The sequence below is a fragment of the Engraulis encrasicolus genome, chromosome 17 (genome assembly GCF_034702125.1).
Source record: "Engraulis encrasicolus isolate BLACKSEA-1 chromosome 17, IST_EnEncr_1.0, whole genome shotgun sequence".
Taxonomy (NCBI): domain Eukaryota; kingdom Metazoa; phylum Chordata; class Actinopteri; order Clupeiformes; family Engraulidae; genus Engraulis; species Engraulis encrasicolus.
Window position 1 is genome coordinate 21,234,034 of NC_085873.1, and position 72,089 is coordinate 21,306,122.

The 72,089-nt window shown below is 41.3% G+C and overlaps 1 protein-coding gene and 1 long non-coding RNA gene across 3 annotated transcripts; both read left to right on the top strand.

Moving 5' to 3' along the window:
* Positions 1-9,438: 9,438 nt before the first annotated feature.
* Positions 9,439-44,448, top strand: LOC134467658 (trichohyalin-like). Its single transcript, XM_063221497.1, has 15 exons — positions 9,439-9,664; positions 10,114-10,338; positions 10,928-11,047; positions 12,486-12,818; positions 13,138-13,194; positions 15,632-16,964; positions 23,111-23,284; positions 23,779-23,918; positions 24,783-24,875; positions 26,144-26,226; positions 34,293-34,533; positions 35,137-35,256; positions 37,322-37,654; positions 37,964-38,020; positions 41,884-44,448. Exons 1-15 carry the CDS (start codon positions 9,646-9,648, stop codon positions 43,230-43,232), a joined length of 4,677 nt encoding a protein of 1,558 aa, XP_063077567.1. The 5' UTR covers positions 9,439-9,645; the 3' UTR covers positions 43,233-44,448.
* A 4,384-nt stretch (positions 44,449-48,832) lies between these two features.
* LOC134467318 (uncharacterized) lies at positions 48,833-62,211 on the top strand. 2 transcript variants are annotated; one of them, XR_010038516.1, is made up of 4 exons: positions 48,833-49,153; positions 57,287-57,488; positions 58,280-58,336; positions 59,677-62,211. It is a non-coding gene; the product is annotated as an uncharacterized LOC134467318 (long non-coding RNA). The 2 variants fall into 2 exon arrangements; XR_010038517.1 differs by lacking the exon at positions 48,833-49,153 and adding an exon at positions 52,690-53,585.
* The last annotated feature ends 9,878 nt before the right edge of the window (positions 62,212-72,089 follow it).

Genomic DNA, 72,089 nt, shown 5'->3' on the forward strand with positions numbered 1-72,089 from the left:
AAGCCAGCCCCATATACATACTGTAGATGTGCACAGATAGGGACGAGGTGGTGCTGAAGTACCTACCCCTTTGCCCTACTGGACAACAAAATGCCCTTTTGAAACGCCTTTTGAAAACTTTTTTTAAGGAGAGTTTTTTTTCACAATGCACTGTTGTATATTGATATGATCATCTCGATTAAAAGACTGTGATAATAATACCCCGATACATAATGTAGCCTATAGCCTAGTAAGGCAGCCAGATGTTACACATGCCCCACATCGATGAGTGGAGGTGCAAAACGCACACCAGAAACAGAGGTGCTGGCAACCAGAAAGTACAATTGTAGAAGGAGAGAGGTGCCGCACACTCACAAGTTAAATAAACAGTTTTTTAATGTGACAACGTTTCGGCCTGCCGGCCTTCTTCAGGTCACGTGTGACAGATGTTACACATGCCCCACATCACCACACCTTGACACCTACCCTTCAAAATGTCGGTGCACGCTACTGCTCATACATGTGATGGTGCTGAGCTATCTCAGTGGCTTTGTATGTGGTCTAATGTTCAGTTGTTGCTGTGATTGGGAGGTCGTGAGGTCAAGCCTCAAGTAGCGAACTTAACACAGACGTGTACCGTTATACTCTGCCCTTTCCTTTGTCTTTTGGACAGAATTACAGTTTATTTCCTCCTGAACTACTTAAGCTGTGACTTGTACACCATCTGGTGGTTGCAGTGAGTACTTCTGGATAATCCTGCCACTGGTCTCAAATTTCGGAGCATAGGCTTTTCAGTTTGGGCAGCAGACAGTCCATAGCCTAACTGCAGGCAGAAATGGAAGAAGTATACTGTGAATCTAGGCCTATATGTGTCACACCACCAGCATTTTTTTTAATGAATAATACTGTGTGAGGTGAGGTACAATGTGGTGCTCACAATATTATACACCCAGGCGCAAAATAGCTTTTTTCAGGTCTTGTAGGCCTACCAAAGAGGTTACCAGAAAAAATCATTAATGACACCATATCATTTAAAAGGTAAACAGTGTTCAACACTGAAAGCAACTTCAATTCAAAAGGAGGTCGATTAGAATTTGAAATATCCAACTTTGGTCAGATTGGCTTCACATTACAGAAAAGATAGGCGGGCACAGATCACTTTGATCCAAGATAACTTGTGTCAAATGTTTAACAACTTTACAATCCCATATAATGATGAAAAGGTGAAATTTCCTTTAATTTCTGGCAGATTTTACCCATGTGTCATTTTTCCCCGATCAGTCTGTTTTTATAGGACAGGGCAGGTTCAAATGTAGGCCTATCCTAAGCAAAATACTTGGGTCAAATTGTTTGAGTACCCATTTAAAAAATACTTTAAAAAGTTGTTTATTTCCAGAACTCATGCTACCCATTCTTAAATGTTACCTTTTTCATACTTACCACCACCATCAAATTCTAAGTATTCATTATGACTGTGAAAATTGCACTTTTCATGCATGAAAAGGGGGATCTTCTCCATGGTTCGTCATTTTGAACTTTAGTTGCAAAAATGACTGTAGGCCTACTTGGGCCATACTAGAAAATAATAGTTTACGCTATTACTTAGTAGGCCTAATTCATGTAAAGATCAAATTTGGCAATAGGCAGAGATTTATAGTAACGAAGTAAAAGTAACGAAGTACTGTACTTAAGTAGCCTACTAAACTGCAGTATCTGTACTTTTTTGAGAAATATTTTTTCCTCATACTTGTACTTTTACTGCGCTACATTTTTCTGATGAAATTAATACTTTTACTCCAATATATTTTTCATGTGCTGCTTTCGTTACTCGTTACTCGTTTCTATGCCCGAAAAATTTAGTTTTAAGCAGTAAAACTACTGCCCTACGTTTTCTTAAAAACTGAACTTTTGTTACAAAGCTGTTTTAATAACAAACCATAATGGTATTTGCACTTCAGAGACTTATTGTACAAAGCTCTAATAAACCAAATGATATTCAAACTTTTTGGACCCCCCCCCCCCCCCCCCCCCCCCCCCCCCCCCCCCGCCCCCTCCATTTTTTTAATGCAGTGCTTTTACTACTTTTTACTCAAGTAGCAAAACTTGCAACACTTAAGTACAACACATTTTGAATACTTTTGTCCTTCTACTTGAGTAAGTTAAGAAAAGGTTACTTTTGACTTTTACTCAAGTCATTTGACAAGATGATAGGCTACTGGTACTTCTACTCCACTACTCCACTGCAGTACTTTATACATCTCTGGCAATAGGCAGCCCAGTTTCTATGAGCAGCATAGTTGCAGTAGGCTACCTTTTGGCCATTTCCCGCACAGTGTACCTTTTAATTTAATTGCAGTAGGCCTAGGCCTAATTTCAGCCTATATGCAGCCGCTTAGGCCCTATATCCCAACTCTGGTTAAAAACAGCCGTGCGTAACGGCTGCTTGTTGTGTAGGCTATTGACTGAAATGTGATGATGGAAAACCAGTTTGCCTTGTTCTTTGTTCATGTTGCCCTTCCCCCACACTGGCGCAGCAGAGTTGAAAGTGAAAGTAACCTTTGGACGCAACTCGATGTCTTTCTTCAGCAGCACAACGGCTTTGAACCTCGTTTTATCCGTTATTGTCAGCATCAAACAGCGTCAAACTTAATTTCGATATCCAGGAAAATCATGGAGCAAGACGACTTTAAAACCGTTTTGGAGGAAAAAGAGAAAGAAATACAAGATCTAAAGGCAAAGCTGACAACGACAGAGAGCGAGAAAGCGACATTGTTGCGACACATGACGAACCTATCTTCCAAATGGAAAGAGGAAACGAGCGAGATGGATAAACTCTTATCCTCGATGGAGTCATCTACAGGTGTGATAAACATGACACTGCACTTTCTCTGACTAACAACAATGGAAGCCTGTTCTGTGTGTTTGTGATGTTGCGACATTAATGGAAAAATAAACAGTGTTTATTTTCTTAAGGTTTGGATTGCAAACGTCTACCAATAAGACGGCAGAAGAGTATGGGGGTGCCACCTACCAGTAAGCCACATTTTAAAAAATATATCAATGCCATTGTAATAGGCCTAATAAGAATAGCCAGGCTCAGAGGTGCACTGTGAAGCCTATGTGTCCAGAATGGGTGCTGCAACTATGCTGCTTATTGAAACTGTGCTGCCTATTACCAAATCGTGTTAGGCTAGGCCTACTGCCTATTACCAATGATCTTTTCATGAATATTTACTAAATCATAAAGCAATATTTACCAGCATTACCAAATTATAGTACGTTTTGCCGCTAAGAAAAAATGTCTATTTCTGGACATTCAAAATGGCGGACCATGGAGAAGGTCCCCCTTTTCATATAAAAAGTGCAATTTTCCCGGTCATAATGAATAGCCTAGGCCTACTTAGAATTTTGTGGGGAAGTATTTCATGAAATAGGTGATGATCGTGAATAGGCAGCATGAATTCTGGAAATAAAAAAAGCATTAGACGGTGCAAGTTTANGTGTTGTCAGATATATGATAGGCCTACCATTATTAAAAGAATGAAGCGAGGAACAGAACTCACACCTCAATAGCCAATGGAACACATTTGTAGGAACACATTTGTGCATTACAGTGATTAAATGCTACCCACATGTGCAGAATATGTTTGGTTACCTGACCATCCTCATACACCCACCTTGTCTTTAATCTATCATTAAAACACGACATCATCACACATTACTACCGATACTACAACTTGGTCTTGTTTTGTTTTTGTGGGTGTTTTTCAGTGCGGGAAGAAAGCCCAGATGTCCCTTTTACATCCCCTGTGGTGCCCGAGCTGAGGGTTGTTCTTCTGGGAGGGACCTCTGTGGAGCAGCAGGCCATAACAGAGGCCATACTGGGCAGATATGCAGGTGCACAGATTACCACAGCAACACAAACTGGGTGCAGTGAAAGCAGACAGGAAGAGGTACAGGAGGAGACCATATTGGGCAGTGATGCAGGAATCGCCACACAGACTAGTAGGTCCACTCAGACTCAGTGCTGTGAATGTAGACAGGGAGAGGTAGCAGGAAGGATGGTGAGAGTGGTGAAAACTCCCGACTGGTTTAGTCCTGAATTTGTGGAGATGCAAGACGTGCAGCGGTGTATGAACCTGTCAAACCCAGGCCCTCACGCGTTCATCATCATCATTCCTGTCAAGTCAATTGGAGAAGAGGAGAGGAACATCCAAGACAAATTGGAGGAGATGTTTGGAGAAACTTGCTGGAACCACACAATGGTCCTTTTAACCTCAGAAGAAGTTGTGGAGCTGACGAGCATGGAGGAACTGACCCCGAGAGGAAACCAGGAGCTGTCACAGTTGGTTGAGAGATGTGGGAACAGGTGTCACCTCCTCAGCCTGAAAACATGTGCTGCAGATGCATCTCTACTGGCAAAAATTGAGGGAGTGATGACAAACAATATTGATGAGTTTTACTGCAGCCAGACTTACTTATATGTTGAGGAGCATTTGAGGGAGATGGATACAACAATGCAAAGGGAGAAAGAGCAGAGAAAAGAGAGGAAGCAAAGCATGAAGAAAGAAAAGGAAGATCAGTTCAAAAGAATGTTGAATCTCTAAGTGGGGTGGAGAGAGAAATTAGCATATGTGAAAGTTACATGAAAACGTTTTCCGAGAGATTGTCTGCACTGGAGGGAATTTGCAAGGAAGAACAAAATGAAACAAAAGTAAAAGAGACAGAGAGAAAACTAAAAAAAGAGACAGCGGCAAAAGAGGCCATTGAGAAAAGAATAAAGGAGTTAAAAGAAAAGTGGGAAAAGGAAAGAATAAAAATGGAGGAAAGGCACAAAAAGGATATCGAGGAGATTCAAGACAGATATAAAAGAGAGGCCAGAGTCAAAACAGAAAAACACTTCAGGAAGCTGTTTTTGTCTGGATTTCATAAGAAGAACAACTCCACGAAACCTATTATTCAACAGAACATGAGTTCTGTCACTGACGGGATGTATGCACACGTGGTGAAACAGATGCACAAAGATGGTAGTCAAGGGCAAGAATAAAAACTCAGATAAAGACCGTAATATAAGTTCCGAAGAATAGAAACGATAAATGTGAATCTTAAAGGGTTTTTTAATGTAACCTAAACATTTAACTCAGATGATCATGGTATCAATTAACCACAAAGAGAGATGAAGATAATCCATCCTCACTCTTTCCTGAGGTGCCCATGAGCCAGGGTGACATGGAGGGTGATCTTTTTTTTTTCATTGTTAGACGTGTTCAACTGTCACAACAATGTGTTTGTGAGTGGTTGTTTACATTTGAGCTGTTTGGTTTCTTGAATCAAATGATCACAAAAAGTGAAAATAAAAATGGATTGAGCATGCAGTTACAGGTATAATGTGCTTATACATCTTATATACATAAAAATATTTATATTTCTGTATAAATGTCTATTGTATCTGTTTGCTGTAAATGTAGGCTAATAAACCACATCTAAACAAATGCATTTTTTCATTATTTACAATCTGTGAATTCATGATTGATATGCACCAAATCACGCTTCTCAATTGTGTTATAATTTAATATGGCAATGTATTTTTAAAAAGTAAACTGGATGAATTTCACAGGTCGATTCGCTCTGATGACACAAAGAGTCATAGGCTTGCATGTTTGTGTTTAAACTATTTTAAATTAAGGGAATCCTGCAAAAAGGTCTCTTGATTTAACTTGGTCTGAGAAGTCTACCCATCTGACAAGTGAACCCATGTATTTCTGTTTAACTGCACGTATGTTTGTAACTGTATTTCTATTCTGTCTGTTTGCTGCATAAACCATATACAGAAGTAAACAAGTATTAAAGTTTAATTAAATAGCCTACTGTACACCAGCTCCTGCTAATTATATAATCTCCTCTCCTCTTTATTTCTAGAATACACCATCACACTTCTCAACAGTAGTAGAATTTCTACCTTGGCATGAAAACATTAAATAACTACTCTATGTATGTTCTTGATACTGTTAATATTATGCATATACGCATGATATAGCCTATTGTTAGTATTAAGATTTTTTTGTCAACATGATGTGTGTACTCTGGAAACTATGTAAACAGCTACTAATATTGTCACTCTCGTAACCTGTGAGAGGGTTCTCTATGTACAGCTCTGCTTAGCTGTGACTTCTACACCAGTGGTTCTCAACCTTCTTTTGAACAAACGCCCCCTTGGCCTCATCACAACCCTCCCAATGCCCCCTTGGCCTCATCATAAGCCTGGCAACGTCCCCTAAGTATTGAAAAAATAAACGGATTAATGCTCCCCAATAGCAACTAAGCACCGCCCCCTTAAGGTGTATTCTTCTCAAGGCCCCCTATAGAGCTCCCCAATGCCCCCTGGGGGGCTGTACCGCTGTAGGATAACTCCCCCACTGCACTCAAGTTTCAGAGCATAGGCCTATACCTATCAGTTTGTGTGGCAAACAGTGCATAACTGAGGGCAGAAAAGGAAGAACTACTATGAAGCAAAATTTGTCACACCAGCAGCCCCCTTTTTAACAGTTAAATGGTCTTTATATGAATATAATGTGTATTAAAACAAATAACACCGCACTCTCGATTAAAAAGTGCAAAGCAAAGGTGAAAAATGTGAAATAAACATTTCTGCACACTTAAATCCTTTTTTCCGTCTTTAAATGGCATGCTTTTGGTCTTAGCTTGGCCATTAAAAGGAAAAAAAGGATTTAAGTGTGCAGACATTTTTCTGTAGTGTAGTGTACCCGGAACATTTCAGATGTCTGAAAGGAGATTTCTGACCGGCCAATTTCAACATGCAGTTGTATTGCTCACACTACATTCTTAACTTGTCACAATCTGATGACACAGCATTTTTCTTTTTGTTCAGCCCTTATACATATTTGGATAGTAAGAATCTAAGACAGTATCCTAATAATAGTATCCTAATAATAATAATAATAAGTCCTATCCAGACTGGGGGGGGGCTAAAAGTGCCCGCACCAACTTTGATGTCGTATAATTCCTTAATGACTTAAGCTATGACTACGAAACTTTGTGACTTTTCCTAACATTTAGTTGGCTACAGTTAGGTACCGAAAGATTAGGTTTATCATTTTTTCTGTTGCCATGGCAACGGTTTTCTGACAGGTATGTCTGACCAAAAATCACTTAACCATATCTATGACGCCATATATTTTCATATTTTTTTTGTTATTTCCATTAGCATCAGACAACTTTGTGAGCATTTAAGTGATTTGAAGCATAAATTCATAAAAATTTAAGTGCATTACCTACATTTTTTGGAAAATCCATTATGGCGAGATTTTGGACATAATAACATAATGATGTCATAATGACGTCATAATAATAGATAATTACACAAAAATTATGTCATTCATAGATGTCCATATGTAGATCATCTCCCCCAAGTTTCGTAGTCATACTGTGTTCCGTTCATGAGTTATGAGGGGGGGGGTCAAAAGAGCCCCCCCCCAGGCCCAGGAATGCCAAAAAAGCCCAGTCTGAATAGGGTTAAGGTTACCAAGATGTCTTTAGCTCCCTACCTTGTATTTTCCATCTACAGTTCCATAATTCCATTTCTGGAACTGGAACATGACTCACTATGGTGACGAAGTAGTGATTCTGCTCCAGGTTCCAGGTTTATTTATAATGCCGTGTCTTAATGGCTTAAATTCATGTTTAGGATGACATGCCATATAGAACTCAACATTTCCCGACTCTTGCCATCTGTTACAGAGTTAGAGCTCAACACATTAATATAAAAGGAAATGCTTAACACTAAAATAAAACGTAAGTATAATTGTAAAATTGGTATAAAATAAAATAAAATAATAAAAAAATTGGTTGACATAATTATGTCCAAGATTACATTTTGGAGGCCTACACTTTCAACAACGGGTAGTCATGGGTAAGCAGCTAGGGCATCAGACTTGTAGCCCAAAGGTTGCCGATTCGACTCCCGACCCGCCAGGTTGGTGGGGGGAGTAATTCACCAGTGCTCTCCCCCATGCTCCTCCATGACAGGTACCCTGAGCCCCGCCACACTGCTCCCTTTCATGTGCCATCGGGGGCTGCCCCCTTGCACGGGTGAGGCATAAATGCAACTTCATTGTGTGCAGTGAGCACTGTGTGCTGTGGAGGGCTGTGTCACGATGACAATAGGAGTTGGAGTTTCCCAGGTGGGCTTTCGCTTTCAACATGGCGTATATCCTGAGGTATGGGGCATTTCGTGGATACTGCTGGCAGGCATGGGCAGCTGCATAAGATCAGTTTTAACAAGCAGATTGTTCCACAGCCTAAAGTAGGTGCCATGAGGCTGAAAGCCTTATTTTGACTTTTGAAATAGTTCATATCAGATAATCTTCCAGTACCTTGGCGTGCAAGATCAATTCAAATCAGTTAAGTATGTAGCTGCCAGAGAGACCATGTATTGATACACCACTATATAGGTTTATGTACAATAGCCTAGATCAGTGGTTTTCAAAGTGGGGGCCGGGAACCCCCTAACCGAAACAATATCTGGCCTACCTGTAGATAACATCAAAATGCGGTTTCTCTTCAGGTGACTTCAATCGTTAGAACAAATGTGTGGCATGTTAAAGAATTTGACTGCCCTCGCTGTGCCCTTTTACTGATGACAATCTTAGCCAGAGAGACTTAGGGGATTACTTGCACGGGGCCAGCATCTAGGCTACTGGTGACAGCAAGTCACTGACATGTCACAACATGCAATCACACTCAGATGTTTGTTTTTGAAGACCAATCAAATAATTGTGTATGTAAACATGCCTCATTTGGGGTCCGTTTATAAGAGATGTACTGTATAAAGTAGAAGTACTCTAAGAGTAGTGTAGAGTAATTTTATTAATCCTTATGGAAATTACGGTGTCTGACAGTTTAAGTACACAAATACAAATACTGTATATATTTTAGTAGGCTATCTAATTTGGGACAGTGGAATAACTACTGAAAAAAATTAAGTCATGTGCATGTACTGTTGACTGATTAATCAACTTAACCGTTCGTATTTTGCAAGTTTTAAACTACAATAAATACTATTCGTTGAACCAGAAATAATCTGTAAGCGGCAGATATTAGATCAGGTATGCAACTGGGATGACCATAAACTGGGGAATCATTGCAAGACGACCTAAAAAAAAATCTTCTGTTACTCAGATGTCTTGTCCTTACGGAGTCTTTGTGAATCAGTGCTGTATAGGAAGGACATGAGGGTGACTGTGAGAATGGAAAACTGAAAAAACAACATGTCACTATTTTGACACATTATTTTTTCTAAAAGCTCACGAATTGTGTAGTACAGGATGTTTCATGAGAGAAAACTTGTTGGGCAAACATGTCCCGTAGCGTTCCACCCATATGGCATTTAGTTACCTTTGAAGTGCTAGTGGTGCAGTTCTACATGTGATTATCTTGATGTACAAGGCACCAGCTCTTCTAGAAGGCATGCTGTGTTTATTAGGTGCATCTTGTGTCGCGTGTCTGCTATAGACATCTTCCTTCGGGTAAAAATAAATGAACTCTTCTCATTTAATGTGGAGGGATGTAGTCGTGTTACACGTTAAAAGGACTTCCAGAGGACAACTTTTCGTTTATTATTTGTTTGTTTAGCTGCAGCATGAGAGGATGGAGTCGCATTCGAAAAGTGAGTACATCCTATTTCTATCTTTCCTTCTCCATTCCACCTCAGGCTGCTGCCACACTAACACTGTTTTCAATCAAAAACTAAATCAGTCAGAATAAAAAAACCCATGTGTGCTACAGGAGCGTGTCTATGTTCCAGAGCCCATTGGTCCCACCTCACTAAGACTTTTAACATCAATTTTTTGACCCATTGGTCCCACAGCATATACCTGCTGCTCCGTGTTCCCAAATTTCTAGGAATTCATTAAAATTTAGGCCCTTTGTTCCAAAGGCACGTTCTCCTAGTTTACTGGGAAATGTACATTGAGTTGTAGAGCATAGGACCTATATTTGAATAATTTCTTAAAAGGGTGGGAACATGGAGCAGCAGGAATAAGCTGTGGGACCATTAGGCTGTGGGAATATAGAGCTGACCCTGTGTGCTACTGTACATCATTGGCCCGTTGACAGATCACTTCAAACTGGTGGTCCCCAGTCCTGCTGAACTCCACGTTTACCCAGGCGAAGATGTCACTCTCCCGTGTCGCCTGTCCATCCAGACCAGCGCAACTGCAATGGAGGTCAGGTGGCTGAAAAGGACAGACTGTGTTTACCTGTTCAAGGACGGGCAGGGGACGGAGGGGAAGAACTACGGGGGCCGGGTGGGCATCCTGCCTGGGGACCTGCAGACGGGAGGTGTGGCACTTTTTTACTTTATTGATACTGGTGATTTCATGTACAGTAGCCTACTTTCAATGCAATTCAAAACAATGTCCTCATTTACTTATAGGCTACTTGATATCTATCAAGCAATAAACATCCACACACTTAACATGGGTCACTATTATAGAGGATCTACCACATTAGATACAGTGTAATAACCAGTGTAACAATATTTAATACCATGTAAATTAATACCAGTGTAACACCATGTACCAATTTTGTACTTACACAGGGTTAGGGTTGGTACATTGTATTCCACTGGTATTACATGAAATATTGTTACACTGTTTATTACACTGTACCTAATGTGGTAGATCCACTGTAATAGTCAACCATTAAAGTAAAGTGTTGCCTGGCCCTCCCGTGACTAACCGGTAGGGTACTCGTCTACCATGCAGCCGACCCGGGTTTGATTCCCGGCCCGGGTCATTTGCCACCCCCTCCCCATCTCTCTCCCCATTCGCTTCCTGTCCATCTCTCAAACTGTAATGTCATCAATAAAGTCGTAAAAGACCAAAAAAAAAATAGATAAATAAATAAAGTGTTACCGCCTTTTTTCCAGGTGTGTCACTGAGGTTGAGTCGGGTCATGCACTCGGACAGTGGGCTGTACAGGTGCCAGGTCACTCACAGAGGGCACAAAGCTGAGGAGACACTGTGGCTGTACGTCAAAAAAATCCAAGGCAAGTAAGAAATGACAAACGTTTGTTTTCATGATTGTATGCAGAGACGCCAACATGTTGGGAGTTTTGACAAAGGGGTAAGTTTTCCCAGGCCCTGGAAGATAAGGGGCCCAGATTTGGGTCCACTTTACATTGAATGTATTGGGTGGGGGGGCCTTTCAGATGACTTTGTCCTGGGCCCAGTCAAAGCTGGCTGTGACCCTGTTTGTAAGTGGGTGAAACTGCTGTGGTTGTGTACAGAAAGTATCAACACTGCCTAATGACGATGACGCACCTGTAAACAGGAATACAGACTTGACGGATCTAATCTCATCAGGCAGACTCCTGGTGCCATGGCAAATGCTAAAAATAAAGCTATGATCAGGGGCGTCAGGTGACCTAATGTTATACAGGGGCACAGTAGGACACCGAGACATAATGCCTGCGCGCAAAGTGCGCGAGCGAAAAAAAAAGCAGTTATTTCTTTTTAAAACCTTGTAAGTTAATTATATTATTACAAGTAGTGCATATGCACTATTTTGTGCACATTCTGTAGATTACTCTGCATGCTAAACTTGAGCTAAATTCCAAGGTAGCAAGGTTGTTGTTTTTTGTGAAACTCATATCGGGGCACAGCATATCAATACCCAGGCACGTGCCCCTGTCAAATAGGTCTGGCGACCCTGGCTATGATGCCACTTAAAATAAATCTCCTTTTGAGTTAAGATTACCTCGGAAATAGTTAATAATAAGCCACTGTAGGTTTTGTGAGGTTTTTACAGATCAGTTATGTTTATCAGTTATACACCGACCGCGACCTGAGCGATGCGAGTGACGGAATTTATTAAGAGCGACAGTTGTGAACACTTTATATTAATGTCTGCTTATGAAGTAAATATAAAATATTCACATAACATTTACAAACATGTACAAGTCATTTACAAACATTTGTTAATGCTTTCTTCATCCTTTGTTCATTATTTACTATATTTAATAAATTTACAAACATTTGTTAATGCTTTCTTCATCATTTGTTCATTATTTACTATATTTAATATAGTAAATAATGAACAAAGGATGAAGAAAGCATTAACAAATGTTTGTAAATGACTTGTAAATGTTTGTAAATGTTATGTTAATATTTTATATTTATCAAACATTTACAAATTGTTTGTAAATGACTAATAATACTCTGTTAAAAGATTTGTGAAATCATGAACATAGGCCTATTAGTTGTAGATGTGTTATAAAATATTAACAAAATGTAGCTAATAACTTTAATATTTGCTAATGTTTTGTTCATAATTAGTTAATTGATTACTAAGTCTTTATAAGCAGACATTAATATAAAGTGTTACCCGACAGGTAGTTGAACTCCTGTGAATATTATGCAAATTATGACGCAGTTTGGCGACAGAGTTGGACAAATACTATTAATTTAATTTCCTTTTTTTCTCAGGGCCAAGAGGGATGGACAGCCAGTCAAGTAGTACAATGCTTCAGGACACCCAGCAGCTTCTGCAACAAACTGAACGGCTAGCGGAGGCCAAAGACGCCGAGTTGAACGAGATGGTGAATCGGCTTGTGGAGACAGAACGAGCCTTACTGGAGAGAAACGCTGACCTGAAGCACACCAGAGAACAGCTGTTGTCTATGGAGAAAGACCTGAAGGAGAAAACTCAGACGCTGAACTTTTTGAGAGACCGGCTGCAAGAGAAAGACAGAGAGCTGAAGAACAGAGACAAGGAGCAGCAGCAACGGATTTCATCAAGAGATCATGACTTTTGCAAAGGTGAGTGTAAACTTGTATTTTTTTTCCGCACACCTCAGCTGGCAGGTGCGTCGGAGATGTCCCATGGATCACTCAGCAGACAATATGAAAAAAACTTCTGCACACTGACCATTAAGCTGTTTTCTTTAATACACAACGTTTCGGTAGACCGAATTAAATAAATTATTAATGAAAACAGCAAAATGGTCAGTGTGTGGGATTTTTTTCAAATTGTCTGCAAAGGTGAGAGTAAAACAAATAATTGAATTTCATCCTGAATTTAATATATTCAAATAATCAGATGTCATGAAATGAGATGTTTGTGCCAAATGTGTTGCAGACCTGAGGCTCCCCATCCAGAGACGTGACAGTTCATCAATATTCCCCAAGCCAAACAGTAAGTCAGGTTTGCTTGCTATACCATCAGCATTTTCTACTTAAGTTACATAGATATGGGCCAATGGTGTTTCAGTAGTAATACATGTCAGTGCGATGCGTGCACCCACAGCTAACAGCACTATTGTATGGATTTAAAAAAAATGTCTTTGTTTTTACTGGATTACCCAAGAAGCAGCATAATTATATCCCCGAAACGCGGAGCGTCGGGGATGTTTCGGGGATATAGGCCTAATGGTTTTGCGTGCACCGCCGCCGCCGCCGCCGCCGCCGCCGCGTAAGGTCTTTCGTGTTAACGCGATAACTTTTGAACGGATGTTTGGATTTGTCCCAGATTTGGTGTGTGAATGCTCTAGGGCAGGTTCATGAACTGATTCGAGTTTGGAGGTCAACACTTTCAAGATGGCTGAATTCAAGATGGCCGAAATTTTGTTTGGCCCATAACTACTGACCGGGTGGATGGATTTGTCTCAGATTTTGTGTGTGAATGCTCTAGGGTAGGTTCATGAACTGATTCGAGTTTGGAAGACAACACTTTCAAAATGGCGGAATTTTCATTTGGCCCATAACTGGGTGGATTGATTTGCCCGGTAACACCTTATTTTAATGGTTCACCATTTCAGTGAATCTACCATATTAGGTGCAGTGTAATAACCAATGTAACAATATTTAACCCTGTGAAACCTGAACCATGAAAGCAATGAGAGAAAATTATATTTTTTTGGAATTTGCTTCAATATTGGTCCCTTATAAGAAATGTAAAAAAAAAATTCAAATTTTTGTTAAGGTCACTGAGATATTTGATGCATCATATATGATGCATCAGGCTTTAAAGGGAATGAAAATTCCAATTTCATGACCATTGAAAAATGACTTTTAATGCATTTGCATCTTTTTTTTAATTTAAAAAAGTTGTCAGACAATTTAATTTGAGGATTATCTTTAAATATTTAGTGAGATCCTGCCATTTTTTTAAGCCTATCCTTGTTTTAGCAGGACCATATTTTACATTTCCCACAGCCTGGTTGGGTAATTTTTTTAAATCTATGTAAAAACATAGCTGATCGAATGCTTAACAACCTATTTATGAGTGTAATATAGATCATTATTCATTTTTGATGTGTAATTTGAATATATGGGTCCATTACTGCAATTGGACCATTTCTCCATTCACTTCAATGCATTTTTTACGAGATCATAATTTCAACATTTTGCATTACATTTTCAAAATCGCAAGTAAAACGTTTTTCTTAAGGCAATATCTTTGTCTTGAAGTAAAACAACTTGTGTGTTTTGTTAAACGATCGTCGTGGTATGCTTTGTAAGTTTCCCTATGGAGCAAATGCATTGATGGCTGACTTCCTGCCACCGCCGGATGGTGCTTATATGTCTCATCAGTTTTAGCACAATCTCTCTGCAACACGGTGTAAAAATATAAACTCTTCCTTGATTAATTGCACAAAGCAAGTGTCCAAATTAAAGGATGTAGAGTTATATTTCGGAAATTTGTACACAAACCTTTTGCAATTTGTCGATATCTCAGCGTCGGTCAGGGAAACCGCTTCTACTCCATTTTTGCATTTTTCGCCGAGCTGTGATCAACTTGTTGTTGACCGCTGCTCTCTTGTGGCGGTTTCCGCGTACTGCAGGACGTTTGGAAATGACACGCAGGATGTTTTTGAGATGGATTTTTTTTGTGTGTCAGCGTGGAGAGGGCTTTGAATTTGATGCATCATAGATGATGCATCCGGCGCGATAGGGTTAATACCATGTAATACTAGTGTAATACCAGTGTAACAATATGCAATATCAGGTACAGTGTAATAACGAGTGTAATAGTATGCAATACCATGTAATATAGTGTAATACCAGTGTAACAATATGCAATACCATGTAATACCACTTACGCACAAACACATGATGTAAGTGAAAAAAATGGTGGTGTTACACTGGTATCACATTGTATTAAATATTGTTACACTGGTTATTACACTGTACCAAATGTGGTATATCCACTGAACCATTAAAACAGTATTACCATGTGCCCCATTTTTTGCTTCATTTTCACAATAGTCGTTTGGTTTTAAGCCTATGCACGTCATGTCACGTCTGTATGTATCATATACGTTTACGAAATGGTGGACGGGAGTGGTAGGAATGATGGGGGACTGGAAGCGTCGCGTTTCGGGGATATACCTTAAGCAGTCGAAGGCGACTGCACAGGCAGTCTAGTTATTTATTATTATCATACCATAATTACAAACTGCTAATTCATGGACATTAGCTGTTGTTGTACCACTTGACGTATGAGCCCAAAAAACATAATTGACCCACAATCTTGTAAATTAACAGTAAAATGATATGCAGAAATACATATGATCCATCATTTCATGAACACAGTGGGAAAATACGTTCTGTTTGTTTGCCAATACCTGCAGTGTCAGAGGACCAGACCAGTGAAGGGGCCTCACAGACTCCTGGTGATCCCAAGCCTGAGCTGAGGCTGGTGCTGCTGGGCAGGAATGCTGCTGAGAAAAAGGCAGCACGAGACGCCATACTGGGGAAGACTGCGGTCAGCAGTGAGACTAGTGGCAAGAGTGAGACTAGTGTGGGCAGCAGTGAGACTAGCTCCTCCACAGAGAACCAGAGCAGTGAGAGCAAAGAGAAGACCGTGGGTGATAGACGTGCAAATGTGGTGCTCACTCCAGACTGGTTCAGCCCTGAAGTTCATCAGGGGAAACTAAGGGAGGATGTTGTGCTGTGTATGCAGCTTTCAGCTCCTGGACCACATGCGTTCATACTTGTTATCCCTATGGAACATATTGTTATAGAAGCAAGAGGAATATTGGAAGATGTTGAGAAGTTATTTGCAGAGACGATTTGGAAGCACACCCTGATTCTTTTCACCTGTAGAGAAGAAATAACTGAAGAGACCATGGAGGAGAAGCTGACCACAGGATGTCAGGAGTTCATGAAAGTGGTTGAGAAATGTGGACACAGGTGGCATCTTCTGAATGTAAGCAAGAATGACAGCAGTGACCAGGTGGAAGGACTTCTAAGTAAAATTGATGATTTGGTAGACCCCAATGGGACGGATAGTTTCTACAACAGTGAGACCTATCTGGAGGCAGAGAATCAGCTGAGAGAGATGGAACGAATGATCCAGAAAGAACGAGAAGAAAGGAGGGAAAGGGAAGAGAGGGAGTGCATGAAACAACACGAGGAGGAGTTGCAGGAGTGCGTCAGGGTAATGGAGGTAAAGATCCAGGAAAAAGACGAAAAGATTGAGACTCTTGAAATCAAGATCGTTGATCTGGAGATAGAGCTGAAGGAGGAGCGGAATGAAGAGCGACGGCAGGAGCTGGAGCGACAGCTGAAGGAGGAGTCTGAACAGAGGGCTGAAGCGGAGAAAGAAAGACAGCACCTGAGAGAGGAGATGGAGAGAGAAAAGAGAGAGAAGGAGGAGACGCACAGGAAAGAGATTGAAGAAATTCAGGAGAACTACCAGAGGGAGGCCTTGGTTGAAGCCGAACGAAATCTCATGAAGATTATCCTGCCTGAACTCCAGCGAAACCTCAAGTTCTCGAATGCAAAGATGCACGGGGAGTTCAATCGACAACTCCAGGGGAAAAACACTGAAATTAGGAGACTGAAGCGGATGCTGACCATAGAGGAGATGCTGCGGGTGGAGAGGGAGGAGGGGAGAGGAGCGAGGCACACTTTATCAAAAGCCCTGGGTTGGGCCAGACAACATTCATCAGGATGGCTGCTGCAAAATACTATATATCTTTAAGGAAATGGCAGGTCTAGGATGGTACACTGTGTTTAGATGTCTTTATGGTTTTAAGAAAGATCATACATCATACAAATGTGTTGTCATAAAAACGATAATATGCCTATTAACATCAATATTCCATGTGATTATCACCGTTTTTGTGCCACTACATATGGTACACATCGTTTAGAACTCAAGAAATGGTTTATGGCTTGAAGAAAGATCTTACATAATACTAATGTGTTGTCATAAAAAACAATAATATGAACATCAATATTCCATGTGATTGTCACTGTTTTTGAGCCACTGCAGTATTTATTTTCCAGAGGCTCACAGCAGAATATTATAAAGATGAATGTCATAAGTGAACAACTGTGGCCTAGTGGTTAGGTGGTCTTAAAGGAGTATATTTGCAGTATTTCCCATTATTCATGAATGTGCATATCCTTTTCGTCTATGTGCTTTCATTGCCCCGTTTGTATGGCCAAATAGGGCATAGTACTGCAAGTCTATGATACAAAATAAAACATCATCAAATGTACTTATAAACCACTTTATGATGAATGTAAAATTCACCTGAGTGTAGAACAGCAATTTAATTCTGTCCAGTGATCACTTGTGGCTTGATGCTAAAGTTACCAGTTACTTACAGCTATTATGCTTAAGTATGCTAATAAATCTGATCCAATAAATCTAAGTACTGAAAACACTGAGAAGAAAATTATATGCACATTCATGAATTATTCTGGGAAATACTGCAAATAAGTGAAAACCAAAAAAGGTGTCCTTTAAGCTCAGAGGGTTGCAGGTCCAATTCCCACCCTCACCTCTCCCTATACGTCTTTCCATGGCTGAAGTGGCCTTGAGCAAGGCACCCTACCCCACATTGCTCCAGCCAGGGACTGTAACAATTACCTATATATAACTGTAAGTTGCTTTAGATGTAATGTAATGTAATGAACACTGATTTCATGCATTCTATCTATTGATGTATCTTTTACATTGTAATGGATGCAAATTATATAATTTGTGTCTATGGGTTGTAAATAATTTTGCCTGTTTGCTGCTAGACAAGGAGGGGTTTAACTGTCATCGCTGGTCAAATTTACTGTATGTGTTCTGTGTCATTACGTTGTTTTGAGACTAAGCTACTGTACACTCGCCTCCAAAAGAGTTGTCGCCTATCCATCTGTTTGGAATAACAGCTAATAACCTGACTTTCAATTAATCACTTGGCTTCAGAAGTCACTCATATGAAAGCTACAACCCTCCCGAATGAAAATGTATGTACAAAAATAAATGTCATGCACCAAAGAAAGATTGACCCTTTAATGAACACAGACAGGGCAGATTTTCACAAGACAAAAGTTTTGTCGCCTATCGAACATAATGTGAAAACTAGACTGCCTGTGCAGTCGCCTTCGACTGCTTAAGGTATATCCCCGAAACGCGACGCTTCCAGTCCCCCATCATTCCTACCACTCCCGTCCACCATTTCGTAAACGTATATGATACATACAGACGTGACATGACGTGCATAGGCTTAAAACCAAACGACTATTGTGAAAATGAAGCAAAAAATGGGGCAAATGGTAATACTGTTTTAATGGTTCAGTGGATATACCATATTAGGTACAGTGTAATAACCAGTGTAACAATATTTAATACAATGTAATTTTTTTTACTTACATCATGTGTTTGTGCGTAAGTGGTATTACATGGTATTGCATATTGTTACACTGGTATTACACTATATTACATGGTATTGCATACTGTTACACTCGTTATTACACTGTACCTGATATTGCATATTGTTACACTGGTATTACACTAGTATTACATGGTATTAAATATTGTTACATTGGTTATTACACTGTACCTAATATGGTAGATTCACTGAAATGGTGAACCATTAAAATAAGGTGTTAACATGCAAATCAATCCACCCAGTCAGAAGTTATGGGCCAAATGAAAATTCCGCCATTTTGAAAGTGCTGTCTTCCAAACTCGAATCAGTTCATGAACCTACCCTAGAGCATTCACACACAAAATCTGGGACAAATCCATCCACCCGGTCAGTAGTTATGGGCCAAACAATAATTCGGCCATCTTGAATTCAGCCATCTTGAAAGTGTTGACCTCCAAACTCGAATCAGTTCATGAACCTACCCTAGAGCATTCACACACCAAATCTGGGACAAATCCATCCACCCGGTCAGAAGTTATGGGCCAAACAAAAATTCGGCCATCTTGAATTCAGCCATCTTGAAAGTGTTGACCTCCCAACTCGAAGCAGTTCATGAACCTACCCTAGAGCATTCACACACCAAATCTGGGACAAATCCATCCACCCGGTCAGAAGTTATGGACCAAACAAAAATTCGGCCATCTTTAATTCAGCCATCTTGAAAGTGTTGACCTCCCAACTCGAAGCAGTTCATGAACCTACCCTAGAGCATTCACACACCAAATCTGGGACAAATCCATCCACCCGGTCAGAAGTTATGGACCAAACAAAAATTCGGCCATCTTGAATTCAGCCATCTTGAAAGTGTTGACCTCCAAACTCGAATCAGTTCATGAACCTGCCCTAGAGCATTCACCCAAAAAATCTGGGACAAATCCAAACATCCGTTCAAAAGTTATCGCGTTAACACGAAAGACCTTACGCGGCGGCGGCGCACGCAAAACCATTACATCCCCGACGCTCCGCGTTTCGGGGATATAATGAGCAGATAAGTCACTTCAAAACACTTCAAATACGCAGATCGGCTGTCATACTTAATCACTGATTCACTCACACCTCTCCAGAAAATCAACTTTGGCCTTAGGTGTATGTTTAGGGTCATTGTAATCATGGAAAGCAACACAATGAAAATCAATGGAGTTCAATGAGAGATGGTGACATATTTGCTATTCGTAGAGCAATACATTTTTAACTTCATGATGTAATCAATGATAAAAGCCCTCACACACCAGCAGCATGCATGCAGCTCCACATAAGAGCTGTATCCCTCCCATGTTTGACTTTAGGCACCATGTATTTTTTCCAAATTCTTCACCTTTAACACCAAAGAAGTCTCTCCCACTGTCCTGTCTCAAAAAAGCCAACCAAGAGTATGTCAGGGCTAATTCTTACAAAAATGAAGGCTAATGGGACTCATACTCTGAAGTCAAGATCCCAAGATCAACCATTTTAGGACTGATAGCATCAAAACTATATGGTGTTGGAGGTGAAGAATATGAAAAAAGAGAAATGGTGCATTAAGTGAAACATGGTACGGATACAGCTCTTATGAGGAGCTGCATGCATGCTGCAGGTGTTTTCAAAGTCCATCTTTTCAAGTCCATCAAAACCTGTGAAAGAAAACAGGGTTAAACAATTCCTGGTAAACTGATACTCTTTCTATTACTTTCTTAACATCTTCGATCTCATTTTCCAACATAACATTTTCAAACTTATTTTCTGAGATGAGTGTCCCCCCTGTAAAACAGGTACATTACACAGTCCCCCCAGGAAATCGCGATGTTGCGATCGCGTCGTTTTTCGCAACTTCAATGAATTCCCGCGAATTCTGCGCGAGAGCGCAACTTTAACCAATCACCGCGATTTCCCGCAACTTTGAACACTTTGAACCAATCCATGTTGCGCTGACTTCACTGACGTCGACAAACTTCCTTTCAAAAAGGATAATACAATAAAAACAATAAAAAAAGTAACCTAGCAATCAGTCCCAGCACTTTACTATGCATGTACAAAGTTGTCGGTGAGGGGGAAAAAACTAATAAATACGAATGTAAGAAACGCCATGTTCTCATTGCGCGTCTGCTCGCATGGTCACAGGAGGGAAAATGTATGACTACTAGTCTGGCATAACCAATAGGCCTACATTTTTAAAATGTGGTAGGCCTACATAAATATATAGCCTAATTAACACTTCATGACAGTCATCTACATTACGCCAAGTATAGGGCTCCTACAACAAGATGTGTTTTCTTTTTTCTAAAGCGGTCCACCTGCTGGACCACTTTGGTGTTTGACTTGTGCGCATAGCCTACCGAAGGCAACATTTCCCTCCGAATTGAGATGCGCAAATGTCTTGTCCACAACAAAGCAGTAATTTCCATCCTTCATTGTGAATGCTGCGTGCGTGCCTGGCCGATATAGTAATCTCTTTCGCGCAAATTGGGCTATGGCTGGATCAGGGTTCACGTTAGCCGGCTGTGGCCGGACATTGGCCGTTTGCATGCATGAATGACCGGCAAAATAAAATGTGGCCGGACAAAATGTCCAACAAAAATGACTGCAATCAGTCAGTAAATAATATTAGCTCATTTTAAATAGGCCTACTTAACGTTACAAAAGACCAGTAGGCCTAATATGAAACTGAACAAAACTGAAAATATTTGTGAATAGCCTATGTAAATGAACTTGTCATAAGCAGCACGCAATATTGCTTGCGCTCTCGTCCCCACCGTCGTTGTCCCCAATCACGTTATGCTTATAATCACTTGACTCACGCTGGCTGCTGTGCTGTCGAGGAACGATTCTGTTTTGTTGTGGGCTATTTTTTACCAATATATCAGAGAACACAACAAAGGGCATTGCATTTGCAAAACTTGAGAAGTGAAGCCTAACAGTTTGGGACTCAATGGCATGCGCAGCATTGCATCACTTTCACTTTTACCTCTGCTGAAAAATGGTGGTGGATCTCCAAGTAGGCTACAGCCTACAGAGGGTCAAGTTAAACATTCCAGAGAACGATGGACTCGCCAGAAGTCCCAGTGAAAGTGCATGCAGGGCTTTATAACTGTACTGTTTTCATCACCAGCCAAAAAGTGTAGCCCATATGAGCATCGTTGACAGCTGACCTCCGTTCTGCGGGCGACGTGGTGTTTTATAGATAACAATGTCGTCGTCTTTTATATTCACAAGAGCACCAAAATTAATATAATTTCTGAGCATTATTCAGCAAGCACCCTTCACAAACGGAAATCTGTGAACTCCATCCTCGTTACATTGAATGATGATCATCAGCCGGCTGACGGCGCGGGAGAACAAAAAAAAAAACCTAGGCTATGCCTTCTTTCGAAAGCGACCCCTCTCTCTGCTTTTATTTGTGTTGCTTTTGACAAGCTTGCAAATTAAACGCCGACACAGGCAGGCTATGTGTAGCAGACGACTCACATTAACCAGGATTTCAGTCAGTTCCTGTCGCGCAGCCTCTTCAACTGGGTGGACATGCCCAATTCCGCCCGCCTACTTATAGGCCTAGTTAATTATGTATCCACTTTTTTAAAGTCAGGAATGGATATCGACATGATACGAAGTTTGTATGCTTACAATTTGAAACGGTGATGACATTTAAAACAGAGTCAAACGGCCATAAACAGCATTGTAATGAAGGGTGTCGTAATGGCAGCATGAAAGAGATGGAACTTTTCACGACGACATTCTGGCTAAAAACTCGCCCTGGCAGCTTCCCTGCTTTGCCTAAGAACCAAAATTATAATATAAAAATGGAAATAATATAAAAACACCAGAGGACTGGAATGTGGCAGTGTCCTTTACTTTCAAGCGTGGGGAAGCACATTAAAAATCGCAACAAAAATCGCACCTTTCACTTCATGCCGCAAAAAAACAACACAGTAAGAAGCTCCGCAACTTTTATCGCGATTTTCTGGAAATCCTCGTGCACCATCTGGCAATTCCGACCGCGATTTTTTGAGAAAATGCCCGCGATTTCCTGGTGGGACTGATTAGAAAAACATTTTCAACCATAACCTTTTTGTTCAACATTTTCTTTTTTTTTCCTCCACCCACTTATAAATTCAGTCTAGTGGGCTGTATAATTGCTCTCCCCAACCTGGTTCTGGGGGTGGAAACCCCAGGAGAGGGAACAGGGGACCCCAAAGCAGGTGGAGTGTCACCCTGCTCTAGAGCCGGCAGTGGCTCCTGTTGCTGCTGTCCAGCCTCGTCTTGTGCTGGGGGCTGGAGTGGTATAAGATGCAGGCGGTTGCGTCTTACCACCCCATGTGGCGATTCCACAAGGTAGGATCTCGGCGAGGTGTGACTCTGGATCACAGTCCCTGGTGTTTTTGTGTCAGTCACTGGTGTTTTTGTGTCCTGACCTGGTGACAGGCTGCTGAGTGACTTTGCACGATGTCGCCTGTTGAAGTTTGCAGCATCTGATGTCCTCCTCTCCGTTTCTTTCTGGAACAGTGTGCTGCGGTCGGGCAGTGCAGGTTGCAGCTCAGACGGATGTGTTGGCACCGTGGTGCGGAGACGTCGACCCATGAGCAACTGGGCCGGGCTGTACCCATTCTGAAGAGGTGTGGCTCTGTATGCAAGCAGAGCCGTGTACGGATCAGTTGCCTTTTTCAGCAGACCCTTTACGGTCTGTACCGCTCGCTCAGCCTCGCCATTGCTTTGTGGGAATTTGGGGCTACTGGTAAGGTGTTGGAACCCATATGCAGTGGCGAAGGAAGCGAATGCCTGGCCGGAAAATTGCGGGCCGTTGTCAGACATGAGGACCTCAGGGATTCTGTGTCTGGCAAACATTGATTTTAGATGGTTAATCACATCATTGCATTTTGTGTGTGTCAGCAGGGCAATCTCAACGTACCTGGAGAGGTAATCAACGATGAGCAGGTAAGTTTTCCCCCCCAGTTCAAAGAGATCGGCCCCCAGCTTTTGCCATGGGCGCTCGGGGAACTCTGACGGCATGAGTGGCTCACTGTGATTGCGGCGCTCTGGCAGACACGTTCTGCATTTGAGCACCATCTCTGTGATGTGTTGTCCGAGCCCAGGCCACCACACAGTCTCACGGGCGCGTGCTTTGCACTTCACGACTCCTTGATGGCCCTCGTGCAGTCTGTTCAGCACGTCGTTCCGCATTGCTGCTGGAATGACGAGGCGAGTGTCTTTCAGCAACAGTCCCTCTTCTACTGTGAGTGTAGCCTGCTCGGGCCAGAAGTCTTTCAGGAGTGGTTCCTGCTTTGCGTGATCTGGCCATCCGTCTGCACACATTTTCATGACACGAGAGCACACACTGTCTGTCTCCAGCTGTGCTTTGAGTGTGTCCATGAACGTGGGACTGGCAGGTAGATTGTTGACAATGCAGTCCACGTAAATGTTTGTGCTCTCCATCAGTTCAGTGTCATTTGCGGTCATTTGTTTCTGCACAGGTGCACGTGACAACGTGTCGGCAGTCCAGAGTGCCTTTCCTGGAACGTGCACGATGTCATAGGAGTAGCGCATGAGCCGCATTCGAAAGCGCTGTATTCTTGGTGGCAACAGGTCGAGTGCTTGTGTGCCTAGCAAGGAAAGGAGCGGCTTGTGATCAGTCTCTAGGCAGAAGTGCTTTCCTAACAGGAAGTCCCGAAAGCGCTCACATGCCCAGGTTAGACCCAGGGCCTCCTTTTCGACTTGCTCGTAGCGTTGCTCAGTGGGGGAAAGTGAGCGGGATGCGTAAGCTACCGGCCTCCATTTGCTGTCCCATTTCTGGAGGAGCACGCCCCCCAGTCCATAAGATGAAGCATCTGCCGATACTTTGGTGTCCCTGCCCGTGTCATACATGGCCAGGACCGGCGGAGAGATTAGGGCTTCTTTTAGCACCCTGAAGGCCGCCGCCTGGTTGACACCCCACAGCCAACAGTTCTTCTTTGAGAGAAGATCGCGAAGAGCTTTGTCTTTCTCTGAGAGCTGGGGTATAAATTTCCCACCTGGTTTACCATCCCCAGGAAGCTCCTCAACTCGCTCACATTTGTAGGCTCTTTCATGTCCCGGATGGCCTCTGTCTTTTCTGGATCAGGGCTGATGCCTGACGTGGTGATGACGTGCCCGAGGAACGCCACCTCACTCCTGGAGAGCTCGCACTTGTCTGCATTCAAAGTCACCCCTGCTTGTTCGAGCTTTTTCAGCAGGGCATGGAGACGAGCGTTGTGCTGTTCCTGGTCTTTTCCCCACACCAGCAAGTCATTGATGTGGATAAAGTCTTCGCACAGTCCAGTAATCTTCCACTTAGCCTTGAACAGCAATTCTTGAATGCGAAAAGGCACATTTGTACCAAGGCAACATGTTTGCTCTACTATAGGATAAAATACAGTTCCAACACAGACCACCCCATCCAGTCCGTCGATCACGTCCGCCATGACACACTGGAAGTTTTCGGGCGCAGAGTTGATCCCAAACGGAAGGCACTGGAACTGGTACCGTCCAAAGGGCGTTATGAATGTTGTGTGTTTGGCTGACCCCTCAGCTAAAGGAATCTGCCAGAATCCCATGTTCGCGTCTAGTTTACTGAAGACTCTGGCTCCAGCTAGCATTCCTCGACTCTGGTCGACTGAAGGCAGGACATACTTCTCATGACACACGTACTGGTTCAAGCCTGTGAAGTCCACACACACGCATAGGTGCTGGCTGTTCTTCTTTGGGACGACGACCATGCCAGCGCACCACTCTGTAGGCTCCTCGACGCGCCTGATGACCCCCATCTCTTCCATCCGCTGGAGCTCCTCCTTCACCTTTCCGATCAGAGGCAGGGGAATTCTCCGTGGAGTCTTTAGGGAAAAGGGCACGGCGTCTGGCTTGAGCTCGACGTGGTATGGTCGTTGGATGTCGCCTAGGCCCTTGTACAGTTTTGGGTAAGTTGCCTTTAAAGAGTCCATGGTGACACTGTCGACTCGAATGAGTAGGCCCAGGGCAGTAATGGCCAGTAGCCTGAGCAAAGGTGTGCTCAGGTTTTTGACCACGTAGACCTTCTCCTCCGTTTGCTTGCCTTTGTAAACCAGCTGCATTTTTGCATAGCCAGCTACCTGTAGCTGAATCTTTCCTGGACCCAGCAAGGGTTTCTCTGGCTTGTGGAGGACAGGCATTTTTGCCCCCTGGAACAAGTCTCTCAGGTCACTGTCCGAAATGGCGGTTACATCTGCGCCGGTGTCAAGTTTGAATTTCAACACTTTCCCTTTAATCTGCACGTCAGCCGCCCACATGTTGTTTTTGCATGACACAGAGCCCAAGAAGAAACTTTTCTCCTCTTCTTCCTCAATGCACCCTACTACAGTCTTGCTTTTACAGACACGCTGGTAATGGCCTATTTTTCCGCAGCCCCGACATTTTGCATCGTTGGCGGGACACTCCGCTCTCGGGTGAGAAGGCCCCCCACACTTGTAGCACTGGGCGCCGTGCTGCTGCTGCATGCCATTGTCTCTGCCTGGCGTGTGTTGGCGGGAACGTGCGCCGCCGCTGCTTTTCGGGTGAGTATATTTTTGTCCTTTATTTACTAGTCTGTCTATGGAGCTACCCTCCATCTGCATCACGCTGCTAGCGTCACTCCTAAGTGTGCTCTGTTGCTTCTTTACTTCTTCGAACTGTCTTGCCATATCAATGGCTTTTTGCAATGTCAAATTTTCCTCCATCTGCAAGCGCTCAGAGGGTCACTTCTTGTAGTGGTGTCAACAATAATCGATTCGGCGATGCAGTGCAATGCGGGGCATGTGAGATCCAATTCAATGCGGCAAGTTCCAGAATCGATGCTGCAATTTTTTCAAGTTTCAATTACTTCCGTTGATATTTCGGGAGCAAATTAATGTTAAATTAAATAAAAGTACTTCAAAGCATTGAAAACTGCAAGACTGATACAGAAAACAGCCAATACATTGTTGCTCAGTATCTGACTACTTGTATTGCCTCATCATGACTGATGAAACATTTGCTTTGCTTTCAGTAGAAATGTAATGCATTGCAATGCATTGTAGAATTGGATCGAATCGAATAGAATAGAATCGAATCGAATCGCTACCTCCCGAATCGGAATCGAATCGAATCTTGAGGGCAGTGCCAATGCATACCACTACTTCTTAGCATCTGCACTTGTTGTTCTGTAGCCTATATTTCCTGTTAGTGATGTTGGCTATGATTGTGTCCTCGATTGTAAATCACTTTGGTTGAGAAGCATCTACCAAATGCAATGTAACGTAAAGATGCTGACAGGAAGTGAGTGGGAGAGAGAGATGGGGGAGGATCAGGGAATTAAACCGACCGTACTCGAACCGGGGTCCCCATGGGCATGTAAGCCCAAATGTGGGGGGCTTAGCGTGTTGCGCCACAGCGCCCCCCCCCCCCGGTAAAAGATAACACTTTGACAAGTCTGAAGTGTAGCTCCTTAATGAGCGCTGTACCTCCAGTGGCACACTGTAATAGCCATTGAACAGTTAAGTACTATTAGAACACTATGACATAACACAGGGCCTTAAATAACGCACTACGACTTGGTGGTTCTGGTAACAGCCCATTTATAACTTAACTGGATGAGAAAAACCTGTTTTACTATAACAGTTAAGACATAATGAAAGTCATACATATATGGGGTCAACAGGTCAGCATTATGTTTGTGAGAAGTGAAGAAGTGTGTGTGTGTGTGTGTGTGTGTGTGCGTCTGCGTATGCATGTGTGTGTGTGTGTGTGTATGCGTGTGTGTGTGTGTGTGTGTGTGTGTGTGTGTGTGTGTGTGTGTGTGTGTGTGTGTGTGTGTGTGTGTGTGTGTGTGTGTGTGTGTGTGTGTGTGTGCATGAATGTTCCATTGCGCAGGATGTCAGTTGACACGATTAACAGGTTATGTTAGCTGTCACCAGGGCTGCTGACAGCTTTGGCTGGGCCCAGGACAAAGTCATCTGAAAGGGCCCAATGCATGCAATGTAATGAGGACCCAATTCTGGGCCCTCTCTCTCCCTGGGCGTACCAAGAAGTAATACGTTGTGATGACATCACTGACAACAACATTATATTTGAATATCTCGCAAAAGCTCAATTATGAAGTCATTTTCTAATTTTCAAACAGGATGGTAAATGAACAATAGTCCCACAAAAATTGTTTTGGCTAGGTTGACAGCGGGGAAACGAGCAAAACGCAAGGTTGCATATTGGAACGCAAACCGTATGCACGGCTCTGCTTTAGCTGGGACTTGAACACCATCTTCTGGTTGCAGTGAGTACTTCAGGTGGATAATCCTCCAGTCCCACTGGACTCAAATTTCAGAGCATAAGCCTATCTATCAGTTTGTGTGGCGAACAGTCCATAACTGCAGGCAGAAATGGAAGTGCTACTGTGAAACGAAGTTTGTCACATTGGCATCCCCCTTTTAACAGATAAATGGTCTTTATATGAAAATAATGTGTATTAAAACAAATAACACTCTCGATGAAAAGGTGCAAAACAAAGATGAAAACTGTGAAAGAAAAATGTCTGCACACTTAAATCCTTCTTTCCTTCTTTACATGCCCATGGTTTTGGTCTTAGCTTGGCCGTTAAAAGGGGGAAAAAATGATTTAAGTGTGCAGACATACAGGTAGTGTACCATAAGGTAGTTGAAAAAGGTAGGTCTGCACACTGCCGATAAGCTCCAAAAATAAACTTTATTATTTAAAAAGCAACGTTTCAATCACGCTGGATCTTCATCAGGCCTGATGAAGATCCAGCGTGATCGAAACGTTGCTTTTTAAATAATAAAGTTTATTTTTGGAGCTGATCGGCAGTGTGCAGACCTACCTTTTTCAACTATCTGATTTTTTTGTCTGGCACCTGCAACAAGTGTTTTTGGATGTGCGCACCCTACCCAAAACTACTAGTGTACCATAAGGTACAATGTGATGTTCACAATTTCATACAGCCAGGTGCAATTTTTTTTATACCCAAGAGGTTACCAGAAACATCATAATTTTTATGGCACCCTATCACAACTTAAAAGGTAAACAGTGTTCCACAGAGAGCAAATGCTGGTGCAAGAAACGTAACAGCAGTCAATCCAATTCTCTGTGTGACCTCAGTCAGCAGAGCAGGTGTGGCATTGTTGGCTTTGCTGTTGAAATGGAGTACGTCCGCAACATTTGAGATTTCTTGAGATTGCAGGCAGGGCTGGATAGGGTAAAAAAAAAAAAACGGTTCGCCACGCATTGAGAGAGACATTTACCGTAATCCTGTGACAATGTTTGTAGTCATCTATTACGGGCTATTTTGACCACAACAGGCAAAATTAATATTTAAATCTGACTCAGCTGGGTCAGCTCTAGCGGCAGAACTGATACCATACATTGAGGGGAGGACCAGGCCAAAATCACTAGCAGTCCACTGGGCAAATGCCCTGTATGCCTTATGGCCAATCCAGCTATGATTGCAGGAGGTTACCCAGGTGCATATGCTACCTTATCTTGCCAGGAGCAGCCTCGCAACTCTCGAGGGCTGTTTGCGGCCCCCGATATAGTTTTAATGTTACGCAGCTTCACATGAAATATGTCATATTTTGTAAAGAAATTTTAGAAAATACATTTGCAATACAGCTAAGTTACATTCAGAGGACCTGGAGAAGGTGGGGTCTATTTGAAAGGTGGCTGCCTCCAATATAGTCCTGAAGTGCAGGGAAGAAAGTCCTGGTTTGTGTTCATAATATGGCCCTCGGAGGACTTTTACGGCCCTCGGATGAATTTGAAATGACCCCTCTCATGAAAAAGGTTCCCCACCCCTGCTTTAGAGTGTAGGAGGTCAACAGTAATGTGCACTGCCCTTGCATGTTTTCCTTCCACGGAGAGTCTCTCCATTCCTGGAATCACTTTTGGAATGTTGTGTATCCGGAACATTTCAGACGTCTGAAAGGACATTTCTGGCCATCCAATTTCAACATGCAGTTGTATTGCTCACGGCCTTAACTTGTCACGATCTGATGACACAGCATTCTTTTTGTTCAGCCCTTATACATATTTGGATAGTAAGAATCTAAGACGGTTTAAGGTTACCAAGATGTCTTTAGCTCCCTACCTTGTATTTTCCATCTACAGTTCCATAATTACATTCCTGGAACTGGAACATGACTCACTATGGTGACGAAGTAGTGATTCTGTTCCAGGTTCCATCTGAGGCTTTGTTGGGCAACTAACTCTTACAGCACTCTCCAAAAGCAATTGCGATAAGAAGCGCACATATTCTTTTCCGATCTTTTAACTAGCCCCTTACTTAATGCACGCCGTACCTTTATTTATAATGCCGTGTCTTAATGGGTTAAATTCATGTTTAGAATGACATGCCATATAGAACTCAACATTTCCTGACTCTTGCCATCTGTTACAGAGTTAGAGCTCAACATATTAATATGAAAGTTAATACTTAACACTAAAATAAAACGTAAGTATAATTGTAAAATTGGTAAAAAAAAATAAAAATAAAAATTAAATTGGCTGACATAATTATGTCCAAGATTACATTTTGGAGGCCTACACTTTCAACAACGGGTAGTCATGGGTAAGCAGCTAGGGCATCAGACTTGTAGCCCAAAGGTTTCCGATTCGACACCCGACCCGCCAGGTTGGTGGGGGGAGTAATTCACCAGTGCTCTCCCCCATGCTCCTCCATGACAGGTACCCTGAGCCCCGCCACACTGCTCCCTTTCGTGCGCCATCGGGGGCTGCCCCCTTGCACGGGTGAGGCATTAATACAACTTCATTGTGTGCAGTGAGCACTGTGTGTGGTGGAGGACTGTGTCACGATGACAATAGGAGTTGGAGTTTCCCAGGTGGGCTTTCGCTTTCAACATGGCGTATATCCTGAGGTATGGGGCATTTCATGGATACTGCTGGCAGGCGTGGGCAGCTGCATAAGATCAGTTTTAACAAGCAGATTGTTCCACAGCCTAAAGTAGGTCCATGAGGCTGAAAGCCTTATTTTTTACCTTTGGTTCAATTCAAATCAGTTAAGTATGTAGCTGCCAGAGAGACCATGTATTGATACACCACTATATGGGCTCATGTACAATAGCCTAGATCAGTGGTTTTCAAAGTGGGGGCTGGGAACCCCTGGGGGGGGGGGGGTACCCTAAGCGAAACAATATCTGGCCTACCTGTAGATAACATGAAAATTTGGTTTCTCTTCAGGTGACTTCAATCGTTAGAACAAATGTGTGGCATGTTGAAAAATTTGACTGCCCTCGCTGTGCCCTTTTACTGATGACAATCTTAGCCAGAGAGACGTAGGGGAACACTTGGCACGGGGCCAGCATCTAGGCTACTGGTGACAGCAAGTCACTGACATGTCACAGCATGCAATCACACTGTCAGATGTTTGTTTTTTAAGACCAATCAAACAATTATGCGTATGTAAACATGCCTCATTTGGGGTCTGTTGCTATGAGAGATGTATAAAGTAGGGTAGAAGCACTCTTAATGTAGAGTAGAGTAGTTTTATTAATCCTTATGGAAATTACGGTGTCTGACAGTTTAAATACACAAATACAAATACTGTATTACTATATTTTTGTAGGCCTATCTAATCTGGAACAGTGGAATAACTACTGAAAAACTATTGATTGACTGATCAATCAACTTCACAGTTCGTAAGTTTTAAGCTACAATAAATACTATTCATTGAACAAGTAATAATCTGTAAGTGGCAGATATTAGATCAGGTATGCAACTGGGATGACCATAAACTGGGGAATAATTGCAAGACAACCTAAAAAAAAATCTTGTGTTGTGTTGTCCTTACAGAGTCTTTGTGAATCAGTGCCATAGGAAGGACATGAAGGATGACTGTGAGAATGGAAAACTGAAAAAATAACAAGTCACTATTTTGACAGATTATTTTTTTCTAACGGCTCATGAATTGTGTACAGGATGATTCATGAGAGAAAACTTGTTGGGCAAGCATGTCCTGTAGCATTCCAGCCCATGTGGCCTTTAGTTACACCTTTGAAGTACTAGTGGTGCAGTATCACTTGTGATTATCTCGATGCACAAGGCACCAGCTCTTCTAGGAGGCATGCTGTGTTTCTTAGGTGCATCTTGTGTCGCGTGTCTGCTATAGGCACCTTCCTTCGGGTAAAAATAAATGAACTCTTCTCATTTAATGTGGAGGAATGTAGTCGTGTTACACGTTAAAAGGACTTCCAGAGGAAAACTTTTCGTTTGTTATAATTATTTGTTTAGCTGCAGCATGAGAGGATGGAGTCGCGTTCGAAAAGTGAGTACAACCTGTTTCTATTTTTCATTCTCGGTTCCACTTCAGGGAAAAACATGTATGGTTGTAATGATTAAAATGTAGATGTACAGTGGTGCTCATATGTTTACATACCCCAGCAGAATATACACTTTCTCGGCGATTTCTCACAAAGTATGAAGAATTGCACAAAACCTTTTTTTTCACTCATTGCTAGTGACTGGCTTAAGACATTTATTAGCAATCTTCTATGTTTACTCTTTCAAAAGCATGATCACAACCCAAACTACCCAAATGACCCTGTTCAAAAGTTCACATACCCTAGTTTGTGATGCTGAATATGCCCCTGTTTAACATCAGGGACCGCTCTAAAATTGTTTGTGGTAGTTGTGGATAAGGCTCTTAACTTTCTCAGATGACAAAACAGCACATTCGTCCTGGCAGAATGGTTCTTTCCTATACTATCTTTGGGTGTCTTGCTGGAACGTCACATTTGAGGTTTCCCCTGAGTGGCTCAATGATGTTGAGATCAGGAGAGTGAGATGGTCGCTCAAAAACTTCATTTTATTCTTTCTGAAGCTAATGATGGGTTGATTTGGCTTTCTGTGTCGAACTATTCTCATGTTGCCATGTCCAAACAGTGGACCATGTGCAGTTTCAAGGCTGATGAGTGTTGAGTTTCCTCCAGTATTTCTCACAGGGCAATGTATTCATCATTCTGTGAGCATGGACCAAAAGTATAGTGCATTTGTAACTCAAATGTCCCCATGACATCAGTGGTCCATGACCATGTTTCACAGAAGGGATGGTGTAACTTTCATCATAGGCTCCGTTGACGGTTCTCCAAATGGCACTGTTAATAGTGGCTGAAAAAAGTTCCATATTGATCTAATTTTCCAAATGATTTGAGTCACAGGCATTCTGATGCTTCTCACCATCCTATTTGGTGCATCATATGTGAAATAACATGCTTGCATTTTTGTAGTAATGGCTTTCTCCTGGCAACCCCCAACAGCTCATCTTTCCTCAAGTGCCTCTTTACTGTACAGTTTAAAACATTTTTTCTTGTTGTCCTATATTTCAACTGAAGTTATTTTTTGGTTGTCCTATGCCTCCTGAACAATTTCCCTTGCAATGATGGATGAAATTGTATTTGATCTACTTGCCCAATGGCTTGATTACAACCAAACCCCTCATATTGCACTTCTGAATTGAAAGTCCAACAGTGCCAACATGAGAATATTTCTACACAGAAAGCCAAATCAACCCGTCATTAGCTTCAGAAAGAATAAAATGAAGTTTTTGAGTGACCATCTCACTCTCCTGATCTCAACATCATTGAGCCACTCATGGGAAACCTCAAATGTGAGGTTCCAGCAAGACACCCAAAGATAGTATAGGAAAGAACCATTCTGCCAGGACGAATGTGCTGTTTTGTCATCGGAGAAAGTTAAGAGCCTTATCCACAACTACCACAAACAATTTAGAGCGGTCCCTGATATTAAACAGGGCCATATTCAGCATCAGACACTAGGGTATGTAAACTTTTGAACAGGGTCATTTGGGTAGTTTGGGTTGTGATCATGCTTTTGAAAGAGTACAAACAGAAGATTGCTAATAAATGTCTTAAGCCAGTTNTGTGCAATTCTTCATATTTTGTGAGAAATCGCCAAGAACGCGTATATTCTGCTGGGGTATGTAAACATATGAGCACCACTGTATTAACTTTAGTTAGTTGTCAAATGGATAACATAAATGGACACATCAGAAATCACTTCATCTTAATCACAAGTAATCTGACAACACACTGTGACATAAGGTTATGTTGCCACACCAACACCGTTTAAAATGATAAACTAAGAAGAATGAACACCCAAGTAAAAAGACGCATCAAAAAGCATTTAGGCTATACGTAGGCCTATCTGACAGCATGCTTATGCTGCCACATTAACACCGTTTTCAATGAAAAACTAAGTCAATCTGGAGACTCAGAATAAAAAAACCCATGTGTAGTAACAGGAGCGTGTCTTCCAGAGCCAGTGGTCCCACATCAATAAGACTTTTAACATCAATTTTTAGGCCCATTGGTCCCACAGCCCATTGGTCCCACAGCATATACCTGCTGCTCCATGTTCCAACATTTCTAAGAATTCATTAAAATTGAGGTTCCAAAGGCACGTTCTCTTAATTTACTGGGAAATGTAGGAACATGGAGTTGTAGAGCATAGATGACCTATATTTGAATAATTTCTTAAAAATGGGGGAACATGGAGCAGCAGGAATAGGCTGTGGGACCATTGGGCTGTAGGAATATAGAGCTGACCCCGTGTGCTACTGTACATCATTGGCCCATTGACAGACCACTTCAAACTGGTGGTCCCCAGTCCTGCTGAACTCCACGTCTACCCAGGCGAAGATGTCACTCTCCCGTGTCGCCTGTCCGTCCAGACCAGCGCAACTCCAATGGAGGTCAGGTGGCTGAAAAGGACAGACTGTGTCTACCTGTTCAAGGACGGGCAGGGGACGGAGGGGAAGAACTACGGGGGCCGGGTGGGCATCTTGCCTGGGGACCTGCAGACGGGAGGTGTGTCACTTTTTTACTTTATTGATTGTAGTGATTTCATGTACAGTAACCTACTTTCAATACAATTCAAAATAATGTCTTCATTTACTTATAGGCTACTTGATATCTATCAAGCTTACAATCAACATCCACACACTTAACATGGGTCACTATTACAATGGATCTACCACATTAGGTACAGTGTAATAACCAGTGTAACAATATTTAATACCATGTAAATTAATACCAGTGTAACACCATGTACCAATTTTGTACTTACATAGGGTTAGGGTTGGTACATGGTATTCCACTGGTATTACATGCAATATTGTTACACTGGTTATTACACTGCACCTAATGTGGTAGATCCACTGTAATATTCAACAATTAAAGTAAAGTGTTGCCTGGCCCTGCCGTGGCTAACCGGTAGGGTACTCATCTACCATGCAGTCGACTCGGGTTCGATTCCCGGCCCGGGTCATTTGCCACCCCCTCCCCATCTCTCTCCCCATTCACTTCCTGTCCATCTCTCAAACTGTAATGTTATCAATAAAGTCGTAAAAGACCAACAAAAATATTGTTGAAAATAGATAAATAAATAAAGTGTTACCACCTTTTTTCCAGGTGTGTCACTGAGGTTGAGTCGGATCATGCACTCGGACAGTGGGCTGTACAGGTGTCAGGTCACTCACAGAGGCCACAAAGCTGAGGAGACACTGTGGCTGTACGTCAAAAAAATCCAAGGCAAGTAAGAAATGACAAACGTTTGTTTTCGTGATTGTATGCAGGGACGCCGACAAGGGGGAGTCAGGACAAAGGGGTAAGTTTTCCCAGGCCCTGGAAGATAAGGGGCCCAGATTTGGGTCCACTTTACATTGAATGTATTGGGTGGGGGGCCCTTTCAGATGACTTTGTCCTGGGCCCAGTCAAAGCTGGCCGTGGCCCTGTTTGTAAGTGGGTGAAACTGCTGTGGTTGTGTACAGAAAACACTACATCAAAGCACCAAGTATCAGCACTGCCTAATGAAGATGACGTACCTGTAAACAGGAATACAGACTTGACTGACTTGACTCATCAGGCAGACTCCTGGTGCCATGGCAAATGCTAAAAATATAGCTATGATCAGGGGCGTCAGGTGACCTAATGTTATACAGACCAGGGCACAGTAGGACACCGAGACATAATGCCTGCGCGCGAAGTGCGCGAGCTAAAAAAAAGCAGTTATTTCTTTTTAAAAGCTTGTAAGTTAATTATATTATTACAAGTAGTGCATATGCACTATTTTGTGCGCATTCTGTAGATTACTCTGTATGCTAAACTTGAGCTAAATTCCAAGGTAGCAAGGTTGTTGTTTTTTGTGAAACTCATATCGGGGCACAGCATATCAATACCTAACCCAGGCACGTGCCCCTGTAAAATAGGTCTGGCGACGCCCCTGGCTATGATGCCACTTAAAATAAATCTCCTTTTGATTTAAGATTACCTCGGAAACAGTTAATAATAAGCCACGATAGGTTTTGTGAGGTTTTTACAGATCAGTTATGTACCTAAGAGAAGCCATGTGGAGCTTTAGTGTAAAAGTAAGCATTCAAAAGAATCTTGATAGCAATTCTAACTGCACGAATACACCGACCGCGACCTGAGTGATGCGAGCGACGAAATAAATTGACTTTGTATTGAGTCGGGCGACAAGAGGCGATTAACGCAACAAGAGCAACAGTTGTTAAGTAAGGGTTAACGTTCGGCGAGAAGGTCGCTACCGTGGAATAGCAGCACGACAGAGAGAATCTTTAGACCCCGACGCGGAGCGGAGGGGTCTTGTTCTCTCTGAAGTGCTGCTATTCCACAAAGCGACCGACTCGCCGAAAGTTAACCCGCTTATTATATGGATATACTTAAATGATTCACACATGCGGGGACATTTCTTTAGACCTATTTAATGTTAAGATTGTTGCTGCGCAAAACAAAACAGTGCCAAAAAACACCGCTAGGCAACAGCTAGGTAGGCTAGCCAGGACAACAGGTGTTGTCTATCACAGCAGCTGATTAGAGTGACAAAAGACCGGACCCCCTGCGGAGTGATATGAAACATTCGCTTTAGCCACTGACTTGTATACAAGCCGGCTTTAGCAGTGAACGTCTTGTTGCCATTGACAGCGGTAGCCAGGTCAGGACAACGGGTGCTGTCTATCACAGAAGCTGATTAGAGTCTTGTTGAAAAGTCGCTTTAGCAGTGAAAAGTCTTGTTGCCATTGACAGCGGTCTGTTATAGACCAACCCGTCCGTTATCGAAAAATAACAGACGTCCGAACGTTGGGGAGCCCCGTTGAAATGAATGGAGCATTCGACAGATGACGTCACAACCATATAATAACACTTAATATTAATGTCTGCTTATCAAGTAAATATAGTAAATAATGAACAAATGATGAAGAAAGCATTAACAAATGTTTGTAAATGACTTATACATGTTTGTAAATGTTATGCTAATATTTTATATTTATCAAACATTTACGAATTGTTTGTAAATGACTAATACTACTCTGTTAAAAGATTTGTGAAATCATGAACATAGGCCTATTAGTTGTAGATGTTTTATAAAATATTAACAAAATGTAGCTAATAACTAAAACAGTTGTTAATGTTTTGTTCATAATTAGTTAATTGATTACTAAGTCTTTATAAGCAGACATTAATATAAAGTGTTACCCGACAGGTAGTTGAACTCCTGTGAATATTATGCAAATTATGACGCAGTTTGGCGACAGAGTTGGACAAATACTATCAATTTAATTTCCTTTTTTCTCAGGGCCAAGAGGGATGGACAGCCACCCAAGCAGCACAATGCTTCAGGACACCCAGCAGCTTCTGCAGCAAACTGAACGGCTAGCGGAGGCCAAAGACGCCGAGTTGAACGAGATGGTGAATCGGCTTGAGGAGACAGAACAAGCCTTACTGGAGAGAAACGCTGACCTGAAGCACACCAGAGAACAGCTGTTGTCTATGGAGAAAGACCTGAAGGAGAAAACTCAGACGCTGAACTTTTTGAGAGACCGGCTGCAAGAGAAAGACAGAGAGCTGAAGAACAGAGACAAGGAGCAGCAGCAACAGATGTTATCAAGAGATCATGACTTTTGCAAAGGTGAGTGTAAACTTGTATTTTTTTTCCGCACACCTCAGCTGGCAGGTGCGTCGGAGATGTCCCATGGATCACTCAGCAGACAATTTGGGAAAAACTTCTGCACAGCTGTTTTCTTTAATACACTACGTTTCGGAAGACCAAATTAAATTAATTATTAAAGAAAACAGCGAAATGGTCAGTGTATGTGATTTTTTTTCAAATTGTCCGCAAAGGTGAGAGTAAAACAAATAATTGAATTTCATCCTGAATTTAATATATTAAAATAATCAGATGTCATGAAATGAGATGTTTGTGCCAAATGTGTTGCAGAACTGAGGCTCCCCATCCAGAAACGTGACAGTTCATCAATATTCATCAAACCAAACAGTAAGTCAGGTTTGCTTGCTATAACATCATACCTTTTCACTTAAATTACATAGGTATGGGTCAATGATGTTTCAGTAGTAATACATGTCAGTGTGGTGCGTGCACCCACAGCTAACAGCACTATTGTATGGATTTTTAAAAAAATGTCTTTGTTTGATTACCCAAGAAGCATAATTATTTATTATTATCATACCATAACTACACACCACTCATTTATTTACATTAGTTGCAGGGCTGTAGTGGTCAAATTAGAGGTGGGTAAACTATGATTTTTTGATCAGACAGACCGTGACGCGATGCGACGCAACACAACGCGACACAGCACAAAGCGACGCAAAGCAACACAAGTCTTTCACTTTTTTTTTTTTCTGCAGATTTTGCATCCAAAATATTCACCATTGACAATAAGCCAAGGGTTATCTTTTTTAAACCGTATATGTTGTTTTTCTGTCCAGATACTGGGATGGCATCTGCTCTCTCTTTCTCCTCTTACTGTGTCTTCAGTCTCAGATTCTGCATCTCCCTCTACTTCAGACTCTCCACTCTCCTGTCCCTGTTTCTTCTCTTACTCCTCTCACACTACAGTTGTGCTCATATGTTTACATACCCCAGCAGAATAAACGCTTTCTTCGCGATTTCTCACAAAATATGAAGGATTACACAAAACCTTTTTTTTCACCCATTGTTAATGACTAGCTTAAGATATTTATTAGCAATATTCTGTGTTTACTCTTTCAAAAGCATGATCACAACCCAAACTACCCAAATGACCCTGTTCAAAAGTTTACATACCCTAGTTTTTGATGCTGAATATGGCCCTGTTTAACATCAGGGACCGCTCTAAATGTTTGTGGTAGTTGTGGATAAGGCTCTTAATGTTCTCAGATGGCAAAACAGCACATTCTTCCTGGCAGAATGGTGGTTTCCTATAATATTTTTGGGTGTCTTGCTGGAACCTCACATTTGAGGTTTCCCCTGAATGGCTCAATGATGTTGAGATCAGGAGAGTGAGACGGTCGCTCAAAAACTTCATTTTATTCTTTCTGAAGCTAGTGACGGGTTGATTTGGCTTTCTGTGTTGAAATATTGTCATGTTGGCATGTCCAAACAATGGACCATGTGCAGTTTCAAGGCTGATGTGTGTCAAGTTTCCTCCAGTATTTTTCACAGGGCAATGTATTCATCATTCTGCGAGTATGGATCAAAAGTATAATGCATTTGTAACTCAAATGTCCCCATGAAATCAGTGGTCCATGACCATGTTTCACAGAAGGGTATGGTGTAACTTTCATCATAGGCTCCGTTGACTGTTCTCCAAATGGTACTGTTAATAGTGGCTGAAAAAAGTTCCATATTGATCTCATTTTTCAAATGACTTTGTCACAGGCATTTTGATGCTTCTCACTGTGCTATTTGGTGTATCATATGCAAAATAACATGTTTGCATTTTTGTGGTAATGGCTTTCTCCTGGCAACCCCCAACAGCCCATCTTTCCTCAAGTGCCTCTTTCCTGTACAGTTTAAAACATTTTTTCATGTTGTCCTATATTTCACCTCAAGCTATTTTTTGGTTGTCCTATGCCTCCTGAACAATTTCCCTTGCAATGATCATTGCAATGCAATGATTCCCTTGCCCATTGGCTTGATTCCAACCAAACTCCTCATATTGCATTTCTGAATTGAAATTCCAACGGTGCCAACATGACAATATTTCGACACAGAAAGCCAAATCAACCTGTCATTAGCTTCAGAAAGAATAAAATGAAGGTTTTTGAGCGACCATCTCACTCTCCTGATCTCAACATCATTGAGCCACTCAGGGGAAACCTCAAATGTGAGGTTCCAGCAAGACACCCAAAGATATTATAGGAAACAACCATTCTGCCAGGAAGAATGTGCTGTTTTGTCATCTGAGAACATTAAGAGCCTTATCCACAACTACCACAAACAATTTAGAGCGGTCCCTGATGTTAAACAGGGCCATATTCAGCATCAGAAACTAGGGTATGTAAACTTTTGAACAAGGTCATTTGGGTAGTTTGGGTTGTGATCATGCTTTTGAAAGAGTAAACACAGAATATTGCTAATAAATATCTTAAGCCAGTCACTAGCCATGAGTGAAAAAAAAAGTTTTGTGTAATCCTTCATATTTTGTGAGAAATCGCGAAGAAAGCGTTTATTCTGCTGGGGTATGTAAACATATGAGCACAACTGTACCTGTTTCTTCATCTCCTATTTCATCTTTCTCTGTTTCCTCATTATCGGTTGGTCCCCTTTCATTTACTCCTCTTTCCTCTTCTATCTCTATCTGATCTCCTGGTGTTTCTCATCTCCCTGTGATCTCTGCCTCATTGCCTGTAGACCTACCATGACTGCCTGAAAAAATAGAATTTAAGAGTTGTGGGGCAGAGAACACCAGTTAAAGGGGTATGCCACTATTTTGGGGCTTAATACAGTTAAAATCGTTGGCTCTGGTTTATAAAGGTGGTAAAGTGTCTTATTTTTCATGTGAAGCGTTGTCTTGCTTTAAGACAAGTTAAAAGAGGGAGCATGTCGCTAAGCTAGTGAAAGTCAATGGATCCGTGTAGCATGTAGCAATGCTACATGGATGCATTGACTTTCACTAGCTTAGTGACATACTGTTTTAATTTGTCTTAAAGCAAGACAACGCTTCACATGAAAAATAAGACACTTTACCACCTTTATAAACCCAAGCCAACGATTTTAACTGTATTAAGCCCCAAAATAGTGGCATACCCCTTTAAGCAGCCTGCCAATTACACTGACAACATAAGCTAAAGGACCACTCATGTGGGCTATAACTACCTATGTCAGCATAAATAGCCTATACAGCATGTTTTTTGTTATATTGTTTAGAAAATATAAGATTGCTATTTTTGTTTTACACGTGCCAATTCAATGGCTGTTTAAAAAAAATCATATATATATAGGCTAAGCCATCATATAAATCGTATTTTTGTGGTATTCAGAATGACCTTTTATTTGATTTGCTATTCTCATTTCACCTTGAAGCACGAGAACTTCTCGTGCTGTAAAATTACACTGGTGGCATTGCTAGCTTTCGTGAGGTAGAATGACTAGCGGTGGGTGACGAGTGCATACAAGGATAGCATGACGCATTAGGTAAAAGCTCGTTCTGTCATTGCCATAATTCGTCAAGTCAAACTTATTTACAAAGCAAGCACATTTAACGACTCATGTAAATTGCTCTCTGTCAGTCTTACTTTGTACTTGAGGCATTTNGCTGGCATCTAAGGAAGTGGAAGCACTGGATGGTCTCTTCAAATATCTCCTAATAGCCATGATGATAACTTTGAACAGGTAGGCAGACAGGCAACTACACAACGTGTTTACATATTCCCTGGATCCTGATTGGTGTCGCCGCCGCAGCCGAACGGCACTGATTGGAAGGTCACATACCCGAATACAGAGCAGATGAAAATGATTCCTAAAGCGTTGTATGTTCAACAATATATTTTAAATGACACCAAATTTATTTTGGATTATTCCAACGGCAGATCACAAGGCGCAAAGAACTTTGACGTGCGTAATTGCCATTAAGAGCTGCGTAAACGCTATTTAGAGGTGGGTAAACGCTATTTATAGGTGGGTAAACGCTATTTCCTAAATTCCAGAGGTGCGTAAACGGCGTTTACGTGCGTTTACCCTCCACTACAGCCCTGATTAGTTGTGGTTGTACCACTTGACGTATGAGCCCAAAAAACATAATTGATCCACAATCTTTTAAATTAACAGTAAAATCATATGCAGAAATACACATGATCCATCATTTCATGAACACAGTGGGAAAATAAGTTCTGTCTGTTTGCCCATACCTGCAGTGTCAGAGGACCAGACCAGTGAAGGGGCCTCACAGATTCCTGCTGGTCCCAAGCCTGAGCTGAGGCTGGTGCTGCTGGGCAGGAATGCTGCTGAGAAAAAGGCAGCACGAGACGCCATACTGGGGAAGACAGTGGTCAGCAGCAGTGAGACTAGTGGCAGCAGAGAGACTACCGGCAGCAGTGAGACTAGCTCCTCCACAGAGAACCAGAGCAGTGAGAGCAAAGAGAAGACCGTGGGTGATAGACGTGTGAATGTGGTGCTCACTCCAGACTGGTTCAGCCCTGAAGTTCATCAGGGGAAACTGAGGGAGGATGTTGCGCTGTGTATGCAGCTTTCAGCTCCTGGACCACATGTGTTCATACTTGTTATCCCTGTGGAACATATTGTTATAGAAGCAAGAGGAATATTGGAAGATGTTGAAAAGTTATTTGCAGAGACAATTTGGAAGCACACCCTGATTGTTTTCACCTGTAGAGAAGAAATAACTGAGGAGACCGAGATGCTGACCACAGGATGTCAGGAGTTCATGAAAGTGGTTGAGAAATGTGGACACAGGTGGCATCTTCTGAATGTATGCAATAATGACAGCAGTGACCAGGTGGAAGGACTTCTAAGAAAGATTGAAGGTTTGGTAGACCACAATGGGAAGGATAGTTTCTACAACAGCGAGACCTATCTGGAGGCAGAGAATCAGCTGAGAGAGATGGAACGAATGATCCAGAAAGAACGAGAAGAAAGGAGGGAAAGGGAAGAGAGGGAGCTTATGAAACAACACGAGGAGGAGTTGCAGGAGTGCTTCAGAGTAATGGAGGTAAAGATACAGGAAAAAGACGAGAAGATTGAGGCTCTTGAGATCAAGATCGTTGATCTGGAGAGAGAGCTGGAGGAGGAGCGGAATGAGGAGCGACGGCAGGATCTGAAGCGACAGCTGAAGGAGGAGTCTGAACAGAGGGCTGAAGCAGAGAAAGAAAGACAGCACCTGAGAGAGGAGATGGAGAGAGAGAAGAGAGAGAAGGAGGAGACGCACAGGATAGAGATTGAAGAAATTCAGGAGAACTACCAGAGGGAGGCCTTGGCTGAAGCCGAACGAAATCTCATGAAGATCATCCTGCCTGAACTCCAGCGAAACCTCAAGTTCTCGAATGCAAAGATGCACGGGGAGTTCAATCGACAACTCCAGGGGAAAAACACTGAAATTAGGAGACTGAAGCGAATGCTGACCATAGAGGAGATGCTGCGGGTGGAGAGGGAGGAGGGGAGAGGAGCGAGGCACACTTTATCAAAAGCCCTGGGTTGGGCCAGACAACATTCATCAGGATGGCTGCTGCAAAATACCATATATCTTTAAGGAAATGCCAGGTCTATACAGTATGGTACACAGTGTTTAGATGTCTTTATGGTTTTGAGAAAGATCATACATGTTTCATGTTTTCATAAAAAGGATAATATGCCTATTAACATCAATATTCCATGTGATTATCACCGTTTTTGTGCCACTACATATGGTACACATTGTTTAGAACTCAATAAATGGTTTATGGTTTGAAGAAAGATCATACATAATAGGATTGTGTTGTCATAAAAAAAACAATAATATGAACATCAATATTCCATGTGATTGTCACCGTTTTTGAGCCACTGCGATAATTATTTTCCAGAGGCTCACAGCAGAATATTATAAAGATGAATGTCATAAGTGAACAGCTGTGGCCTAGTGGTTAGGTGGTCTTAAAGGAACATATTTGCAGTATTTCCCATTATTCATGAATGTGCATATCATTTTCGTCTATGTGTTTGCATTGCCCCGTTTAACAGTATAGCCAAATTGAGCATAGTACTGCAAGTCTATGGAACAAAATAAAACATCATCAAATGTACTTATAAACCACTTTATGATGAATGTAAAATTCACCTGAGTGTAGAACAGCAATTTAAGTCCGTCCAGTGATCACTTGTGGCTTGATGCTAAAGTTAGCAGTTACTTCCTGCGAGTATTCTAAAGTATGCAAATAATTCTGATCCAATAAATCTAAGTACTGAAAACACTGAGAAGGAAATGATATGCACATTCATGAATTCTGGGAAATAGCCTACTGCAAATAAGTGAAAACCAAAAAAGGTGGTTTGTTCCTTTAAGCTCAGAGGGTTGCAGGTCCAATTCCCACCCTCACCTCTCCCTATACCTCTTTCCATGGCTGAAGTGGCCTTGAGCAAGGCACCCTACCCCACATTGCTCCAGCCAGGGACTGTAACAATTACCTGTATATAACTGTAAGTTGCTTTAGATAAAAGCGTCATCTAAGTCAGTGCTTCCCAACCTTTTCTGTCCTGCGTACCCCCTTAGCAACTTTTTCATATAATGAGTACCCCCTCGCCCTCATTCAGGCTCTGTTCCTCTATCCCAATGTGACTACACTCAACATATTTGTTATTATTACATTTTTCCGCGTACCCCTTGAGGTGTGCTCTCGTACCCCTAGTGGTACACGTACCCCTGGTTGGGAAACACTGATCTAAGTGTAGTATAATGTAATATGATGTAATGTAATGTAATAAACACTGGTTTCCTGCATTCTATCTATTTAATGGATGTATCTTTTACATTGTAATGGATGCAAATTATATAATTTGTGTAAGTGTCTATATGGGTTGTAAATCATTTTGCCTGTTTGCTGCTAGACAAGGAGGGGTGTAACTGTCATCGCTGCATTTACTGTATAAAAATGTCTTCTGTGTCATTATGCTGTTTTGAGACTAAGCTACTGTACATTTTGCTGCCTGCTGTGCATTAATATCCAAGATTTGCCTGATTATCATCGACTTTCAAATCTCGTTTCGAGACTTTGGTCTGACCAATTGCATAATGAAATAACGTTTCCCCAAAGGCATGGCTGACCCGCCTCCCTCGGTTTGCTACTGGTCAATGCCAGAAAAGGCTGTGTCGAAGCTTAAAACCTATCACTGTCTTGAACACGGCTCTACCCATGGCTGTTGGAGCTGCTCAAAATTAATTGGTTCCTGACAAAGTGGGTGGAGTTCCTGATTTCTCTGGAATTCTGAAACGATATTTGTACTGCAGTTGACCTGACTAGTAGCAACGTCGAAGGTGTTGCATCACTAGTAAGGTGTGGCCTGGCCAATCCAAGATAGCCATGTAATGTGTTAAGCATTCCACTGTAGCACTCTGCTTTTATTAACGCAGAATGATTGTTTATCTGCATTTGGGAATTGTAGATTTGTGATAGTTTGAACATTCTAGCCAGAATGACTAACACTATATCCTAAAGTACACTGGCAGAATTGATCCGTCTGTCTGTCTGTCTGTCCCTTATAAAATGTAAGAGGAAAACACAGTTCGGTACTAATGCATTATGAGGGGTGGGAACCTCAAGAAAAGTAGCATGGTACAGCATTAACCGATTTATCCTTTAGCCGTTATAATTGTGTCGATGTAGCCTATTTATGTATTTTGCTTTGTATGTTTTTGTAAACAATAAAGATCTATGGAAATGCATCAAAATGTATTTTTCTTTAAATGAAATATGTAAATGAAAGTCACACATTTCTTCACACAACTTCATTTGAAAGCTAAATCTATTGATGGATATTTTACCATTTACCACTCCCAATAAGAAGTGTTCTCAGTTACACAGTACACTCAGTTACACAGTTACACACAATGCCAGAAAAAGGCAATGTGTGCATAAACTCATACTTTCTTTTACCTGCATTATATTTAGGCCTACTGTAGGCCTATATTTGTCATCATGGCATTAGTGCTAGTGTGAGTGGTTTCTGTAGAGCCTGCCAAGAAACACAGTCAAGCATGTATCTTTGCGTATCTGTAATACAAGTATAGTTCAGACCTTTACATTAGAACCGGTTCTACCTTGGCAATGTTTCAAGGTAGATAAGTTAGAATGAACAAATAATCTTGTACAGTTAACCCCTTAAGACACTGCCCCTGGTCCTGTTATAAATTAGCTGTTTCCAGAATGACAACGATCAAGTTGTAATGTATTACTAAAGGCCCTGTGCACTGTCATAGTGGTGAAGTATTGTGGGAAGCAAAGGTTTTCCAGTGACTATTATAACGTTTCAGTGGTGGAACGGTGTGTGTTAAGAGTCTACATGCAATAGCCTGGTTGTCACAGATGGTGCGTTTGTGTACACAACTAACGTCTGGTAGCACTGCAGTTAGCAGGCTGTTCTCGAGTCAGAAAGTAAATGGTGCAATTATTGCTACTCAACACCAACAAATTCCTCAAAAAAAACGTTTCCTGTTCAACTTCAATGAGTGATTCATCAATGCGAGCTGCTGTTGATATTTAAGCAATAAGTGCTCCGTTTATTTTCTACCCGAGAGGGGCATGTTAATAGGTGCATTCGAGATGTGTCAACGCATGCATGCACATTTAGACAGCAATGCACCCTGGATGGAAAATGCTGCATGACGGTTAGATTTCCTGTCAAACTTCTAAATTTCGTCGACGTTGCGTTGACGAGGTGACATGTCACATGGTGTAAAACTATCGCGGGATGAATGCGGCTGCAGTCAGATCTTGCAACCTCTGCAGTTGCTTATCCCCTTCAACGCTCGTCGGCGGACTGCCTCCGAGGTCACGCGCCCATGAACTGGTTGGTCAACAACTCACTCACGTGTGTATATGGGTCTTGTCTCACACCTCTACACAAGTTTGCGCAGGTCCCCACTTCAGCTCCTCCTCACTGCCTGTCCCCTCACTCCTCACACGTGGTGTGTTAGTAGAGCAAACCGGTGCGAGCTCATCGTCTCGTTCATATTTGTGGCCGACTTTAAATGCGCTGTATTTAATAACACCCACATCGTGACAACAAGTTCTCGCTCACGTGCTTCCGTCAACGTTGGTCGTCAGCAACAAAGTCGTATGGGCTTAATGGCAGCGCTACTAGACGGAAGTGTGGTTAGCTCTCCACCAGGGGGCTCTAGAGCTACATACACGCACCGTCAGTGAAAACCAGGCTATACATGCAATGGCATGTTCATTATAATGAACTTAATTGGTACCTACAGTAATGCAATATTGCCTGTTGATCAAGCCAATCGTTTTAGTTTGTAATGAGATGATTAAATCTCTTTATAGGCCTACATCCCAATCATAACAGAAGACAATACAACTTGATTGGTTGTTCAAGTTAAAGTGTACTTTATTGTCAAAAATCTATGTAACAAGGTTAGCAGAGAAGTTTGAAATTACGTTTGATCGGTCTCCAATGTGCTGTTAAACTCAACATATAGCCTTCATGTACATATAGGACATTGATAATAATCACAAACACACACACACACACGCACACACACACACACGCACACACACACACACACACACACACACACACACACACACACACACACACACACACACAAAATGCATAGTGAAATGCTAACATAAAAAATGTACTTCAAGATTAAATAAAATAAATACACTGTTTCACATTTTTGTGATTTCTTTGCAAATACTGGCAAGCATGGGATCAACAAAACTTAGGTTTTTCTTTTACTTCAGGCATGTAAATGTGCTATCTTTTACCTGACACGTTTCAACGATATAGCTTCCGTCTTCATCAGAGGGTCACATGACATCCTTTAAAAATCAGCTGATGTTGTTACGCAGGTTTAAAAAAAATGGCCCTTCTTGTAGATGTGTCAACAATAATCGATTCGGCGATGCAATGCAATGCGGGGCATGGGAGATCCAATTCAATGTGGCAAGTTCCTGAATCGATGCTGCAATTTTTTCAAGTTTCAATTACTTCCGTTGATATTTCGGGAGCAAATGAATGGTAAATTAAATAAAAGTACTTCAAAGCATTGAAAACTGCAAGACTGATACAGAAAACAGCCAATAAATTGTTGCTCAGTATCTGACTACTTGTATTGCCTCATCATGACTGATGAAACATTTGCTTTGCTTTCAGTAGAAATGTAATGCATTGCAATGCATTGTAGAATTGGATCGAATCGAATCGAATCGAATCGCTACCTCCCGAATCGGAATCGAATCGAATCTTGAGGGCAGTGCCAATGCATACCACTACTTCTTAGCATCTGCACTTGTTGTTCTGTAGCCTATATTTCCTGTTAGTGGTGTTGGCTATGATTATATTGTAAATCACTTTGGTTGAGAAGCATCTACCAAATGCAATGTAATGTAATGTGATGTAATGTAACCACCCTGTCAATAACCTTTTGAGCCTCTGATGAAGACGGACGCTATACCGTCGAAACATGTCAGGTAAAAGATAACACTTTTTTATATATATATATATATTTTTATGCCTTTATTGACAGGATAGTATGAGATGCTGACAGGAAGTGAGTGGGAGAGAGAGATGGGGGAGGACTGGGAAATGACTCCCGACTCGAACCGGGGTCCCCATGGGCATGAAAGCCCAAATGTGGGGGGCTTAGCGTGTTGCGCCACAGCACCCCCCCCCCCCGGTAAAAGATAACACTTTGACATGTCTGAAATGTAGCTCCTTAATGCGCGCCGTACCTCCAGTGGCACACTGTAATAGCCATTGAACAGTTAAGTACTATTAGAACACTATGACATAACACAGGGCCTTAAATAATGCACTATGACTTGGTCTTTGCGTATGTGTGTGCGCGTGTGCGTGTGCGTCTGTGTGTGCATGAATGTTCCATTGCGCAGGGTGTCAGTTGACACGATTAACAGGTTATGTTAGCTGTCACCAGGGCTGCTGACAGCTTTGGCTGGGCCCAGGACAAAGTCATCTGAAAGGGCCCAATGCATGCAATGTAATGAGTAGCCAATTCTGGGCCCTCTCTCTCCCTGGGCCCGGGGCAACTTTCCTCTTTATCCCCCCCTGTTGGCACCCCTCCCTGTCACCTCTTTAGTTTTCCTCTTTGATATGGGAGATTGCGGAGGCGTGGGATCAGCTATGGCATTGCAAGGTCAACAGTAGCGCTTGGAGGGAACAGCATTTGTTTACTCTGCACAAAGGTAGTGTATTGAATGGGGAAACAACTTGGTCACGCACGAGATGAAGACTTTCGTAATATTTTTTGGCTAAATGTAGCCCTAATATATCTGGGTTTTTTTTTTGTTATGTCCGAAGTTTGACCAACAGAACAACTTGAAAAGGATTCCAGTTGCTTTACCTTCGTAGAAGAGGATAACTAAAATACGTATGACCTGTTGCGAGGCCATGCTTCTCTCACCAAGATCGAACTGTCCATAGCTGAGGGAGACAAGCTTCACACGTGTAAGTGGCAGATTTATTAATGTGACATTTTAATGCTTTCATGCAGGTTATGTGATCAGAAAATGGCAAAATGAAAAAAAAAGTTTAAAAAAAGATGTTAATAAAGACATATTTTCAACATGCCACAAATCCATTTCAATGACATTTTTAAATATTTATTTTTATTTTAAATAATTGATTTAGTGGTAGGCTAACCTCAGGACAATTGGAACTTATTCAGTTATGCAGTTGGATTTATTTTCATACCAAATTCACGCAACATCATAGTGATTTTGCTGATGAAACAGTATAGGATGAAAAACACATTTCTGAATACTTTTTAAATGTTATTTGCAAACCCTTAGAGTAGAGTAGAGTAGAGTTAGTAGAGTAGAGTAACTTTACACATAGATGAAATACACATAGATGAATGAAATAACATTTCCATAAGATCAAGATATGAACAACCATTCTGACTTAGCGGAAGACATTCCTGCAGAAATGTATTACCCACTGCCTTCCTTGTAGTAATCAATGATTACCTGTGGAAGAATGAACACGACACCTGGTGCGATTCAGTGTGAAGTAAAAATGTATATGCCTACATGCTCCAAAACATTGCAACATAGGCTTTAAAAAAATCATTGATTTCAAAGTGTATTTACCAAGATTGAGCTGATGTGAGACCTGCAACAATTATTGAATTAAATTGATGGCAGCAATCATTGAAAGTGAATGCAAAGAAATACCAAGATAAGAGAATTGTGAATGATTAACATCAGCAATGTCGGGACCACATAACAGTGGATCTCAGTTTGTGAACAGGTGGTATCAAAATGAGAGGATGATGCCTGTGAATTCTGTTATACTTATGAAATGAAATATTTTTAGGAAACACCTTGATTTAAACTAAAGTGTCTACATATGCTGTAGCCTACTGTAAATGTGAACAGTACAGGAGGTGGCCACCCACATGTAGCCTACCTGTACCACTCCACACACCAAGTACCACTCCATACCACACAGCACACCAAGAACCACACCCAGAAGGGTGCATACAAACTGTTCTGTGCAAAAAGGGAAGTCCAGGGGGACTGAAACATTTGTTCTGCACTGCACCTTTTCTTTTCTTTCATGCAGAAAGAATTAAAAAAAAAAAAAACTCCACGTCTATTTCATTTCCTTTTATTTATGACATCTTAGACCTTGGTCAGGAAGGTCTTTCCTGCAGGCCTCTCTGGGTAAGGCTCCTGAGTCCTATTAGTAAATAATCTTCAGAAAAAAAAACTGCTTGATGTGGTCACACTGTGTACAAGACCCCTCCTGTCCTCAGTCTATTGACTCCTGCACCAGGGGCCTATACTAAGAAGCTGGTTCAGGATTAACACCAGCTTAAGGTAAGAGGGAAATCATCTAATAGAGGAGCCTGATGGGCTCCAGACCCTTCGATGAGATGATTTACCTCTTAACTGGAACCAGCATTTTTGTTTAGGCCCCAGAACTAAAAGGATTTTTTAAAAAGGATACTGTGTGAGATTTTTAGTTGTTCATTTCCAGAATTCATGCTGCCCATTCACTAATGTTACCTTTTTCATGAATACTTACCACCACCGTCAAATTCTAAGTAGGCCTATTCATTATGACTGGAAAAATAGCACTTTTCATACATGAAAAGGGGGATCTTCTCCATGATCCGCCATTTTCAATTTCCTAGAATAGCCATTTTTAGCTGCAAAAATGACTGTAATTGGACCATACTAGAAAATATTACTTAGTATACTTCCATGTAAAGATGAAATTTGGCAATAGGGAGCCTAGTTTCAATGAGCAGCATAGTTGCAGTACCTTTTTGACAATTTCCTGCACAGTGTCCCTTTAAAAGGATACTAACTCATTTTCAAAAAAAATCTCTCCTACGGTAAACACCTGTGCTAATGCTTTCCTTGTTCCGCAAGCAAGTTCCAATCCAAACAAGTTGTGACATGTGTTTAGGAGAGAGTTTTTTGTAAATATTTACAAGTTGTGCACAACTCATTTACAAAACAATCTCTCCCAAACACCTGTCGCAACTGTTTACAAATAGCAATCAGCTCTTGCTTGTGGAACAAGGAAGGCATCTGCATGTGATGTTGATGCTGATGCAGTGCTGTGGATAGATAGGTAAAGATTACAGTACATTCTTGTGTAGGCCAGGTGCAGCAGCAGGATTATTATTTGGGGTGTACTGTAAGTAGTAGTGTTGTACCAATACCATTTTTTGGGCCCGATACCGATACCCGATATCTGACTGTGCAGTATCTGCCGATACCGATACCACACCAATACTACTCTGTTTGATATGTATATACAGTATATACATAAAGAGCTGCATAGGCTACTACTTGGATCTAACATCATTGCTATCATGGCTTTGTCAGGCTGCTGCCTACCTTTGTGAACCAGGAAACAGACTAATATTGTACAAATTGAATCCAGTTGAACTTTTGTTTTTATACTTTTTAAAAAACCTCTGATATAAAATAATAATAAGTTTTGAAGGCTGCATTCAAGTGTCCGTGTATGAGCATCTGTAAATGGTATTGGTGCCCTATTTGTTGGTACTCACCGATACTGATAAAACCATTTTAGTGCAGTATCGGGGCCCCGGCCGATACGGTGCAACACTAACTGTAAGCATAACTAGATGACCTAATTTACAGCAAAAACAAAAAAACGCTGATGTAAGAGAATTTCGCATCTGGCCCCAGGGCCGCCATTTGAATAGCCCTGCCCTAGAGGAAGTACGATATCGCACGCATGGCGTGTAGTCGCACACATAGCATTTCTCAGAGCACCTACAAGTACTAAGGCTTCGTCAATCAATTCATTATTTTAAGAGCATCATGCATTTGGTACACACAGCCCACGTAGCTTTCATTTTTTAATTGCTTCATAGCTACTTCACCGCCTAAACTAAACCAGCTACATTGTGCTGAAATACAAAGATAAAACGATGTAGGTGCCATGCATTCCTGCACAAACTGAAGAGGGCAAGTGCTTCATAACTCATCATCATGGAAACATTCTAGAGAAGACTATGTTCTCTAACCTCCAGGTGTATCAACATCCTAATCATAAACCATAAACCAGTCCATCAGGGTGGTGAACGCGTCTGCCCCTCTTTCACCACCCACAACCAGTCAGGAAACTAGAAATATGCACCACCATGCTGCCAGGAATCTGCCCAAGAACGGAAACTTATCCCCCCTCCCGTCTGCCATATTACTTGTTATTACATTATTCGCCACTGCTGCTTTGCAGTAACCCTGTTTCGTTTAATATCAGATCATTTTAGTAGAATGTTTCCTATGTATGCCATATTTACCAAAACTACTAGTAGTAGACCTACAGCATAAAGGGAGATAAGTATATGGCTGTGTAGTGAAATTATGTTCTAATAAATTAAGTTCATATTTTGTTGGCATAGGCCAATTTCACATCACACATTGTGTGCATGTAAAGTTGGCCAGAATAAGGAATAAGGTCTGGTTAGAGAACAGTCTTCTGTAGTATGTTTCCATCATGACGAGTTGTGAAACACTTGCCCTCTTCAGTCTGTGTGCAGGCGTGCATGGCATCTACCTCCACGCCATGTCAGCAGCCATGGCCTAGTGGTGGGCAGCTGTGGCTTAGTGGTGGCGGGCAGCCATGGCCTAGTGGTCTTTCAATCTAGGGGTTGCAGGTTCGAATCCCCACTGACCTCTCCCTTCATCTCCATGCATGGCTGAAGTGCCCTTGAGCAAGGCACCTTACCATACATTGCTCCAGGGACTGTAACCAATACCCTGAAAAATAATAACTGTAAGTCGCTTTTAATAAAATGAAAGCGTCAGCTAAGTGCAATGTAATGCCACATGTGATATAATGTCTCTCAAAGCAACTTCCCTGGATGACCCAGCTATGATTCTCACCTGAGGTACAAGCCTAGACATACATACCTTCCAGGCAAAAAAATGTGCTGCTGGTAGGGTTTGCCTTTCTAAGATAAACTATGTGGAAAAATAGTTTACATTTGTGTCAGCTGTGGTGTAATGGCTTTTTAAAAATACTTTGTGTCAAGCAGAGGGATATCCTTTAACAGTTCCTGTTATCACATCACTTGTCCCATTCCCATCATATCAGATATCACATCACACACGGGTTACTTTCCACCCTGTGTGTAGCGAAAACAAAAAACAAAACTTAAGATCATAGTCACCCATGGCGGGAAAAGGGGCGTAATGGTTAAAAGGGGTTGTCCTTGAGACCTGGAGATCATTGGTTCAGACATTACAAGTGTAAATAGTGGATGTAGCTCTAGTTTTATCATTCATTGTTATGTTTGTTCGTAAGTTGAGTCCAGAGTTTTATTTTTTTGTGTGAACTCCCTTCAACCCTCTGACCGGATGTTTTCATCTGATTACCAACATTTGCTGTAAGTTTTCTCAACTTTTGCAATGTCAGAAAAATGCATTAAATATGCAGTTCAATATATGTTCAGATTATAAAACAATATTTCCTTCTGCAACACACATACAGTATACTACTGTCTGCAAAAAAGTCATTGGTTGTGTCACCATTGTTTTAAATGTTGCATGCAAGTGTTCAACTGGTTATTGATGCATATTGTTATTATAGAGTGTGTGAGTGTGAGTGTGAGTGTGTGTGTGTGTGTGTGTGTGTGTGTGTGTGTGTGTGTGTGTGTGTGTGTGTGTGTGTGTGTGTGTGTGTGTGTGTGTGTGTGTGTGTGTGTGTGTGTGTGTGTGTTTGTGCATTTGTGTGTGTGTCATTTGAGTAGTTTTGAAAGCTAGTACATTGCTTTGAGTGAAAAGCTTCTCAGATCAAGAGGAATGCGGTTGGGAAATGTGTTAACAATTAACTGAGCTAGGCCTCTTTCATGACAAATGTGCCTCCTGCAGCTGCAATGCTATATAATAATAAATTATTTATTTCAAAAGTGACCAATAAGCTATTAAGACTGCAACATTTGCATGGTCTTCCTTCTATGTGAATACAATCGCTTAAAAGCTTTTTTTTTACGTGGCAACATAAAGTCCTCAAGCTCTGTCCTTAGAGTCTACAGAGAATTGTGTGGCTGCATTGACTGGAATGCTATGTGTTCTGCGAGCAGGATATGTTACTAGAGTATAGCATTACATTATTATTATTATATAAGCCTATTGCATTATGGGGATGCTACCCTGCAGTATGCTTAGATGCACAAGCAACCACAACGTAAATAAGTATCACGCTATTATCCCATAGAAGTATACAGTTACAGTCACCCAAAGCATAAATAGGCCTAAGTAGGAATTTGAGCATTATCCAAAACAGGGCCATGCACGTAACAGCTTTTTCCCATGGTTGGACATTTAGCTGTTTCACACTGTGAATAAAAACGGTGTGTGTGTGCCGTGTGTCAATACTTGCATAGCCATTACAAATGACCACACTGATTATATCTCTCCTGATATAATGTGAGCAGGGGCAGACATCACGGGTCTGCAAAGTGAAAATCCAGCCACAATCAGTATTTGCTTAACTCAAGACAATCTAACAAACCAGCAGTTCCAAGTGACCAAACCAATTCAGCCAGGTTGAAGAGCTAAATTAGCCCGTTCAGACACAGCCTTATAAATGTGTTGTTGCCAGAATGACATTGACCAAGTCGTAGTGCATTACTAAAGGCCCTATGTTACTGTATGTCTCACAGTGTAGTAGGCCTACTATGGTAGTTAAAGGATAACTTCTGCTAATTTCGACATGCAGTTGTAATGCTCACACTACCCTGGACTTGTCAGTACCTGATTTTTCCCCCCAGCTTTTTCCGAGATCCTGGTCATTGTAATGGGGACAGAGTTTGTTTACATTTCAAAAAGACATCTTGATTTATTCCAAATAACATCCAAAAGTGTATGCAACATCAGCAGACAACAAGCAAACAGTGATACCTTTTGGGATAATATTTGAAGAAGGCCTATATGTTAAGAAGGTTTTTAATGTAAACAAAGTCTTCCCCCATTAAGCCCTCGGCACGCTTGCTGCGAGCCGCAAATTACATGAGTCAGCGCGGGCAACCAACTGCACATGCTTGCTTTAAAAGCAGTAGAGACTGTAAACAAAACAAAATAAGGACTCCCCGGGCGATACGAGACGATAGGCCTACTGCTACTTCTGTATTTGCACGCTCCTTTGTGAAAGTGCAATGGGGAAGTATGATCGCAAATCGAATGTTTGTAATTTCAGACAAGCTCGAGACAGTCTTGAAAAGCTGCCGCCATCGTCGTTTTCCCTAGAAGCACTCGTATGGAACTGTGCAGTCTTTCCTGCGATCGCCCCCAGCGAGTTTGACGATATTGCACCTAACGCACTTGTTTGGTTGTTAGTATCTAACACGTGTAAAATTGACATGAATTGTGCACGCTAACGCGTTCATGAACGAATCATGCACGCACTCGCGTGTCCTACAGCAAGCATACCACCAGCCTTAGCTCAGATCTCGGAAAGGGCTGAGCCGAAAAATGTAGCATCACCGGGTACTACTGACAAGTCAAGAGTAGCATGAGCAATACAACAGCATATTGATATTGGCAGAAGTGCTCCTTTAACTTTTCAATGACTATTACAGCGTACCAGTGGTGTAGTCTACGTAGAACGCGGGTATACGGAGTATACCCACTTCTAAATTTCAGGGATTTCCGTATACCCACTTAAAATTGATTGATCCATTGTTTTGAATAGCACAAATATATACAGTATACCCACTTAAAAAAATGCTCAAATATACAGTATATCCACTTCAAAAAAGTAGACTACACCGCTGCAGCGTGCCACTGGAGGTAAGGCATGTATTATAGGGCAACTGAAATCACCTGTGTCAGCAGCACGGGCAGGAGGAATGTCTGGCTTTCAATCAGGACTTTTACTTTCTTAAACCAGTTTACCCGCCGCCCCTGTCCCTGCCCGTGAGCCAGGGACGCCACCAGGGCCAGCACTAGGCATAGGCAGACCAGGCGGTCACCTAGGCCGGCAAATGTCTTGGGGACGCCAAGTCCCACAGAATTAGAACACTAAGCAAAATAAAGCATTAGGCTTTATATTGACAATTATTTTTAATGGGCACTCAGTAGGCTACATATGTAGATAGTAGATCAGCTGTGCTCTATCAGACGTATGACACTATGTTTACACATGGCAATTTCTAATTCCACCAAAAGCAAAGAGGGGTGCTCGCTTAGCCTAGGGCACCAAATTGACTACAACAGGCCCTGGTCGCCACGCTTGGTTGCCATGCTGCCATTCTATTCTGCTGCTGTCACCTCTCCCCTGATCCCATGTAGCCGCGTCACGGAACATACCACGACAGGCTGTCAACTGGCTGAGTGACAACAAGTTGACAAGTTTCCATTGTTTTTGACAAGTTTCCATTGTTTTTAAAAAGTCAATAGCAGCTCAATTTATCTCATCTAATCCTCATCTTATCTCATCTAAACAGCTCGTCTTGCCCCACCTTGCTGTGTGTCTTATTGCAAATCTATATCCTTTATTTCCTTTATCACCCCCAACAGGGTCAAGCAAACCTACTAACCTTTTTGTTGAGTCACCATTAGATTAGTGATAAATAACATGAACACAAGCACAATCGAGGAAGAAGTTCTTTATTGTCACTGCAAGTACTATACAGTAAGATGTTGGAGCAGTCCACAGATGCATAGAGAAGCTACAGGCCTAGTAGTGTGCAGATGGGGTCGCTGGCAGGCCTATTCAGTATTTGCTGAAAAAGCACTCAATTACATCATAACAACATTGGTATGACAGTACTGGTATGGGAGCCTTAAGTAAGAGATCAAGACATAGCCATTACAATTTTGGTGACAGTAAGGTTATTTCATAGGCTCTGCGCTAAGGGGTTAATGGGGGGGGGGGGGTATAATAAAAATACAGAGAACATCGTATCAACGGCACACTTGTCTTATCTTGCTTTTTGTCTTATTTTAGGCTGTACTTACCTGTACACCAACACAGCACCCCGCGGAAGAGAAGGTCTATGTCGCCTACCTGTATGGGCATGATGGGTAATCTGTGTCTCATCTAAACGGCACATCTCATCTTACCTTGCTATGTGCCTTATTTTAGGCTGCACTTACCTGTATAGGAGCATCCACACAGGACAGCACCCCACAGAGGAGGACGTCTAGACACAAGAAATCAAGTCTATGTACCTGTATAGGCATGATGGGGATCCAGACTCAGGACCTCCAGACGGGAGCCATGGGGCTCAGCCAAGTCGCACACTCAGACAACGGGACAGGATTCTCTTGTAGAGAGCGACATAAAGGTGTGTGTGTGTGTGTGTGTGTGTGTGTGTGTGTGTGTGTGTGTGTGTGTGTGTGTGTGTGTGTGTGTGTGTGTGTGTGTGTGTGTGTGTGTGTGTGTGTGTGTGTGTGTGTGTGTGTGTGTGTGTGTGTGTGTGTGTGTGTGTGTGTGTGTTGCTTAAAGGTGTCCCTGTGCCTCACTCACTGTCCTGCAATTGGTTAACGGTTGTCATGCTATACCAGCAGATGCCCACAGGGTGTCACTATTTGCCATTTTATTTCGATTTCTCATCCATGACCTTGTTGAAGTCAACCGTGGCCCGCTACCTACAGGATTTATCACAGCAAGTGAGACGTTTTTTAGCCACCTGACTGACTGCCAATATTGTCTCAGTCTGACGTAGAGTAGCCAAGGCCAAAATAAAGCAGAAAATGACTCATGTGGAATCCTTGCAAACAGGAAGTTTGAAGTTGGATGATCGAAGTTCCATTGAAGGAAAATCATGCAGTAATTGTTATTTTGAAAACAACAAAAACAACCCCAAAATGTGTTAATTTCCCATGTTTTTTGTGTGCTTCCTGAATTGATAAGCAGACTGGAGCAATCGGTTTAATTTAAGTTAGAGTTAGGGTCTTGCATTAGATGTGCTAAGATGACAGATCGTGTCTGATGAACGAGGCATTGACTGAGCAGCACTGATGCTGTATATACAGTGCATGGTGTCTTTCACGGTCGGATGTTCTGTTCAGTCAGATAGTTGAGTAGAAGAGTAAGAGATTCTGTAGTAAGGTGTGTCTTCCTTTTCCACGACAGATGAGAAACGTCCTCTTGAGAGACTTTCCAGTGCAGATGTGACCTTGGTACCGAACCGTAAGTCATACGGCACAGTACATGTGAATTACATCACATTCAACAGAACATATTTTCATGTTGATGGATATTGATTTATAATTATGATGATGGTTTTCTTCACTTAAGGTGATACTGTCCCATTTTTTGAAATAAGCTTCTTTTACACCTCTCCTTAAGTTAAATGATTGAGTTTTACCTTTCTCCTGTACTTCCTGCCGTTCTCTGAGTATGGCAGTGCAAATTTTACCTTCAAGCTAGCCATTAACATTGAGTCCTATGAGACCTTCTGGCGGCTAACTGGTCTCATAGGACGCGATGTTAACTGCTAGCCGAGAGGTAAAATTTGCACTGCCATACTCAGAGAATGGTTGAAAGTACAGGAGAAAAGTCAAACTCAATCATCTAACTCACGGAGAGGTGTAAAATAAACTTATGTCCAAAATCGGGACAGTATCACTTTAATATATTCCATAATGCTCGCCATTCCACAAGTGAAACATTGAAATAGTCATTGAAAACATAACTACACTAGTGCTACAGTACTATGACATAATACAGGGCCTTTAGTACTAGGAGGCTGTTCCAATCTTCGTACTTTCCGCCCTTCCCGCACTGTGTTTGGGTACGCAGGGCGGTTCCATTTCTAATCGCGGCGGTGAAGTGTACTGTAAACTACCCGGATAACGCCCTCAAACCGGCCATTTTTTGAAGTGTGCAGTTATGTACACTTTTCGCACTCAACGGCCGCCATGTTTGTTACGTAGTTTCCTCTCTGGTTGAGTGTCAGATTGGTCAAACTGCCGAATCTCTGTGATGACAGCATAGCTTTGATTCCAAAGACAATAGCCATGTGTATAAGGGAAAGGGGTAACTTTTAAAAATGGTCAACATAAGGAACAGTGTCTTCCATGATTAATTGTATATTGGCGGTTGGTAAACTCTGATGACACGCGACAACCGTCATTTCCGTGAAGTGTATCAGACAGAACGTGAATTGGACCTGCACTTCACCCTCAAATTTAGCCGTTAAGTTGAGGGTGGAAAGTGCACTGTATCACAGTACACAGTGCAGAGTGTGGAGAATGGAACACGCTCCAGGTCTTGGTCATTGTCATTCTGGTAATAGCACATTTATAACGTTGTGTCTAAACGGTTTAAAACATGATTTTCTCTCTCCCATCTCCCCTCATTTCTCTGTCTTCTCCCCTAATCTCTCTGCCTCTCTCTCTCCCCTTCTCCCCTCATCTCTGCATCTCTCTATTCTCTCTCTCTCCCTTCTCCCCTCATCTTCTCTCTCTCTCTCTCTCTCTCTCTCTCTCTCTCTCTCTCTCTCTCTCTCTCTCTCTCTCTCTCTGCAGTGCTGGGGCGTCAGATCAGCACAGAGCCTCCTGATCCAGAGGGGGCGCCACCTGTGGAGACAGACGATGCCGAAGACACCAGGAGGAACATGAAGCGCTTTCACACTTGGTCCCTTTGAGACATTTAAACCATCTCAGACTAGTGACATATTCTGTGTATGTCAATAGTAGCCTACACAATAGGGGTCATTTTTGATTGGTCATTGTGCTGGCCAAGGTAGTACAGCTATGAAGGGAGAGCTACTAGATTTTCATGCTAGTTAGGCTCCCCTTCAGCCAGACCTTAGCCTTAAGGCTTATTTAGCTTTTATTTAGTCAGGACAGTCGAAGACAGAGAGAGAGAGAGAGAGAGAGAGAGAGAGAGAGAGAGAGAGAGAGAGAGAGAGAGAGAGAGAGAGAGAGAGAGAGAGAGAGAGAGAGAGAGAGAGAGAGAGAGAGAGAAGGAAGGATCGGGATATTACCTTGGGCTGGATTCGAACCCGGGTCCCCAGCCCACTGAGCCACGATGCCTCCTACTTTGCCAACGTTGTCACTGTGTTCCCTTCAGCTGGTGTGGGGATGGGGATCTCTTCTTCATTGTATCTCAGTGTGTAAGTACAGTTATAGATGTTGTTGTCCCCCTCTAACTCTAGATAAGTCACAAGCTACATCTCTGGTTGAGAGCGTAGACTGTTTTTACTGCATAGACCCTGATGACCAGCCTCATGAGCTCAGGTGGGATGACAAGAGGGGGTGTAGAGGAGAAATCAGAACCAGAGGGAATCATGTTGGTGTTGCTTTCCTTAGTAACGGGATGTTGCTTTCCTTAGTAACGGGATGCTGCTTTCCTTAGTAACGGGATGTTGCTTTCCTTAGTAACGGGATGTTGCTTTCCTTAGTAACGGGATGCTGCTTTCCTTAGTAACAGGATGCTGCTTAACGGGATGCTAGCGATGCTACTGTACGGTTCTTTTCTTGTGAAGAGACACATTTTAAACTGTGGCCATTTGTAACTTTTTATACTGCATTAACACTCCTTGTAAGATTTCTGTGTCATTAGCCCAGTTGATTTATAATAGTAGCCTAATATTTTATAATATATTATAATAATTTATCTGCCAAATTATTTGATTCCGTTTCAGAGCATCTTGGTATGTTCTTTTTGGAAGGCTGCTTTCTTGCCTGTCTATATCTTATAAAATATAATAATATGATATATGTATAAAAATGTTTGACACCAGTAACATCAGACACAATGACTGTATTTAAGATGTCAAGATATTCAGTTCTTTTAAAAGGTGTTTTCTATATGTCCATGTGTGTTCGGGAGTTGACTTTATATTAATTCAGTAAGACAAATTGTCACACTTCATTTACTGTAAATTAAGTTTTTATTATGTGCAGATTGGAGCCACATAACATTTTTTTTTTCAACAAGTTACTGTACGACACTTAGCTATGAAACATTTTAATCAATACATAAAACACAGTCACTTAAATACTATATATAAGAAGTTCTATTCTGGCAGGGGTTTTACCTTTTAGAAGAAGTGGTTCGGGTTTTGTGTTTCCAAGATATTATGGATATCATATCCCTCTATGTTATCTTGCTTTCAACAAGCTGAGAGGCACCTGTACCCCAGTGAGAGGGAGGTCTGTCCAATAGCCATAATGGCTAATACAAGATGCTCCAGTATAACCCAGTGTGATACTGGATGAAAATGTTTTCCATTAACTGTGCATGCATAGTATGTTTCATTGAGCTTTTGTAGAAAATATGAATAAAAAAGAAAAGAAAAATGACATTCCGTTCAGACATTCCGTCAGAACCCAGACAAGAAACCGATCACCTGTCCCTTGACTGGCTATTTGAATTATTTAGAAGTAGGTGTACAGTACTGTATGTGTGAAGTCCACTGTGCCTCTAATGCCTCTTTTCCATTGCCGGTTTTCTGGTAGGCCTACATTTTGACCAAGCGCGACTCGGCCGCCACGTTTTGCTTTATGATTGAGCTGTGTCATGCCTATTCGAAAATCTTTGTCGAGATGTAGGCATACCAGAAATCCGGCAGTGGAAAAGAGGCATAAGTTCTTCCTGGAAGAATGGGTGTCTGTTCTTCCTGGTAGAGTGGTGGACGTTCTTCCTCTTCCTGATGGTTGTGGAAGCTGCAAACATGATAGTCCCCCTTAGGTTTGGGGTTTTGTCTTTACTGTCACCCCTGAAAGCTTTTACAAAGGGATGAAGGATGTGCATAACACCTGACCTTAATCTTTATTTTCTAGAAATACAGATGTATTTGGAAATGTGTTCCACCAGCCATTTGTTTTTGGTTTGTATATCTGTAGAAAAATGATTCGTTTGTAACCTGTGTTACTACAAATACAGTAATTCTGTGCAAAGAAAATATGTGTAAAATCATGATTTCGGTTGTATGTAACCACACTACATGATGGAAAATAGCTAAGCAGTAGTTTCTTTGTGCATATTAAAACGTTTTTCCAACTTACACCTGTGGTGCAACTGCCAAAATCAATAAATTAAAAATGAACAACAAATGTGCTATGCTGCATTCTTTTTCGCCCACAATGTATCATCCAAGTCATTCATACAATAGTTCATTCACATTATGAAAACCATTTCACTGTTTAAAAAAATCAGAAACACAGGCTATAGGCTATGGCTGCGACCTAAGGCCCCCACAGGCAAGATATGGCTGCAGCCTAGGGCCGCACAGGCTATATGGCTGCAACCTAGGGCCCCCACAGGCTAGATATGGCTGCAGCCTAGGGGCCCCCACAGGCTAGATATGGCTGTAGCCTAGGGCCCCCACTTGCCAGTGGGCCCCCACAGGCTAGATATGGCTGCAGCTTAGGGGGCCCCTGATTGGCCAAAAGTTAAAAAAGAAGAATTATGACAAGATGAAATATTGAAAAATTCATCTGTCGTGTTGAGTACAATTGGTAGACATGTTATCCTTAATTCGTAGCTTGTAATTACGACAATATGTAAATGTGTCATAAAATTTGCCTTCCGGGGCCCCCACAATAACCTTTAAGCTTAGCCTAGGGTCCCCGACCCTGACTGGGGGGGGGGGGACCAATGACATCTCCCCCTTCTGTCCGAGTTTGGAGAGGGAGGCACTATAGAACCTTTAGTTTGCCATGGCAACCCCTTGGAGTTCTCTGAGGAACCTAAACGTTCACAGAGGAAGCTACACTAAATTAGTTCTATCTAGAACCCTAACGCTTTCCTGAAGGTTCCGCAGACTACCCGGATCTCATGTTGGCTATGATTATGTCCTCGTTTGTAAGTCGCTTTGGTTATAAAGTGTCTGTCACATGCAATGTAATGTAATGTAATAATAATATTCTTTGAGGAGTGTTCAGAACGTTCATATTGCCACTGTATGGAGGAGCCCTGTTCCCTGATACGATATCAGTCCCAAACGGCAAAACATAGGCTTAAATAATACAACATTTTGACGTTGCAGTTTATGAATGGATTTCTCCATCTGCTCTCTGACCATAGCCCATCCCTCATCTGTCACACCAATAAGAACCAAACTACGACTGCACAGTGGAGTGGGAATCAACTTGTACTGTGTGAGTTTTATGTGGTTTCATGCCTTCTGGTCTTTGGAGGAGAAACTTCTAGGACCGATGTGACTGTGCTGTGTCTGCTGTATTAACATCGCATTTCTTGCCCATTTATAAACATTGGTAAACATTTTGTTGATAATTAGTTCATTATATATAATTATTAGCAGAACTTAGTATAATCACTGGAAATGACAGCATTACCATCAAGCCACAAGTGATTATAGGACGGCATTAAATTGCAGTTTTGCACTCTGGTGAATTTTATATTTATTTTAAAGTACTTTATAAGTACATTTGATGATGTTTTGTTTGCTCCCATAGACTTGTATTGCTACGCTTTATTTGGCTATACTGTTAAACTAGGCAATGCAAACACATAGACGAAAAATCCCATGTATTCTCATATTTTACTGGAACTTAACCACATACAGTATGAGCAATTTCTTCAAATGAGGTGGGACTGTTCCTTTAAGTCTTGCCGCCCATCAGCAGGCGGTTGTGTCTGTACCACATTGATAAGAAGGTCTGTCAACCTCTTTCTTGTAGTGAGTCTTGTCAGCCCATGGTGAGGATCGCCATTCGAGCTGTATCATCTGCAAACTTCCAAAAGCCGGGTTTCTGCTAATAGGTTTTCGTGCAACCTTATGTCAGCAGGGTGAAGAACAAAGGACTGACACACAACCTTGGACCCTGAGCTCATAGCTACGTATATGGTAAATGAAGTGTTGTTGCCAACAGGTCCTTGGCATTTGGTGCTCAGCTGAAGAAGTCTGTAGATGAGGTACACCATTATGGTAGAGAACGCTGAATGGAAATCTATGACCAGCAATCTAATAGTCTAACACTGGCTTTTCCCACCCAATGGTGAAGAAAATAACTGTTGGAATGGATTAGGATATACAGGATTAGTGGATATCAACTAGTCTGGTGAGGTTTTTTAAAACTCTATCACTGAACAATTTACAGTATCATTTAAGAACAGAGATATTTCTATTTGTATATGTATATTTTTATTTATAATTTATATTCATTGTGAAGCACGTTGAAACGTGGCAGTACACGTATTTGAATGGTTTCTGAAACTATGTTCCCTAGGTAAGAAAATGGCATCCAGAGGCAACATTAGTAAGTGGATTCCTCCATCCTCCATTTTGATTTCAGTTGTGTGTTGTGTGCTGGCTATGCGTGCCTTTAAAAAAAAATCTGAATCATGAAGAAAAACTCATTTTATTCTTTAAAATTTCACCTCACTGCATCTCTGCAAATGTTCAACTAGGACCTCACAAATACAGTATTTGAGGGGACATTGAAGTGAAAGCTCAATGAGAAGTTGTTCCACATGTCTGCCAATGCAAAGTATTTAGCCAAAGTCATTTCTTGATTAATGTGTTAAAATATGTACTGAATTTGTGGTAAAGGCAAATGTAGGTTATTTGTGAGCTTATTTACAGGGGTTTGACAAAATAATGGAAACACCTGTCATTTTAGTGTGGGAAGTTTCATGGCTCAAGTGGACCAGCTTGTCTGCCAATCTTCATTAATTGCAAATTGCACCAGTAAGGTGAAGTGTGAAGGTTCAATCGGCAGGGTTAGAGCACAGTTTTGCTCAACGTTTTGCAATGCACACTACATTATGGGGGGCATGCCAGAGTTCAAAAAGGAGACATTTTTGGTCTCACACTAAAATGACAGGCGTTTCCATTGTTTTGTACATCCCCTGTACTTAAAGGTGCACTGTGTAGGATGGTGGCAAGAGTAGGTATTGCAACTATGCTGCTGATTGAAGCTGTGCTTTCTACTGCCAATTTGATCTTTTCATTAAATATTTACCAAAAAATGAAGAGATATTTACAGAAGCACAGTAGGTTTTGAAGCTAAAAATGTCTGTTTTTGGAAGTCCTGTTATCTGTGAATGTGCAACATGAATTAATTAAATAAACTACTTAACTACTTAACTACTGGAAATAAACTACTTATTTTACACAGTGCACCTTTAAGATACTAAGTAAGTAAATAAGTTTAATTTATATATGTAGCACATTTTAAACACAGCAAGAACTTGCCAAAGAGCTGTACAGTGTCACACTATAAGACTAGTGCAATAAAAAGGCAAGTTAAAGATTAGGGAAAAAAGAAATAATGAGATGAGGGACAAAAGGTTTTTTTTTAAAAAAAGAACTAGAAAGCCAAGGCCAATGTGTACATAGAGTATGTGTTTTGAGTCAGATCTGACTTTGAGAACAGATCTGATGAGGAAAAGCAGTCCAGTGACACGGAGTTGCCATGGAGGAGACATTTATTGGCAGATCAGAGGCACTTGGGTGCAGAGTAGTGCTGAAGCATGTCAGATATATACCTAGGGGCCTGGCCATGTCCATAATGTGTATTAATTTGTATGTTATTTGTTGTTCATGTGACGTAATCAGATTACTACTTATACATGTGCAGACTGAAATATTTCAGTCTAACTTTCAGACCAGGCAAATAGCATAGCAAGATTTTTCTTGTTCATGCAACCATTTGTCCAAAATAAAAGATGTTGTACAAATCTCAGAACTGATTCAAAACAAGCCTATAGAGCAAGTGTAAGCACCTCTGCAAGGTAAGACTAAAATGCATAGAATCTGGATGAATGTTCAGTGCAAATGTAATTTTGTCTGATGCAAATTGCTTATGGATGAGCATGGTCATTTTGCCAAAAATGCAATGTTTGAATTGTAATAATGTTTTTTTATCCACAGGTCCACAGCTTGTCCCTTTAAGTGTGAATAGCAGCTGTGCCCTTCATGACAATGCAAAATTATCTTTCCAACTTTCACCAAAGACCAGTTTTGTTGGGGCAAACATCAGGTGGTTTAAGGAAAGAGACCGCATCTGTCGGTATAAAAATGGTGAGGTTAGAGTGGCCACAAGCCATGAGGGCAGACTGGATATGCTCACAGAGGAGTTGGGAGAAGGGACGATCTCTCTGATTTTGAGAGACATGAGAGCATCAGATGCTGGACACTACATATGTGAAGTCATCCAAGAAGTTATACCCATTAGAGGTTGTCTACACATCAACTACAGCAGTTACAGTAAGTAATGATATATGGGGCAATTAGTCTGTGGTCTTGCTTTAAGGCAAGAATAAAACACGATGTGCATACTGTATCTACAGGGATTTATTTTATATCTTTGGAAATATTTTCATTTGGTACTTGAACCCCTTAGCGCAGAGCTCTCTGTACTGTCATATCAATTTTGTTATGATGTAGTTGAATATTTTCAGCAAATAGTGAATATTACATTACATTATATTGCATTTGGCAGACGCTTTATAAACAAAGCGACTTACAATCAAGGACATAATCATAGCCAACATCACTATAGCACTAGAATAGGCCCGCTGGCGATCCCATCTGAGGAGGCTTGCTACAGGATGAATTCAGTTTCATAAATTTAAGGTTATTATTCATGTGACACCATTTCCTTTTCTTCCCTTGAATAGGTAAGAGTTTCACCATCTGCCCAAGTAAGTACTCTGAATGCTTTATCAACTGAATTTTATTGCTTATATAATTAGGACTTTTGTCTTTCCCATCATAGGCTGGCTGTGAATTGAATTACACTCGACAGTTACAGAATTTGAGAAATGGTCAAAATAGTTGGTTATTATTGCGGTTATTATTATTATTATTTTTATTATTATTATTATTATTATTATTATTATTATTATTATTATTTTTATTATTATTGTAGTAGTAATAGTAGTAGTAGTTGTTGTTGTAGTAGTAGTAGTAGTAGTAGTAGTAGTAGTAGTAGTAGTAGTAGTAGTAGTAGTAGTAGTACTTTAGCAATTTCAGTTTTGTTCCGTTTCCTCTGTGAAAACTGATATTGAATTCCAAAATATTTCAATTTTCTCACAATATTTCTCAGCCTGAGCCAAGTCGGCAGACAATTGTACAATTTTATATAGAAAAACATCATTCAAACTCATGCATTAGTCAGAGAGCAGACCTCCTAAAAGAAAACTCAATTTCACCCTTTAGTGTGTTCTAGTTGTAAGTGCACATGTTATTCAAGTACATACTCTATGGCATATGACATGTTGGTACCTGTTATGACGCCATACAAGCTATCACCATGCAGTTTCGTTGTGTGCAGTGTGCACTTGTGGAGTGCTGTGTTACAATGACAATGAGAGTTTGAGTTTCCCAGTTGGGCTTTCACTTTTAAGTACTTATCATTGTCTTTAAAAGGTTCGACACAATGGAGTGATTTTTTGAAGAAAATGGAAGAAAAGGATCTTGAAATCCAAACTTTGACAAAAACAGTGGAAAAATATAAAGAGGATATAGAAAACCTTCAGGATGAACGATCGAAAAATCAGAATGAGATAGAAAGTCTCCACAGAGATCTCGAACAGCAGCTTCAGCATCATGATGGTAAATTCAATGCTTAAATCAATATCCATCCATACATACACGTAACATTACATTACATTACATTACATTACATTATAAAATACATTCATTCATAGGCTACCTAAATGCAAACACAGACCTAAATACAAACATAATACATACATGCATACATACATACAGTACATACATACATACATACATACATACATACATACATACATATATAGGCCTACATACATACATACATACATACATACATACATACATACATACATACATACATACATACATACATACATACATTCATACAGTACATACATACGTACGTATATATGTACGTACATACGTACATATATATACATACTGTAGGCTACATACGTACATACATATAGACAGTACATTAACCTTGCTTAAACTACTCATTCAATGATAACTGTTTTGTTTAATGCAAGTAATTACTTTTTCCCTTGAACTGCAGCTAGGAGGAGGAGGAGCAGCATGGGTTTTCCGCCAACTAGTAAAGATTTTTTTGGTCTACAAAAATATCTATAATATCTATAATCTGGGTCATTCTATAATTGGAGTAACATTTTAAGTCCATGAGCTTTATTTGTCAATTCCACTAACATTTAACTTCAACCAATGATCTTTTGTAGGCCTACATCAGCACACATTTATCTTCTAAAAGTCAACAAATAATGGCATTTTCCTCTGAGAAAATGAATATATATTACTGTATTTTGATGTTTTCATACCATCCTGTTTTCCAAATGTCAGATTCAGTCTTTGACAAGTAAAAAGCTTTTTTGTGTAAACAATATTTACACATTTATTCACAATAGATATTGTAACATGACAAAAGTGTTGAAAAGCCCATTATTTCCTATTATAGGCCTACTGTACATTAAATCAGGGATTTGGTGTGCATCCCAGAAAACTGTGTCAACCAGGGCTGGACTGGCCATCTGGCATAGCGGGCATTTCCCGGTGGGCCCTGCACCCTTATGGGCCCCTATTTTCAGAAATGTTAAAAAAAAAAAAAAAAAATAGGGGCCCAAGAGGGTGCGGGGTGCGTCAGTTCTGCGCCGCTAATTATGAGGGGCCCCTTTAAGGCCAAAAGTGCCCAGGCCCTATTCCTCCCCCAGTCCAGCCATGGTGTCAAAAACTGAAAACCCCTCCATAAATCAGCAATGGTTTGGTACTAAGTCATATGGCCAACATCATAACATTTAATATCATTACCTCTTTGGATGGTAATGTGAAGACCTTTTGGTAAGTTCTCTTTCGGTCGATTCACTCGTCATCTCCATTGGGATGTCACTCTCAGTGCAGACTATTTGCCGAAGCTCTATTCAATAGCTAATTGGCCCATAGGCCTACGGCGTGATTGAGCTTCGGCAAATGGTCTGCACCAGGGCTTTGAACCGTTATTTTTTTTCCAAATGTTCCGTTCCGAACAGAAACGGAATCATAACGTTGCCGCTTATAAGTTCCACCAATATATTGACATTCCCGAACAAAAAAAATACTGTTCCCGGAGCGGTTAATTTCGTTCCTGTCAGCTAATTACTCCCATAGGCCTAACTGACGTTAATTAACCAGGAAAGACGGAAGTGCAAATGGGTCAGCCTACATTCCAAACTGTTTATTCAAGCAAATGAAAAGAATATCCTCCAGAATTTTGTCATTCAGGGACGACCTAAGCGGAGAAGCGGAGAATAAACCTCAATGATGAAAATGCACGCTCCATGCTGACTTGGGTCACGGGGAGCGCTATGACGGACATTGTGAGTTTGTGCATATTTGAAGCGGCCATGGGTGCCCAATAACGTTGAACATTCTCGGTGCGCTTTACACGCGCTTCTCTGCAATGTCTTACAATGATTCAATGGAAACTCTCCCCTTTTGTATGACAGTGGTTTCTCTTATTTAAGATGTGAAGTGGAGACTTAGTCCACAGCTCTCTCTCCATTCAGTCAGAGAATGTCTGATGTCACACGGGACGTGAACCTCAGCTGTCATGGTAACGTGCACAGGAAAATAATTACCTTTTTTGTTTTGTTTGAGGAACGGTAGTAACCGGTATTAACCGGTTATCATTATTTTTAAATAAGTGTTCCCGTTCCAGAACATACAGTAACAAATAATAACGTTTCCGGTTTAGTTTCTGTTCCCTGTAAAATACAAAAAGTTCCCGGTTTTCGTTTTTGTTCCTTGAACCGGTTCAAAGCCCTGGTCTGCACTGAGAGTGACATCCCAATCTCATTCATATCCCTTAGAAAACCGGGTTTACAGACGTAACCTAAAGTTTTGAGTTCACCTCTTCAATATATTATTTTCTATTAAAATAAATTTATTGGCTTTATTTGATAGGACAGTCCGAGATGGTGACAGGAAGCGAGTGGGACAGAGAGACGGGCTGGGATCGGGAAATGACCCCGGTCGGACTCGAACCGGGGTCCCCGTGGGCATGCAAGCCCAAATGTGGGGAGCTTAGCGCGCTGTGCCACTGCGCCACAGTGCCCCCCTCTTCATTATATTTTAATCCATACTTGATGGTTTTAGAGAGGGAAAATTGTCTGTCAACTGTGTTTTCAACATATTCTTAAGAACCTGATTTAGAAATTATATTTATAAGCAGACAGATGAAGCCCATGAAAATATGAATCGATTAAGGTCTTGTGGTGAAAGCACAGTACTCTAAAATATGGCCGTGAACTATGTTACGCCTCCACCAACTTTGTCACTCATTAGCTTGAGGCAGTTTTATGAGAGACTTGTTACAGTACATACAGTTGTTATGACAGATTACGGTTTTGTCTCTTTAAATACTTTTTAAGGGACTTAAGCACTTGTTATTTATTGGAAAATAATAAACAGAAAAATGCAGAAAAAACTCACTCAAATTACTGAAATGTCACTCAAATTATAGAATGACCCTAGCATAATATCAATAATTCTGTATGTAATGTGTGTTGTTGATTGGCTACCGCTCCATTTTTCATCTGATCATATTTGACAATGTCATGGTTCNTCACTGATTCTTGAAAGTTTGGCAAAAAACATGTCCCTGCAGTAAAATATTAATTCTGTTGAAAATCAACTAAATTTTCACAAACAAAATGAACCCAGGTAATGGCCAAGGGGTCTGTCACACGAATACACAGTTGTTTGAAATATTTAAGTGTAATTTTGTTACTTTTCATGGCTATAAACCTGTCCACACCCTGTAAAAACGCCTGTCCCAAGGACTGGCATCATCATTTCAATTGACTTAAAATACAAAAATCACTAACAGAATAGAACAATATCACCATGATGTGGAAGACCATATTAAAGTGGTTCTACAGATGTGCACATAGTGGATGTAAAACAATATTTACTATTATTTACTGATTGCTCAAAATGTGTCCAGCATATTGGTCACCACCGTCAGATTTTTTCTAAAAGACAATAAAATCAGGTATGCACAAGGTAATTTTCATTACTGAGGACCCCTTTTCAAACCTTTAGCTCTACTGCCTACTTCACCATCACTGAAGCTCCTGTAAGTTTTTTATTTTGTCCTCAATTTGTTAATTTGTTTGGACACTGGTACTGTCCCAACCATAAACTGTCAACACCGTCGGGGGTTTTAATAGTATTGTATTACATTAATGTTAATAAATATCATTTTTTTCAGAAAAGGTATGAAGCACCCAAGAAACAGAGCGAAAATGAAATGGCTAATGTGAACAAACAATGCATAATATTTAAAAGAGTGTTTTTTTGTCTCACACCGTCAGATGTCACTACCGTCAGATTTTGTTCTGCTCATCATGTTGTTCCATATTTTACTAAATTGTGCTGGTTAATGAAACATTACTAGGCATGTTAGTAATAATTGTGATCCAAAATGATACTCTAGCCACCACTGAGGTGCATTTGGAGGTTTTTTTGTCAGAAAACCTGACGGTGGTGACATCTGATGGAGTTCACCAAAAAACATATGTTTTACGTGTTTTTGACGTGTTTTAAGAATATGCATACAGTAAGTATCTACAGTTATGTTGAATTGTTAAAATAATTCACTTTAATACAGTAAACATGTGTTTTTACTTCTAATTCTGTCTGCCGCTGTTGACTAAACAAGAAAGAGCCCATTTTATGAAAAATGTTAAACATGGGGAGCTTGGCCAATGCACTCACTGCACAGCCAAGACCTACATGTATAATAATACACCTCTATATTTTGTATTTGAACAACTTAAAAGCTGTTTTTACCACATTTTCAACAACCAGTGGCTTCCTTCCTAGATAATCTAACTAATGAAGTAAAAACACATGCTCAGTGTGCACACACAAAAATAAAGTGTTTATGCAAGATGCCATTGACTTGAGAGGGCTATTTATTTTGCCAAATGCAGGTACTAATTAGGCCACTTTCAC

What these genes read in the sequence shown, in the direction of transcription:
- LOC134467658 (XM_063221497.1), top strand. An exon ending in ATGAGCAACTGGGCCGGGCT is followed by an intron (nt 23,285 to 23,778) that starts GTACCCATTCTG and finishes GTCCGAGCCCAG; the next exon opens with GCCACCACACAGTCTCACGG. An exon ending in AGATCATGACTTTTGCAAAG is followed by an intron (nt 37,655 to 37,963) that starts GTGAGTGTAAAC and finishes AATGTGTTGCAG; the next exon opens with AACTGAGGCTCCCCATCCAG.